At 36.4% G+C, this 71876-nt stretch overlaps 5 protein-coding genes and 1 long non-coding RNA gene across 11 annotated transcripts; all 6 read right to left on the bottom strand.

Annotated features, from left to right (window-relative positions):
- Positions 1-2796: 2796 nt before the first annotated feature.
- LOC104905314 (uncharacterized) lies at positions 2797-8597 on the bottom strand. The gene is made up of 3 exons (XR_791724.3): positions 8315-8597; positions 6679-6787; positions 2797-3344 (listed from the first exon to the last, which is right to left on the bottom strand). It is a non-coding gene; the product is annotated as an uncharacterized LOC104905314 (long non-coding RNA).
- Positions 8598-10987: 2390 nt separating this feature from the next.
- Positions 10988-25593, bottom strand: LOC104905315 (E3 ubiquitin-protein ligase BRE1-like 1). Of its 2 annotated transcripts, XM_010693806.4 has the most exons (19): positions 25039-25593; positions 22590-22751; positions 22293-22380; positions 20869-21096; positions 20596-20757; positions 19442-19644; positions 19286-19369; positions 19057-19176; positions 18773-18959; positions 18496-18656; positions 18354-18425; positions 17298-17374; positions 15453-15647; positions 13286-13358; positions 13120-13206; positions 12133-12270; positions 11855-12057; positions 11628-11790; positions 10988-11518 (listed from the first exon to the last, which is right to left on the bottom strand). In XM_010693806.4, exons 1-19 carry the CDS (start codon positions 25153-25155, stop codon positions 11387-11389), a joined length of 2652 nt encoding a protein of 883 aa, XP_010692108.1. In that variant the 5' UTR covers positions 25156-25593; the 3' UTR covers positions 10988-11386. The 2 variants fall into 2 exon arrangements, with proteins under 2 accessions (XP_010692108.1, XP_048496318.1); XM_048640361.2 differs by lacking the exons at positions 22590-22751; positions 25039-25593 and adding an exon at positions 21284-21405 and having other exon boundaries at positions 22293-22372.
- Positions 25594-35493: 9900 nt separating this feature from the next.
- Positions 35494-45882, bottom strand: LOC104905316 (hypothetical protein). 3 transcript variants are annotated; one of them, XM_010693809.3, is made up of 9 exons: positions 45807-45882; positions 45374-45438; positions 43768-43900; positions 42208-42481; positions 40402-40530; positions 40265-40314; positions 39580-39677; positions 39224-39511; positions 35494-36490 (listed from the first exon to the last, which is right to left on the bottom strand). In XM_010693809.3, the coding sequence occupies exons 2-9, from the start codon at positions 45419-45421 to the stop codon at positions 36026-36028; spliced, it is 1485 nt and encodes a 494-aa protein (XP_010692111.2). In that variant the 5' UTR covers positions 45422-45438; positions 45807-45882; the 3' UTR covers positions 35494-36025. The 3 variants fall into 3 exon arrangements, with proteins under 3 accessions (XP_010692111.2, XP_010692109.2, XP_010692110.2); XM_010693807.4 differs by having other exon boundaries at positions 45374-45486; positions 45677-45819; XM_010693808.4 differs by having other exon boundaries at positions 45677-45815.
- Positions 45883-46020: 138 nt separating this feature from the next.
- LOC104901211 (uncharacterized) lies at positions 46021-47340 on the bottom strand. The gene has a single exon (XM_010688763.1). It carries the CDS (start codon positions 47338-47340, stop codon positions 46021-46023), a length of 1320 nt encoding a protein of 439 aa, XP_010687065.1.
- An 8902-nt stretch (positions 47341-56242) lies between these two features.
- On the bottom strand, positions 56243-58049 carry LOC104905317 (type III polyketide synthase A). Its single transcript, XM_010693810.4, has 2 exons — positions 57538-58049; positions 56243-57436 (listed from the first exon to the last, which is right to left on the bottom strand). The coding sequence occupies exons 1-2, from the start codon at positions 57731-57733 to the stop codon at positions 56463-56465; spliced, it is 1170 nt and encodes a 389-aa protein (XP_010692112.1). The 5' UTR covers positions 57734-58049; the 3' UTR covers positions 56243-56462.
- A 142-nt stretch (positions 58050-58191) lies between these two features.
- On the bottom strand, positions 58192-69983 carry LOC104905318 (probable helicase CHR10). 3 transcript variants are annotated; one of them, XM_010693812.4, is made up of 17 exons: positions 69602-69983; positions 68494-68501; positions 68243-68321; positions 67983-68143; positions 67722-67853; positions 67076-67256; positions 65385-65520; positions 65126-65243; positions 64175-64264; positions 63793-63900; positions 63486-63686; positions 62548-62673; positions 61810-62468; positions 60370-60515; positions 59219-59383; positions 58629-58743; positions 58192-58524 (listed from the first exon to the last, which is right to left on the bottom strand). In XM_010693812.4, the coding sequence occupies exons 1-17, from the start codon at positions 69780-69782 to the stop codon at positions 58494-58496; spliced, it is 2637 nt and encodes an 878-aa protein (XP_010692114.1). In that variant the 5' UTR covers positions 69783-69983; the 3' UTR covers positions 58192-58493. The 3 variants fall into 3 exon arrangements, with proteins under 3 accessions (XP_010692114.1, XP_057250600.1, XP_057250603.1); XM_057394617.1 differs by having other exon boundaries at positions 59219-59394; positions 68243-68501; XM_057394620.1 differs by lacking the exon at positions 68494-68501 and having other exon boundaries at positions 59219-59394.
- Positions 69984-71876: the final 1893 nt, after the last annotated feature.

Below are 71876 nucleotides of genomic sequence, written 5' to 3'. Positions count from 1 at the left end.
GAAAAAGAAAGCAACACATAACTTGACTTGTAACAATGCAAGAAGACGACTTTTAGATTTCAAGATATTGCAAAAAATAAGTATACAATGATTAATGATATGGTGTAACATGACTTGATAGAGTGTGGTACAGCTAGTTGTACCTCATTTACAAATCCAATTCCCAACCACAATGTGATTTAGGAGTCTTAAACCTTCTGGTTTGCTACATACCGTCCTGATATTTCCTAATAACACCAAAACATTTTGTATAATGCGTTAATAGGAAATTTCACAGAGACATTTAACAAAACCCTAAACCTTCCCTTAACCTCTCTCCTTTTTTACATCATCCATTCTCTTCGACCTAAAATTTTACTAGGTATTCTTATAAGAAAACTCAATAAAAACCAACTCATAAAAAATCTAAAGAACATGAATCATGATGATAAATGAGAAGATTCAACAAATCTTAAGACAATATTATCAAAGTAACTTTTAAGATATCAAATCTATATCACATTTCTAAAGAGATCCCTTAAGACCCATCAAAATCCAACTCAAAAGAAAAAAAAAACATTCTTCATTAGATTGATTACATCTTTTTTATACCCTACACACTATTAATAAAGTGGAAACCCTAAAAGTCAAATTTGAAGCAAATAAAATTGAACAAAAGAGCAAAGCAAAGCAAACATGTGCTCACAAAGTATGCATCATCCAATAGAACCTTTGACAGAAGGGTAACCCAGAAAGGAAAGGGACAAAAAAGATGAGGAGAGAGAAAGTGATTTAAGAAGAAATTGTTCAACTTTGTTGCACTCAGAAGATGCTCTTGCCTGCCAAATACATCAACAATGTCTAGTGGTTTAGCACTTTGGAAGGACTATAATCTGTTAATTATAAATGGGAAAAACAGGGAATCCAATGATGATAAATGTCACAAAAACAAGAATATGTTAAGCCAAAGTTTTTTTTGAGTCATTGCACATGATACATATAATGTATGATTGTTATGTTTTGATATTATTAGTATTATTGCTTTGATACATCGTTTAGTTTTTCGAATAGCCAATTCTAATATGATTGTTACACATGAGTGAATGTGAATGTGAGGATGCAGACACATATTTCTCAGTCTTTTGTTTACGTATGGGCTATGTTTTGCCCCTGTTTTTGGAGACACACCCATTATTAATACATGTAGAAGTTATTAGTTATTACCAGGAAACCCATACAGCCAAATTAGAAATTTTCTAAGTTATCGAGTTACTATAAAATTACTTGGCTACAGTACCTTTCTGAGGACTGCTAAAATACTAACAATGACTGTCCACCACTAGCACATATTATTCGTATCAATTACACACTTTTTGGCATTACCAACATATAAAGCATTGATTGGTGGAGTGATAACTGGTAAAGATATGATTCAAATTCTACTAAATGCAATTTAGGGTAGGGATTTCCTTTAACTTCCTCTATACTCCCAAGGGACCTTGCTGACGTACTTAAACTAGATTAACCTAAGCAAGGTCCTAGTTTAGTAAGGTACCTCTTCTATTTTGGTAATACTAGTGTGTTTAAAAGTGGACCAACCTTAATTGTTATTGGCAAAGGTTTTACTCAAGAGATTTGGCAATATGAATATAAAATCAATACCATTAGACTACTGATACATTAAGGCTTTTATAGGCCTCACAAGGTCACATTACTAATTCAAATTACACCATCCTAGATTTGGATCATAGGAGTGTAAATAAGGCGAGTCACTCGAGACAACTCGAGTGAGCTCGACTCGAGATGTTGGTGAGTTGAGCAACTCAATACTCGACTCGAAAACTCTTAAGAAGCTCGAATGCCCAATTATCAATAGCAAAATACTAAAATTCAACATTTTTCTACCTGCTTGTTGCTTTTAACATGAGACACTTAGAAGCTACTCGAAATCTACTCGGTGAAAGCTCGTCAATACTTGACTCGAGTGAGCTCAACTGAACTAAAACTTAACTCGAGATGCTAACGTATCGAGTCAAGCTAGCTCAAACTCGAACTCGAACTCGACTCACATCATTGACACCCCTAGGACCAAATAACTAAAATGGGTTTCTATCTCAATCCATGAAGTAAAGGGAAACAATTATCTATCAATAAATATCACCAACGCGCAATAAAAAAAACAGTAATAACTGCTAACCTACACTACATGCTATAAAATTTAAAATTTTAACCAAAGTAGTATTCCATCAAGAATGGGATGAAAAATTGGATTTTTCCTAACACTTGCAACATTCTCTTATTAGCAAATTCTTACACAAAGAAAGCTTCATTTTACTTCCTCTTTTTTTAGAGCTACACTTCTTGTTTTCACGTCATCCAATGCATTATTTTGATCAATAAATTCTTTATATATGCATAGCAAAAAAATCTAAAAATTTGATATTGTGAAAATATACTTTAAGATGAGTCAAACAAGAAACCCACTTGCCAATGTTATTTCTTATACATAAAGAATAACAAATCAAATAATGTTAATTGATAAATAATAATTACTATACAAGCATAACATCTAGAAAAATACGATTGAAGTATTATTTAAGCAGACGGGTCATATTCACTATCTCCTCCTCGATTTATGTGTCATTTGCTAATATTGAATGTATTAAGAAACGGAGAAGTACAAAATGATGAGACATTACATGATGAAATGAGTAATATTTCATGAAGTCACTTTCACCCACATGAGAACAGAGAAAGGAGCGGATGCTTACTAATAGAAAAGTGTACTGTTTGCCCTAGGTAATCCACCCATGAGAATAAAATTAAAGAGATGATTTGTATTGCTGAATTGGATTCCAAAGTGGTGGACAAAGTTTTTTCCCACAATAATACAACCTCTTGGAAAAGCAAAATCACATTTCAAAATCCCCATAATATGAAAACCTATCATTTTTTGTGCGCATCTTGATCAAACCATTGATCAACAAAAACCTAGTTCCATCAGAGTATGTCTTGTCGCATTGAAATTGTGATCAGCATGTTTACCTCATTAATAGCATGAACACCCTGTAGAACCAGCCATTTTACGCCCATCTTTTCTCCAACTTCATCTGTTGGCAATGGGTGAGTCCTGAAAATGGTAGCGACCTCATTTAAGTCCTAGTCTTCTTTTTCATTGGTTCCAGCTTCGGCTTGGTTGTTTATACTGGCTTTAGCCTTCGCAACAAATGTTGGATCTGGTTCGTGCTTGACCGAAGGCTCTTTCATTGCCATGCATATGTAAAGGGCGATTACCACGTTAATTGATATAACGGCCAGAAATCCGCCCAACAGCGTGTGATAATAAGGAGAAAGGTTTGCTAAACCTGATACATATTATACCCGCAAACGTAAATTTTAATATCAATAGCTGTGATAAGTGAACCTACGTCATAAAACAGCAAAAAGGGATAATAAGGGGTAAAGGAATTACAGAACAGTAGTATGAAAGATTGTTGATTCTGTTTATAAAACCAACATACCAGAAGATAGCTAAAAAAGCAAGACTCTTCACCAACTTGTTCAGAACCAAATTAACTAAATGACAAGCACTTCTAAGAGAGTTAGCTTCACTTAGTGAGATAACTTCTTAGGAACCAGTTACTGGAGAGCCTATTAAGCTAGGAGGATATTACAGGGAAACCCTCAACCCTGGCCTAATAACTGCTATTACACTTCCAGATCATTCCAGGATAATAAAAATCCAATGCTCCAAGATAAAGAAGCTCAAAGGGTCGGCTGAGGGCTGACGCTAATGCCTCTAACATTAATTTTTTACAACTTAAACCGTACAGACCCAAAAGGCGCCCAGATGAGGCAAAGCTATGACTTATGGCTCTTGAGGCTAGAAATAACTGAGGCTAACTCCTGAAACAGATACACAATGACAACTTGGAATTTGATAATATGTGGGTCTCAACTCTCAACTTAGCTAGCTTCCAGCACTCAAGCAAATGTCTCAATGCTCTGGGATGTTTAGGTCGCTTGGAATAGAGATTACCTCAGAACTTAAAGGATCTAGAAACAGAGTATTCATAATCCTAGACCTTATTGAAAGTCGAAGTGTTGAGGCCCGGCAACAGAGCTTTGAGGAAAGTTGCTATTTCCACGCCAAGGCTTACTCAAAGACATATACTTCCAACATTAATACATACTTCCTCTGTTTTCGAATACTTGCAATGGGTCCAAGGCTTGTAGTGTTGTAGGCTTGTAGATCACAACTCTCCAGGATTTCTGGTGTTGTAGGCTTGTAGCCCAATACTTCCTCCGTGCTTTTTAATTGTAATATTTCCCTTATTTAGAAGTTTCATATTAATTGCAATGTTTCCTTATTTATTAAGGTATGCGCTCTATCTCTCTCGTATCACATGGGTCCCACTTTTTATCTATCTCTATCTCTCTCCTCTTTACATGTCTTTCTTAAAAAATGTGCCAAAAGGAGATGTTGCAATAACAATGAAACAGAGGAAGCATTATACTATGCTATAAGTGTGGTTGAGCTGTGCTTGAAGCTGGACTAGCAACCTCTCCTAACATGTTGATGACATCAGGGTCTTTATCATACCAGGATATATGGGCAAAAACATGAGACCAAGCCAAGCAACCAGATATGACAAAGGTCTATAACATTCATAATGGGCCCAAGACTTGGGCCTCATGGCTCAAAGATTTTAGGGAATATTATATACCCTGCAACAGATACCCAAACAATAAGCTGTAATTCAACTATCCAAAGGTCTATATTATTAGTTTCATCTGCTGGTTTTCATCCTCAGGAACTTGTCACACTCTTAGATATTTGCATTACTTGCTTCATAAATGATAGTAAAATTAGTCTGAAACTACCTATTAAAATTTAAAAGTGACTTATTGTGAGAAACTACCAATAAAAGAAGTGGGGAAAATCTAATAAAATGTTTTCGTTGCAAGAAAGTATTGCCGGATTCAAGCAAGTTGACTTTTTTAACCAGCATTGACCATTATGTGCTAGTTGTGATTTCATTTTTGCTTCTTTTTTCTTGTCTTCTTCCTCATTTCTCTTCCTTTCTTCTTCCACTCCTCAAATTTCAGCTTCCTGCTGCCAACCAAATCCTTTGCTCTCATTTTCCAGTTCATAACTTCCTATATTTATTGAAGCAAATTCTACCAAGGTAAACAAAGTTCCCCCCTGTAATCCAATGCTCAAAACTCCAGTCGGGTACCTTAAAATTCCCTGCATTTCACTTTCCTCCCCCCAGGATGTTAAGATACCTGCTTTCGACCTCCACGGACCACGATGTGATCTGCAGTTCGCCCCGCCTTTTTGTATCCATTGTCAAAACCCGCATCAACCCAAGCATTTTATCCAGCGCACGAAATTCATGAGGTAACAGGCTTACTAGCTAACTGTCAGCTTCAGTTGAGGATAACTACATGCTCAAAATTGAGTACTTTGAGAAAGTGGGTTTTGCATTATTGCATACCATGATTCTATTTCTATGTTTATGAGGTTTACTCCATTGGTCAGTTATAGTGTGAAGAAGAATTTCGAGCCAAAATAAAATTACTTTGCAGTGGAAATCGGGAGAGATTTGAAGGAATTGAAGGGTTTCTCTCAATATTTTTCATTGAGTTTAGAGAAGAGGATCAAGCCTAGGCATCAAAGTTGTGTGGAGAGTGGGGTTTGTTTCCTCATCTTGTAATGTTGAAGATGAAGGAGAATAAAAATAGAAAGAGATTGGCTGTTTGTTGTAGTTCTTCTATGCCTAAGAGCAATTCTCGGAAAGAGAAAAGAAGAAAGGAAGACAAATGAAGAAGACAAGAAAAAAGACGCATAAATGAAATTACGTGACTAGCACAGGTTGGCATTTTGGCAAAGCCGAAAAAACAACTTGCCTCAATCTAGCGGTACCTTGCAATGAAATTTTTTTATAAGGTAGTATTTCACCCCTCTTGTTATAATGTAGTTTCTCGCAAAAAGTCAGTTTTAATAGGTAGTTTTTGCAAATTTTCTAAGATAATAAGGAAATACTGAAGTACTCCAGCTATTATGTGTCTCAGTCTCCAAATTGTATATGCTGTAAAATACAGTGTACCTCTTCCTTTCTAAGGTGTCTTAATGAGATATGTTTAAGATAAAACAGGTCTTATACAAAGTCACCAAAATGGTACTAGCATCTTATTTCCAAAGAAGCAACCAACTCTAGGCCTCTTGCTCGTATAGTTTACATTGTTCAAAAACGGACAACACCAACTGGAATAAGCTAAAACCAACAGTAAAAGTAATGTTCAGCTCACCTGAATGCCTCTCCATCCATAGCACAATCAAACGCAATCTGTATAATCATAAATTCACAATGCTAATACTTTTTAACACCAGTGAGAGGAATAACTGAGTAGTAATAACTAATAAGGCACAATATGCCAGGTCTAACGAGACTCTATCAAAGAATTTATGAAATCTGGAAGTATTAGAGGAATTCTGGACGGCTTCCTAGGAAGCATATCTAATATAACGAAAAGCACAATCAGCAAAGTGAATCTCTGTTATCATGATATCATAAGCTTTAAATCTAATACTCATACCAGGAGAAGAGCCATAGAGTAGACGTAACAAGGCACGATATCTAATAGAACATTTAATGACATTTGCAGGTATAAGAGGAATTTTGGACAGCTTACCAGGAAATACATTATGCTGAAAGCCATATATGATAGCAATGGGGAATACCCACATGAATACCGAAGCAATAAAAAACTTCTTAACTACTTCAGTCGATGTAGCCATAACCTGCAAAAACAAGGCATGAAATAACCAACAAAAGAATATCTACTACTATGATAAATGATAAATATGCATAAAGACTGACAAATTTATAGGAAAAAGATACCATATAATAAGCATATACGAGCATGAACATGAAAACAAGGTATCCCCAATTGGTCCCACCATCAAACTCCATATAAGGTGTGGAATATAGTAGCTATTGAACCTTCGATACTCTAAGGCATAGGCTCAACCCCACCTCTAATAGATATGACCTTGGGATAACCTTCCATCCTAAAGATATGCTAGGCTCTAGGTCCAATAGGACCAGAACACCCTATCCTTGGTCAAGGACAGTTACAAAATGCACATCGGAGATTGAAAACTGGTGTTGCAGATCAACATACGTCCTCCCATCACATTTTATCTTCACTTATGCCCTCCCCAGAAAACTTCCATGAACATCACCCTAAAAGAATGGTGCACTTTGTTGTTACATGCAGTACTAGTGAATCCTTTAATCGTAAAAATTGATCTTTTACACTATTCACACACTCTATTATGATTTATACGTAAGGATTAATATAGTCATCAGTTATGTGGGATCTTACTCACATAGATAATCGAAAAAATAATTGGGTAAAGTTGTATACTGGAAGGCGTTAAGCTCTACATTTTGCAATAATATCCCAAACCTTCCCTCTCTTTGCACCAAAGATTAATTATGGAAGCCTAGCCTACATGTGTTTCCCTCTGGTAAGGATTTATACGTAAGGATTAATATAGTCATCAGTTATGTGGGATCTTACTCACATAGATAATCAAAAAAATTATTTGGTAAAGTTGTATACTGGAAGGCGTTAAGCTCTACATTTTGCAATTAATAACCCAAACCTTCCCTCTCTTTGCACCAGATATTCATTATGCAAGCCTAGCCTACATGTGTTTCCCTCTGGTAAGTTTGTCTCCACAAATCAATCATTCTTCTCAAAATAATAAACAAAAAGATTACACATTAGTGGTATAGATGAAGGATGGGCGATACCGGTGTGGGTTGGAATTAGTGTCCCACTATGGTAAGATACAAATGAGTCCAGTGAGACTAACCTGATTAATATCGTGGTTTCGTCGTGCCACGATTCAATGAATAGATCTATCAAGCATACCACTACTACCAATACCATATACTAATTCAGTAATCCTACAGCATTTGTGGCATTTTAGACTAAAATTTAACTTTCAAGAAATCAGCTGTTTCAATTACATTTCGCAAACTACCAATATAGCATAATTTCCCAACCCCCATTATCAATAAACAGAGTAAAGTCGAAATCCAGTCGTCAAAAAGCGAATTTGATAACAATTAACACTTCAATGCTTAAATATGATACTCAGTAGCGTATACAAAATCTGGATTTTTTTTATTTAAACGAGCATCACATACTACTGAATTAAATTAGTAAATGAATTCTTACTCAAATATTTGATGCTAAACTACAAACTTTAAACATTAAAACTTACAATACATAGAAAAATTAGTCCTAAACGAACCTTCACCTTTCTCGGAATCGTCAAGATCCTTCAATTTCTTTCCTCGAGAAGTAATTGAGTTGATGCTAGAAATACAGAATTCGAAATCGAAGTTTTTAGATAGAAAATAAAAAAAAATAAAAAAAACTGGAATGAAATCTGTAATAGGTAGTGATTGGAATTTGGAGTTTAGGGTTACAAACTTCTTTTCTAATGTTTCGGAGTTTTTGTGTCAAATTTTATGTGATTTATTCTAATGTTTCTTCTTTTCTTTCTGTTTTTTTTTTCCCCTTTCCCTAAAAAAACAGATTGTGGGAGAAAAAAAAAATCTTGTCTGAAATCTATATATACTTCCTCTGTTTTTCCTTTAAGAGGCACCATTTAGCATTTGGATAATATTCAACAACTAATTTTGACTAGTTTTCTTTAACATGTGAGATTTTGTTAAATTTATCTCAATGCAAGGATTTCAGATATCAATTTCTTATAATTTTTACTTATTTACAATTAGAGATATCAAAACAAGAAACCTTGTTGAAATACTTGAAAAAAAAATATTGTGCAACTTTGAAATAATAAAAAAACTAATATGAACCCGGTGCACACTAATTAGTGTGCACCCGATCCATATCACGTGAGTTTATGATAGTGTATATTGATATGATATAGTGTATGTTAAAATGATATAGTGTATATTAAAATGATATAGTGGATGTTACAGTGATATAGTGGATGTTAAAGTGATATAGTGTATGTTAAAGTGATATAGTGTATGTTAAAGTGATATAGTGTATGTTATAATGATATAGTGTATGTTATAATGATATAGTGTATGTTAAAGTGATATAGTGTATGTTAAAGTGATATAGTGTGTGTTAAAATGATATAGTGTATGTTACAATGATATAGTGTGTGTTAAAGTGATATAGTGTATGTTAAAGTATAGTGTATGTTAAAGTGATTTAGTGTGTGTTAAAGTGATTTAGTGTGTGTTAAAATGATATAGTGTATGTTACAATGATATAGTGTATGTTACAATGATATAGTGTATGTTAAAGTGATATAGTGTATGTTAAAGTGATATAGTGTATGTTAAAGTGATTTAGTGTGTGTTAAAATGATATAAAGTGATATAGTGTATGTTAAAGTGATATAGGGTTTAAAATGATTTTACAACAATCAGTACAACTGACGAAACCTCTTTTCCGCCATTTTTGTTGTCAGATATCAGTTGAAGAACTTCGCTCGCATCTTTCAAACTTGACGCTCGACTAATTAACTCATCGTCCAACACTAACTTCTCTCCTTCTTCATCATCTGCGACGTCGTTTCGAGTTTCGCTAGCAGAAGCTCGGACAGAAACGGAAATGGCGGAAGAATTCCAGAAAGCGAGAGAAGAAGAAGAAGGTTCGATATTGTTCCGAAGAAGCAGAAGAAACATGCTTTTATGGTGAGAATTGCATGGAGGAGAGAAAAAAGGTCAGTAAGAATGAGAGAGAAGAAATGGAGTTCGCAAGTTTAGTGACATGGTTAATGGAAGCGAAGAATCTTCACTTTCTCTCTCCTCTGTATGTCAGTTTTGAGTATGAGGGACGAAGAAAGAAAGGATGAGGATAAAGTTAGTATTGTTTAACGGGTCACGTGCCTGGGCCTGGTCCACACTATTTTTAGTGTGAACCGGGTCCACGCAAGTCGGATTGTTGAAATAATAGAGGAAGTGTGTCATTATAACGCTGGCCAGGTTCTATGATATGCCAATTGCCAAGTCAACCCTATTCACAAGTAACGGCATAACACTATGGCAGGTTTGTTCTCTATATGACATTCGTCTCTTGTGCAAAAACTCTTATCTTACCTTCAAAAACAACCTTGTGAAGAAGACATGAAACTCCTACCAATGAGCTAAGTAGCTAACATATCAGGATGATCGTTCCCTCCTAATCAAACTTGTTAATGAATTCATCACAAACTTTTAAATTACAAAATACAAAAAAAGTAATGAAAAGTTAAGCTACGATATTATTCAGTTTTACTAACACATTTACAAAAAAAAATCGAGAGACCGCCACATGTTGCCACCCTTCTTCTCAATTACTTATATGGTACCATGTCACTGTGCGACATGATATTTCTTTGAAATTTTGCGACTATTCAAAAACTAAGGAAAACATTTGTAAGAGGTCTCAAACTCTTGACTTATCAACGCGTTGAGTCTTTATCCAACTACTATGCTACAACTTATACTTGTGACAAAATGCTAATTGCGAACTCAACAATTACATCAATATGTCTTATGGGTGAGACATGCGTGATGCTGTGCCTCTCACGCATGGTATGTGAGCTTTCGCTAGATAGGTCCGAGTATAAGACATAATTTGCGCGCAAACCAGGCAAATTCTACTCCATATGCTCTGACCTATCTAGTAGAATTGGTCCTACGATTTTAGCTCATGACTAATTTTCCATTTGGATGTAAAACCTCAATTACAATTTACACACTTGAATGTACCTAGGATTAAGGTTAAATATCTTCTGCCTATAATCATTACTTCAAGCTCATCTGCTAACAATTGTAAGACCCAACAAATCAACATAATAACTTGTAAACAATTGTAAGACCAACAAATCAACGTAATAACTTGTAAACAATTGTAAGACCCAACAAATCAAATCAACTTAATAACTTGCAAACAATTGTAAGAATAATAAATATACATAAAAGAGAAAAACTCAAAAAATAATTTATCTGCTACGGAACTTCCATATTCTTTATGTGGTTCATTTGGATTGCAATTGACAGTAAGTTCCCACTGCAGCTCCAAGATGTGTCAGCTAAATTACAGTCGACTACCCAAAAAAAAATTATTAAGAAAAATGAAAGCAGAACTCTACAAGTCTACAACTCTAAGATATGCACTGTGGAGAATGTACTAAGCATGAAAATTTTCAGCATCTCCTTGAACCTAAATGGCTGTGGACTAAACACTACATAAGCTGGGGAATGTACAGATGGGTCATGGAGATGTGGTACTGCCAACAAAACAGTAAAAAAACCCATAAAAAATGTAACTGTGGCTGTTTAACAGCAACTTATTAAATGTAAACTGGCTTAACATCGTTCGGCCCAAAGCTTGCGGCACATACAGGGCACTTGCGATGGCGGGTCTCAAGCACTTTCTGAACACAAGGATTGCATAATAAATGGTAACATTTTGTGATGACCACCTGAAATTTTTTACAGAATATGTATCAAATGAAAAATAATTTGAGAAGTTCAGTCTTCTACTGTTGTAAGTTCTATAAATTAATTTGATCAGGTAACAAGAGGATGTACCTCCTTGGGCCTGTCAAGGCAGACACTACACTTTAGTATTTCCTTATATTCTTGGAGCTCCTGGCGAAGCTTTTGCGCTACTGAACCCTCATTTTGCACTCTAAGACGCTCAGCTTTCCTTTTTACCATTTCCAGTTCTTCTTCTACCCTTTTCTTCTCAAACCTGATGAAAACAAGTTAGCCAACTTTATGTTTTATAAATGAAAAAGAGAATGATGTCAAAATACCTTTCTTTATCCAGCTCTATTTGCAAACCAGAGAGGTTTGCTCGACCATCTTTTACTTTACTTTGTAATTCTTCCAAAGATTCTTTAGCATGATGGGAAAACTTTCTTGATTCTAACAGCCTCCGTTGGATATTATCCAGAGAAACTGAGTTTTGACATCTATCTTCTGCAAGTCTACGGTTCTGGTCTGAGCAGCTTTTCACCTGTTCATCAAGTACATCCAGTCATTTATATTCATTATTAGATGACAAACTCCTCTCATAGAAGTTCAAACATACCTGATCCTCAATTCTTGCAGCTTTCATTTCAAAAAAGTCTCCTGAAACATTACTCTGTTGGATCTTCTTCAGCAGACTTTGTTTCTCCACAAGTAGAAGATCATGCGTCTGTTTACTGCGTCGACCTTCCAGTTCGAGCTAAAACACCAATGGCCAACCCAAAGACACATTTGAACAAGATGGAATAAGATTAAACCCGGTAATACAGATTTCTGTCGTTAATGCAGTCACAAACATACAAAAAATCACTACTTTATTCACAAAGCACAAAGAAAAGGCCCATTCACTTTAATCTGATTGTAAATGAAATAAGGTAATAATTCCATAAAGATATTGTCAGGTCCATTTTAGAGAATCGAGCAGCAGTAACGAAGTTTTAAGTACCCCCACAGAAAAGAGAAGCATATAGAAACCCTAGTTGATCTCCAAGACAAGTGAAAAAATGAAAGGAGCTCTGTGCACAGAATTCTGTAAAGACAAACGGCAACATGGAGCCATTGCCCTACAACATTTAAGCAAGCAGATGTGTATCTCCCTACTAAATGATGCCCACTTCTACTTGAGAAATATTAGCAAATTGATGGTTATGGGAGAACTTCATGGTTAATGTGTACATTCATAGTTGTCTCTAAATAAATAAGCAACCAGACAACTTAGTTAAACCTAGGGAGTTGCAAAAGGATTATGAACTTTTCAGCACATAAGCCTTATACCCAAAACTTAGGTTGTAATATTATCAAGAAACAGGATATAACGACCTTGATAAATGACATTTCTTGACTATATCACAGCAGGTCATGTTTTGAGGCTCCAAGTGCCACTTTGATATGCTCAAGAACCATATTCCAGTATAAATCAATTTTACCAAGCGAGATCACACAGTAATGGTATAGATTGAGTGATACACATGAAATACCCAGGCAATTGTCCACATATAGATGCATTCAGTGAAAAAGACAGGGATGGCAACTGGCAAGGTCAATTTACCTTGATGTTATAATCATCTCTCTCAGTAATTTGCTGCAACAAGTGCTGGTTTTGGTTTTGCATGTCATCATAGGCCTGTCCAATAGTCTGAAGAGGAACACAAGATAAATATTATATGTTGTTGATAGCTGATGGATACTGAAGATGGACTAAAACAAATATTAACCTCAATCTCAGATAAGTAAGCCTCATTCTCTTCATGTTTAGACTTCAAAGAATTGGAAAGCTTTGATTTATCCCTGAAATACAAGGATATACACATAAATAGAGTATCCTAGATCAGAAGATGCAGAAAGCAATATATAGACTATAAATGCAAAACATTTCAGAATGGTACTAGAAAGTCTAGAATGACATGCTTCCTTTGTTTTAAAGTTGTTAAGCCTAGATTCCCTCCATGCACTCCAAGCTGAAGAGCATATTTTAACAGCTAAAATGCACAGTGACATGAAAGTTTTATCTTCTCCCTTTTCCTTTCCTCCCTCCCTCTCTTTGTCTCTCTCTCTCCCTCTTCCTCTGTTCTAAATTTGTTAAGCCTAGATTCCCGCCACGCACTCCAAGCTAAAGAGCATATTTTAACAGCTATAAAACACAGTAACATGAAATGTATTCTCCCCCTCTTTTTGAGACAGAGTGACAAATGCCTTCTATCAAGTTGAAATTTACCAAAATATAACACAACTAGTGTCACCTACAAATGAAACTCTTCTAACACCCAAAGAAGGGTGAAACTTTTTTTGCAATAATAGTTCTTGTGAAGCAACTAAAGGGGAAAAGGGGCCAATTTTGGAGAGTAAAGAATTGCAGCCGTTCAAGTTTCTATACATATAAATAGTTCTTGTGAAGCAATTGTAGCTAAAGTCAAGTTTTAGATTCTTAGCAGCACTTGACTCTTCTCAAAGTTTTAGTGGTAAAAGGAGGTTGCAGGATAGCTTGAGGGTATGACATTTTTTACTTTAGCTAACTGACCCATTCAATGTCTTTCTTATTTTTTTCTATTAGTATCCCTATTCTGACTATGCTAGCACACAATTGTTAGATCACACACCATTAACACACCTTCGCACGCAAGAAAAGTCTACCATGACAGTCCAAGGAGAGAGGATCTTATTTCAATAATGTAGAACTGTGACTATATGAGATCCCTCGGCAAAAACGTTCCATCTCACTGTTAGCTAGTGTCAGATGCATGAAAGCAAGACTCTCTTGAGTTGAGCCTAACCCTGTAATGTCAGGGACCCCACAACAGCTACCTAACAAAAGGTCGAGGTTCGGTCCCCGTTCTAGGCTTCTCAATCATCACTCAGTTACAAACAGGAAAGATATAGATAAAAAATAAGAGTTAAAACCATCCAATCCCTGAAAAAAATGAATATATATATATATGTATAGAAGTGAGTTCATATGAGAATGCATACTTACATGAGAAATGAGAAAGAATATTACGCATTATAAATCTTATGAATAAGTGATGTAATTCTAATCAAAAAGTGTTATAACTCCAAAAAAAAGAATATTAGAAAAAAAAAAGGTTTAACTCTAATGAACAAGTGTTGTAACTCTAATTCAATCGTGTGGTTGAGATTCATTCTCAATTCTCATGTAAGAAGCATTTTCATGTGATCTCACCCCTATATGTATATATATGTATATGTATATATATGTGTGTGTGTATATGTGTGTGTGTGTGAGTAGGCACGCGCGTGCGCGAGCGCACACACACACATATATACACTTCCTCTATAATTTTTATAACACACACATAATATTCGAGGCCGAACTTTGAACATTAATTAAATTATAAGAAATTAAGTATCTTTTAAGATAAATATAATGGTATAATCTTTATAAACTTATCTATCATATTATAAGATCTATTAGTGGTCAAAACAAATTCTCGAGATGCATGCAGCCATGGGGACTAATATCTAGATACCACCAAACAACAATAGGCCAGACTTGTCAGAATGAAATGCTACCTTACTAATCTAAGCGAGCCTAGGCTTTCTCCAGCTGTTCAATGCCTTTCCGCGTAGTTCTTCTGAATTTCGAATAGTATTCAAGATCCTTTGTTTTCGATTATGATTTGAATCCTTTATTTATTGTTATTGGAAAAAAAAAATCCTTTTTTTTTTATTATTAATATTAAGTAGATAAATGCCAAAGGCTGAGTCGATGACCTACGTATAAAGTAAGAAAACATGAACGAAAAAGGAAAAGTTTTTGACCTATGAATGTAAAGATGGGTTAAGTTGCATAAGCTCATGCATGCTGAAATTGAAAATAGAGATTGAACGAATTTCTTTGCAAGAATCAACCAAACAAACCCTAACCTTGAAGAGGATTCACATTTCTCCCTCAGGTTTGCAATTTCAGCTTCTGCAGCAGCTAGGCGTTGTTGTGATAGCGCCTCTGCTTCAATAGCAGCCTTTACACGTATTTCCAGATTTTGTTCATCAAGAGAAGTCTTCAAATTATGCACACGAGCCCATGCCCTGTACTCCCTATTCCTTGCCTCTGAGAAGTTCCTATACAAGCAAGTAAACCAATTAATTAGGATTACCATATAACTGTAACAAAAATGTCAGTGAAGGAGGCAATAAAAGCTCGATACAATTTATACTAAGGGACTTGGATCTGCTGTTAACCTCCTAGATTAACAAAATACCATAAATTTAAAATAAATTGAAGAGATTCAATCTAAAATAACAACAATGTCAACCTGTGGACCAACTTATGAGGAGGTCAAGCTACTTGAAAAGGCAACACAACTCTCCCGTCCCATCCCCCACCCCCAATACTGAAAAGAATGGACGGGATAGGGGGGTAAGCTAGTTTTGAGAAGCAGTGAATATATAAAGATACTCACCCAAACATCCATCATTTTGCCAAAAGCACCACCACAACACGATAGTGAAGGCCAAAAACATAATTAAATATCTAGCAAGATATGCAGTTTACCAACCACTTGGACTGTGTTTTCAACATCAATGAAAAAGTTAGCAAAAATCAATGGCCTTGAAAGATAACTTTCTAATTCCCCCAGACTCTGTCCTTTGAAATCTAACTCCTCTTAACTCTGCAATTGAATAGCTGAATGCTTTAACTGAATCGAATTTTTGGTTTCCTTCTCTCTTTATTCAATTACAGTTCTCTTAACACGGGAACCACTGCACATGCTTTGACTTCCCTCTACCCCGTGTTAATGGGATAACTTATCATTGTAAAAAATTAAAAATTATCCTATACCATACCACCCCCATCAATCATATCATACCATTAGTTCACTACTTCTCATGAGACACTTGCGCAAAAGGTAGGACCTAAACAATCTTACCACAATTAGAGCAGGTAGATTGTGTTTCATTTGACCCTGAATCATAAAGATTCACATGTTGCTTTTTTTTTGTTTTTGAGAGGATTCACATGTTGCTTCTTCATAGCAGATAAGTTTATACTAAGAGTTACAATTAGAATCTATTTAGTTATGCTAATTTAGAACTTCTTCAAATAAAAGTTTCAACAAGATTAGATGTAGACGTGTTGCAAATAGTCTAAGGAAGCAATATGTGCATTCTTTATTAGAAAAGTGCAACGCATCAGGGAGAAAGGCCTCCAATCAGATTCACTAATTCTAGAAGGGTCAAGAAGGGCAATTAAGTAGTCTCAGTAATTAGCTATATATTGTAATTATTCAATTAAAAAATAGAAAGATGCTGCCAGAGTTTGTTAGAGCTGACAGTTAACCTCCTTGAGAGGGGTATAAATATAGGGATAGGTGTGTGTGATGAGGTATGCAAATATAGAGAATTGTGGAGAGAAACTGGGAGATACTTGACCCTCTCGAAAGGTTGAGGTTGTAATTGAGTAGGTCACCTTGATTTATTCAATACAACTACTATCTAGGCTACTAATTTTTCTGTGGTGTTGATTGATCTTGCTTGTGTTACTAAGTTCATAGCAAAAAGATGTTCCATTCAGCAAGTTAGTAAGTCCCACTTCCACTCTTTAGCAAGCACAAAATCAAAATGTTCAGCTTTTGCAAAAGAAAGAAATCAAAACAGACTCATCATAGACAAACAAGGTTATCAAATTACACAATGGCATTATGATTATACTATTACTGGAGCAAAAGCATCAAGATGACTGGAGGAATTTTGACTCTAACATCTTCTAACCTTGTTACGGTGGATTCACGTCTGTACATCTCTACAATAAGTTTTAATTCCATATCACTCTCTCTCAGATCCTGAACCTGCAAATTGTTATAAAGAAATCTCAGTAGCTTTTCTTTAAATAATCATCTAAGGAGCATACATTAAGTAGAAAAGGGTAACAAACTACTTATCCTATCTTATAAAGATAAAAAAAGATCCTCTACAATAGTGAGAACCCCATAAGGCCATAATCCCAGAAAATAGTAAAAGATGGCTTCCACATTTTATCAACATAGAAGCTCTGGACAAATTGGAAGCCATATAATGCCACAATGCGGAATCGGGAAATCTATGAAATTGAAAAGGATACAAATTCTAGAAATTACAGGAAAGTTCTCAAAAAAAACAGCATCAAAGGAACCGTAGACAGATCTGTCTAGAAACAAAAGTGACCTATGACTGCTAGAAGCCTATTATTCACACCTACACGCTTAAAAGCACACACAGAAAATCGGCAGGGGTTGAAGAGAAGGAAAGCAATGGCAGCAGGAGAAAGAGAAAAAGGAAGGGAGAGGGAGGAGTTATTTCAAATTCCTTTTTCGTAATTCAGATTCATCACCAGAAAAAAGGAACAAACCTATACCTTTCTATATTCTTTCACTGGACTATTATTTAAGTGCTGCTTGAGTGAATATATTGAAAAAGAAATTTCACAATTGAATGGTGGCAAGTGCATGCCATTAACAATTGCAAAGCCAAAAAGATCCATAAAAGTTGGCATAGTCACCAGCAAAAGCTATAGCAGCATGATTCCGTCGTCTTCCGTGTGCATAGTCATATGGGCACATCTTGGTCATGGTGAATGGTGATCACCTCTCAATTGACATCAATCAACAGCATATTTCAATAAACAGAGTGACATTTATTGAGCCATTTCCGGACCAAAAGAGGACAATTAACTCACTTACAATACCCCTAGAGAACATATCTTTAGAGGGACAAATCTAAGATGTCATCAAATTTGCATTCAACTTAAATCTATAAATTGAACAACGAAGAGATTACAGCACTACATACCACATCTTGCAGTCTCTGGATTTCAGCATCTTGATCGCAAGATCTACTAGATAAAGTCTCCAGTTCTTTGGCCTACCATGAGACTTCACATTAGCTAACAATAATTATCATATAAACAAGCAACTGAGAGTAGAAGATTCACCTTTCTAGCAAGAACATTTGAGAGAGATAGTACATCAGCACGCAGAGAGTGGACATCAGCAGCTGTCTCCTTGTACTTGCGTAGCTTGCTTTGCATGGAGCTCATATCCTCAGGAAATGAAGAAGCAAACTCCTTAAAGCTTGAAATTATTTCTTTCCTTCCTGAACAAACAAAACATATCAAGATCATATGCAAATTTCTTTACTGCTCAACAAATATTAGAAGATTCTCTTTCAGATATTCCAAAAAAAGCCCAGCAAGTTAGATCCTCTGATACCTGGTTCTCTAGAAGCTTCTTCCAGCTTGAGTTCTATCTGTTTCCTCTCATCATTCTGCCTTTGAATCGCTATTTCAAGATCATCAATTCTGGAACCAGCTGTGGTCAAAGACCTTCGATACACATCACCTAAATCAGTTCTTACCACTGCTTCTCTTTCCTTCCATGCAATTTTATCTTTCTGAACCTGTAACATCCAACGTGAAGTCAATAGTCAGCAACACAAGGAAATTAGTCCAGAAAGTAAGATCCATGCACATGTAAAAGTACCGACCAGTTACAACCTGAAGTTTTTCATATAAGGCCTGGTACTGGATGACATCGGCTTTAGACTTCTCAAGTTCAGCTTTCACTAGCTTAAAAGCGCGGGCACTGGAAATAGACTTTACATTTTTCAAAGTACCCTGTTGTTAAAACACCACGGAATCAGTAATGTGCTACTTAAGGTCCCTGGGAGTATACCAGGAAAGAAACAATTGACATAAAAGCAACATATTCTTGCGATGCTCTAACCTGCAAATTGGAAAGTTTCTTCAAAATTTCAATCCTTTCCTCATGCAAACGCTTAAGTTCTTGTAGTCGAGAAGTGGACTGAGCCTGCAAAATATTTAGAAGTTTATTAACTGATCTTAGTCTGCTCCAGAAAACACCAGAAAATCACTTCTCTACCATTGACTCCTTCAATGTTGATTCCATTTCTTGCAGATCTTTCTGTTCTTTTTGTTTGTCTGCCGTTTTTTCATTATAAATATGCTTATTTCCCATGTTCAAGACAGGGAAAAAAGCTCCTTTTGTTGCATCTTTCTCTGCTTTTAGAGCTGCCAATTTGTGGTTGCTTTCTTCCAGCTCTTTGATGGTAGTCTCCAGCTCCCCTGCACAAGGCAATAAATCTATTACCCAACCAGCAAGTACTAAACATCCCGTAGGATAAGGTACAAATCTATAGTATCGATGGGACCAACCTCCATTAATACTCCACCACCACCACCACCCCCACCCCAACCCCCACCCCAAAAAAAGAGAAGTGGAAGAATACAAGCAAATGCAGAGATCATAGACAGCTGAATTTCTTGAAAATATTGTGGAAGATTTGACTCAAAGGAAATTATACAAGAACTGCTGAATTGATGATAAGTAGCCAGCTTCAGGAATAACAGGATGTTAATATTTCATTGACAGTATAAAAAACTCAAGTGAACTGCTATATTTTCACTCATCATTGTTTTGTTTTGACAGAAACCGAACAAGATGATGACAAACTTTATCAAAGGCTGTCAACAACTAGTACATTATGTGGGCATTACTCGGACTCTTCAAATTGTCGCACTAGTTACAAGTATCCAACATGGATCCTACCAATTTTCAAGAACCATAGCATCATATATTCATATCCATCTCAAGTGTCACCAATTCACATATGTAGCAACACATGTATGGCGATAAGTTGGAAAGTAAAGAGTAACTAAACTCCTAACTGAACAACAACCAGAATACCCAACGAATTAATATCGGAGTAACTCGAACTAACCATCCTCTGGAAGAGCTACTAATACAGCAATGTCTAATATCTAATTGTAAACATCACAACAGTGTCTAATGTCTAATATAGGTTACTTTGCTTAGGAAAGTGCCAGCTGGAGTCAAAAATATAAAATGTACAACTATCCACCATTGAAAAGTATGTCACAGCTAAATCGATGAAAAGGATAGATATTAGGTTAAGAGGGTAAAATTAATTCCAACATGAGCTGATTTTGAGGGGATGAAAAGCTGCTTATGCTGAATTGGCAATCTAACAAGAAAATCGCAGTTGTTGACGTTACCTTGCAAGTATTTTAGTTCAGCCTTGTTCTTCAAATCCGCATCCTGATGCTTAAACAGTTCCATTGCAAGTGATCTGTGTTTTAGGTGAAGCTCGCTAAGAGCTGATCGCAGATTTTTAACTTCGGCTACCACCTCATTTGATGCTTTCCGCTTGAATGAACCTAAAAGCCCCAAAAAAATGAACATACATAGAATATAGCAAGCATAATTTACTTGGTATGGGGTTTCCCAAAGATCTAATATATAATTAAAGCAGAGTAAACCAAACTAACCATCCTCAGGAAGAGCCGCCAAAACAGCAGCATATAGCCCATCTTTCATACTCCACAAGTCATCAACAGCAGCCACTATATTACGCAAAATATTTCTAGATTTCTCACAAGCGTTGTCCCCATCTTCTATCATTTGATCAAGGGAATTACTTGCTAAGCAAGTTTCTGAAGAACCTGTTTCTGTAAGTCGCTTTAAGAATACATCATCGGCAGAGGAGGAAGAATCATCTGATCCACAATCAATGGAGAAATCATTAGCCCCAAGTGCAAATCCTTAAGCTCAGTGCAACTACATATACTATGTTCCTGTATGCTACAAAACCCTAATCTACAGGTAACAACGAATATTAATCTAGTTTAACTCTCCATATACATAGATAAGTGGGTGAGTTAAATGACAATAAAAGAAGAAAACCTGGTGAAGCATGATAGTAATCCACAAGTCAGAGACAAAAGAAAACACTGCTTAGTGTTCTCTAGATCCCAAACCAGTCACATGCACCTCAAAGACCAGTACAGCAAGGGAAACATCACAACCTTCAGAATTAACAGCTTGAGAGATTTCAGTTTTCCTCTATCTTTTAGATATAGGTACAGTACTTTATGTTATAAATCAAAAACTGATAAACAAAAAAGGAAAGAACTGACCAAAGAGTCCAGGGTTTCAACATCGTAAATGAATACTATGTAAGCACAGACCACCAGAAACCTAGCAGCCTAAATAAAACTACAAGCGCTTACACATTTTCCCAAAATTATAAGACCCTCGATAAATATTAACTTCAGCTTCAATATCTTCCTATTCCTTTCTCATACTAGTCAAGCAAGCAAAAGAATTTGGGGTTAAAAAGATAAAAAGGAAAAAGACATGGCTGGTATAGGGTTCTTTCTGCTGACAGCAACAGCAGGACAACTACCAGGGAAGGTCCACGGCTGAACCTAAAGAAACCTATCCAAGAGTACGTCAATGACCAATTCAAGAGCCATATTTCTACATGACACCAGCCGAGAAGCAAAGATGCACCATATTTCTTACAAAACGAAGCCACATCCCCCAATATATGACATGACCAGTTCAAGAGCATGGAGAGCAAATTCATAACCCTTACAAGATTTCACTCTAATAGTGATACACATCAAAAGCATTCATGAGCAAAACCAAAGGTCAATCCTTAAATACACTTACCTTTGAAAGTTTTATTTAGGCAGACAAACAAAAATGTAAATATGATAAATTACTATTAACAAAAGGAACATAAATAACAAATTAACAATTGAAGCATCCATTTAAACACGTTTTGGTGTTCTTTTTACAAGTTTCAGTTATATGGCAAGAGTCAAACTGAAAACCTTCTGAGCACTGACCATATTAATTAACATCATAGTTGACATAATTTCATAAAGAGAAATTTTCATTTGCTTACCATCCATAACAGCTGTATTATGAATATTTACTCCACTGCTGACCAGGTCTTTTGTGTGAGCAGATCGAGCTTCCAAGTCATCCACAAGCTAAAAAAATTTCCTCGTCATGATTGAAAAATATTGTTTCTTAAAACAAAGAAAAAAAAGTATAATGGGAATCAATGCAGAGGCCGCAACTATAGACGTATGAACCATGAGCATAATAATACACCTAATAAACACAAACCCTCAGCATACACTAAAAAAATATAAATAAACAAATAAAAGAAGACGATGAAAGCATGACCTAATTTTACCTTTTTCCAGCAATTACTAACAGCCGTCAACACCTTATCATATGACTGCTGCTTCTCTTTCCGCTGAGACAACTTATTCTCAAGGGCCACAATTTCTATCTTCTGGACCTCTAGCTTCTGGCAGAGCTTCTGATTTTGAAACTGAAGTACAGCGGTGTCAAGCTGTAGCATAAAAAAGAGTAAATTAACCAACAAGAGCAATACAATCTTAAAATACAGAAGAAGAAAAAAAAAATTAGTTATATAAGACCAATTATGCTAATCCTTCAGCCCCATATTTGTCTTCCTTCTCCGAAACCCAACTCATAATAGGCATATCAGAATAACAAATGGAAAGAGTAAAAGACAGATGTACATAGGCTCAATCCTGACAATGGATCTGACCCATAAGCGGACACTTAAAGCGCACACAGTCATGTCACAGAACAAAGACAAAGTAGATTTTGTAATAAGAGTTTTTGAGATCTAAACAAAAACTTCAACTTTTGATTGTTCTTGTGTATTGCAAGCATTATGTGAGAGTAGCACCACCATCTAATTTGTTTGCATTGGTTCCGAACTCCAAAGAGTACCAAGAGGCAAGAGTAAAGAAACCACTACACGAAAGTGCATATGCAAATTTAATCATAGCTGAAGTCTACGTTGATCAGACACGGATTGAGTGTCTACTCGGATACGGGTAGCCAAGTGTCCAACTCGGCTATTTTGTAGAAAAAAGACAAGTTTTTAGTTTAAAATGAAGTATCCAAGTGAAGTGTCGACACGACACCCGGTTTTTGAGGTAGATGAAGGTGTCGGAGTAACATAGGCTGAAGTCCAAAACTATTCTCAAAGACCCAAACTAATCAAGCTTTGAAAAGGAGGAAATAGAAGAGACTTATAAATGTTGTGTCATCGCCTGTAATTCCATTGTCTTGTACTGGCAACACCAAAAAAAATTGTACAAGTGAAAAAAAAAAATATTACAAGGAAAAGGAACTGAAGATATAAGAAAAAGAAATGAATACAATTGCTAAATCATATGGTATGTTTCTCTAAGAAAAATTTACATTCCAAACGGATACAGTTAACCATTGGCATGGTCTAGAAAGGTCAAAAACACATGATTAACATTGCTTTAATTAAAAAAAAAATACTCATGAATTTGAGGGATAGCACAAACTAACAGAACAGTGCGCCAAAAGACCAGCCAGTATTGACCCTGATACTGGCAGATTTTAGAAAAGTGACAGATGGAACCATATAATAACAAAATTGAAGATACGTAACCAAGCAGAAAAAAGTTTGCACAATTTAATGGCGATCTGGATCTTGAAATTGTGGAATAGATTATCTCACATCTCTCTCATGACTAGAAATATACATACACATCAAATCCGGCCAAGCATATCACAATCAATTAGATATTCAATTAATTGGATACACGAAAAGCAAACATAGGTCTATCAAGCTGGTAAACATAACAACCACATCCAATCCTAACCCTTAAATAGCTCACAATTCATCCAATCTACATGAAGCCACAATATCTTCCTACCTATGACATTGACTTGACAAGCTTTTGCAATCGAAAATGCCCAAAAAACTAAAAAACCCTAACCGCCGCCAAGCCAATATATCATTCCATGTTGGACACCAAAAGACCTACCAGTTTTTTTAAAAAAAACAACTCTTTCGAGGGGAAAAGGACCAACCAATTACCACAAGTCCTTTAGGGTAATAAAAGAAAATCTAATTAATACATTTATAACCTATGCTACTCAGACTCTTCTATTGACACTTCATTATGGGCCAAAATCATGGAAATTTTTCACTAGATAGATGACCTTGACACATAGACACGCAGTGTCTCCGACATGGGTACCCAAATCCAAGTAACATAGTTTACAACGATGTTTCCGTATCATTTCCCAATTATTTCATGTCTAGGGTAATGCTTATCCATTAGCGCTAATTAATTTGTCTTCATTGTTTTTTCATTATTACACTCCCTAAATGGAAATCAAAAAAAACGAATGAAATCCATCTCAATGCCACAGCCTTCTATATAGGTAAGTCTCCAAAATCCGACAAATAACTACTTCCTACCGTTTCCACCAAATTTTCCTCACACGCAAACCGGTTATCACTTATCAGCACAAACAAATAAGGTAATGCTCACATTATCATCTAGAATGATAAGGACCCGCGAAGATACAAACTAGAGATGCATAAACCGCGAAAAGAATATCAAGCTTAAGCAGGTACAAAATATCAAACAAACCAAATCAAACACAAAAAAGGTATCTTCTAACAACAACTCTCAGTCAGGGGCTAATCCTAATCAACAGAATACATAGCACATATATATATATACATAAATCGCAACCGAAACAGAAAAATCAATCCCAATTTGTATAAGCAAAGTGCAAACAATAATTATAAAAACAAAATTTGCAAGAACCAAAACCTTCTTGTCCTCAGAAAGAGGCGCAAAAGGCTGCTTCTTAGCCATGGCAGCAGCTGCAGTAGGAGAGATAGAGCTTACGTGACGCCGCTTTCGGTCTGCCTCTCCTGTACTCGCCATTGATGAATACAGAAGTTGCAAACCCTCCCAATTATTAACAATCTAAGCTAAGATTTCCATAAAAATCACACAAAGAAACTGATTTTTCCAATCTAAACACCCAACAATCAATAGAGTTGGGTCTCATAACTCACTAAAAAGTAACGTAAATCAAAAATCATGAAAAACCCTAATTTGGAACCCTCCAAAATGCTACGAAACCCTAGTTTTTGAGCGGAATAAAAATGAAATTATACAAAAAGGTTGAAAATGATAATTCTCTCCTTTTTCTGAGAGAGTTCAATAGTATTTCAGCAGTGATTATCAATGATCACTCGTTTTTTTTCTCTCTCCGAAAGTGTGCTTGAATTGTGAATAATATCAAAGGAGATACAAAAGCTTTCAACAATGAGAGAATTTTGCTGTCAAATTACATGAGCACCTAAGAAATAAGAATAAGACGTTTTTTATTGTCAGCTGAGGAAATTCCTTTAACAAAATCAAGTTGGGTCTATTGACATATATGCCCCTCGATTTCTATTCTCTCTCCATTAAAAAATATGGAGAAACTTTGAAAACTCTAACCATATTTCATTTTAATATAGTAATATTACTTTTATAGTAGGATATTGATAGTCGTTTTAGTGTATATTTTTATAATGTAAATTTTTTGAGATTTTAATTTCTTAAGTATTTAGTTTTAAGATGATTTTGAATTAAATTCTCAAAAAGAAATTTATATTTCATAAAATATGTATTGTTTACCTCCTTTGTGTCCTCTTTGCAAGAAAACAGACTTGAGAATTTTTGTTTATGAGATATCATCTTCATAATCATTTTTTTTGTTGTGTACTGTTATAAAATATATATTTAAATTACCATCTAAACATTTTGATTTGCCTTCAAGCTTATCTTTTGTGACTCATACTAATTATTATTTTTCTCCTTTTGCAATGTTTTGTCCCCTTATTTTCTTTTTTAGTCTTTTGGACTTACTAAATCTATTTGTCTATCTCACTATAATTACATTATTTATAGCTTGGTTAGGGGTGCTAATCAAGCGAATCGATCACGAGCAGATAGTTGCTCGACTCGTGCTCGATAAGTTTCAGGTTGAGCCGAGATGATCACGAGCATCTTGTTTAAAGTTTCGGTTCCCTGGGCATTTGATTATTATATCTTCATTTCTTTGCAATAATCCTTTTATACTAGATCATTGTATTATTAATGAGTGTTAATGTATTTCTTTATTTCAAAGTGAATTTAATTGAAAACAATTGGGTTGCTTACAAGGATATTGAGTTTCGAACGAGTTCGAGCTAACTCGAGTCGAGTTTTAACCAGGCTTTGTCCGAGTCGAGTGCGAGCTGCTCATGAGCTGCTCAACTCGATTAGCACCCCTAAGCTTTGTAGTGTAGTTCCATATGTGCTTCAATAACGATAATAATATAGCAAAACACGTATCTAAATATTAGCTAATCAAAACATTAGTTTCAGCACAAAAGTTTTTTCGAATGTTACTATTGTATTTTCTCCATTTCAAAATAGTTGCACCATTTTGCATTTGGTCACTATTCATCAGCGAACTTTGACAAGCTTTCTCTCTCATGTTATAACAAAAAACATAGTCATCAAATGAAACCTTGTTAAATACGTCTCAATACAAGGATTTCAAAATATAACTTTTTATATTTTTACTTATACGCAAACGTGCGTGAAAAAGCTTATCTTCATAGAGTTCATGAAGATATGCATTAGAGTCCTTTTGAGGAGGATTTAATGAATCAAGAAAAGGAAGCACAAAGTAGGTACAAGGAGGCCTGTAAAACTTATAATATTGCTTTGCAACAAAAACCTGCTAAACTCCACTGGCTGAAAGAAGGTGATGAAAATTCTAAATTACTCTACATAAGCATTAAAGTGAGTTATAGAAGGAATGCTATTAATGCCATTCATAATGAGGCAGTCTGTTGGGTGGATACTCCTAAAGGTGTGGCACAGGCTTTCATTGGTTTTTATCAAGGTTTACTAGGCGAATGCATGAGCCAATAGGATGCCTATTTCTCCTGATATCGTAGGGCTTGGAAAGACGATGGATTCTGAGTTATGCAATAACTTACAATGTAACTTCACTAGGGCAAGTGTTAAAAGGGTCATCATGTGGGATATTCCTGTGAATAAAGCACCAAAAATCGATGGTTATAACAGTGATTTTTATAAGGCCACCTGGGAAATAGTGGGAGAGGAGGTTGCAGATGCAGCGCTGGATTTCTTCAGTTCATGCAGAATTTTGAAAGAACTCAACATCAGTAGTCTTACTTTAGTCCCTAAGTGAGGGCACCTAGCACTGTAAGTGAATTCAGACCCATTACTTGTTGCTCAACAGTTTATAATTAAGTGTATTACAAAATTACTTTGTGAGAAATTGGACAAAGTACTGCCCCATATCATTAGCCAAACACAAGGTGCATTTATTTCAGGAAGGAACATCCTTCATAATGTGTTGTTGTGCCAAGATCTGATGAAGATCTATAAACCTAACCAAAAACAAGCTTGTTGTTTGATGAAACTAGACATTAGGAAGGCATATGACACTGTGGAACTTTATTATTTAAATATTGCATCAATTACAATACCCTACTCATTTATTAATATGATCATGATATGTGTCACCACACCTAGTTATGCCCTCATGATTAATGGGTGCAACAGTTTATTAATATTAATAGTAATATCAAGAAGTGTTAAAAAACTAACTTAAGAGTGTAATATTTATGATGAATATTTGATGAGCATTATGATTTATTATTCGGTTTTTTCACCAGGTACCCCTGTACTTTAACAAAATTCATGGGGTACCCCTCATTTTAAAAAAATGCACCAGGTACCCTTATTATTTTCACAAAATGTATGAAATGCCCTTAATGACTAACGGTGTTAAGTTTCCGTTAGTCATTAACCCTAATTAACCCCTTTAACCTAATTAACCCCTCTAATTCTAATCCCCAAACCCTAAAAGTAACCCTAACACCCACCTTAAACCCTAACTCTAATCACCCAACCACCCCTTTCCACACCCCACCCCTTCCTCCACCCCCCGTAGCCCACCCTCCCCCACCCCCGTTGCCACCCTCCTCGCCACCTCCTCCTCTCGCACCTACCGCAACCCTTCCCACACCTGCCGCAACCCTCCCCTGCACCCCGTAGCCCACCCACCCTCGTAGCCACCCTTATTCCCTTCTCTCATCTCGCCGTGAAACAGCAACTGGAGGATTTTGACGGAAATCGACAGGGGGGCGGGGGACTTTGACAGAAATCGGAGTTCGCGGAATTCGACGGGGGTGGGGGACGGAGTTCGCGGAAATCGACGGGGATGGGGGAGGGAGTTCGCGAAAATCGATGGGGATGGGGGAGGGAGTTCGCGGAAATCGATGGGGATGGGGGAGGGAGTTCGACGGAAATCGATAGATGGGGGAGGGGACTTTGACGGAAATTGACGGGGTAGGGGGAGTTCGACGGAAATTGATAAGGTGGGGGGGGATGCGGGAGTAAGGGAGGGGAGCTGCGAGTGGTGGTGGAGGGTGGGGCTGCTGGCGGGGCTGGGGGTGGGGAGGGGTTGGGGGAGTTTGACAGGTGGGGGGGGGGCTGCGGGGGTAGGGGAGGGGAGCTGCAGGTGGTGGTCGGACGGTGGGTCTGGTGGGGGTGGGGGGAGGGGTGGTGGATTGGTGGTTAGGGTTTAGGTTAGAATTTAGGATTAAGGTTAGGGGTAGGTGTTGAGATTAGGGTTAGGATTAAGGTTTAATTAGGATTTAAAATAATTAATTAGGTTAATTAGGGTTAATGACTAACGGAAACTTAACACCGTTAGTCATTAAGGGCATTTGGTGCATTTAACTTGAATAATAAGGGTACCTTGTGCATTTTTTTAAAACCAGGGGTACCCCATGAATTTTGAAAAACCACAGGGGTACCTGGTGAAAAAACCGTTTATTATTTGCATTGTTAGTGTAAAGAGTAATGTTTTCCAAAAAGGACCAAGTCGATGTAGGATATGTTATCGTGTATTTGGAAGAATATTCAACAACCCTCCTTTTAAACAATGATCTAGGTTATGTTATTTATATATTTTAAAATACATATATTTTATATATATATGTGTATTTCATAAGTAGTAGTTCAATTTAACTTCATTTGGCAATATAGGTTTTTAAGCATACTATGGTGAGTAGTGCTTCAATAAAAACAAATTATAAATTGATATTATCTGATGATTTATGTTTATATCTTTAATTATTTATTATCCCAACTGATTGTGCTCCCGAAAAAAATTTAAAAATGAATATTCTCTAGTTAAGTTTCTTAATTTATTTATGGTTTGTTAATACATGTTATTTGAAATTGTTATTGCAATTGAGAGTTTGGATAGTAAGAATCATGTGAATCTTTGTTTTTATATACAATGGAGTGATCTTACATTATATTTGGAGTTTTTTTAGATTGGTAAGGAGAAGTGTCTTGCTGGATCGGAACCTCAGACAAGTAAATTCGATCTAACTACGTAGACAAGACCCTCTTAGAGTGCGGGGATGATAAGGACATCCCACCCTTAAAGTGCCTTTAGTGGGTTTGAACTTTGAACCCAAAACCTTGAGTTTGTAAGATACAAACCTTACCACTAGGAATTGATCGATATATATATATATATATATATATATATATATATATATATATATATATATATATATATATATATATATATATATATATATATATATATATATATATTCTTTTCTTGAAACAAATAACCAAGTAGTGTATGTTTTTTAGAGTACCAAATAGTGAAATTTCGATAAACTAAAATCCATCCCAACAAACTTGTAAAGGGTAATTTGGTCCTTAAGAAGACAATTAGCATCAGTGATCAATGTGATCGAAAAAGTAATAAATTTTATGGTCCAATGGATGGCTAAATGAATATTTTTTTTTTGTTGCAGAAAGGGGACAACAGATGTCCAAGAAAGCTACATCGCAGCTAAAATAAAAGACAAAAGACTCCTAGCAAAACCAAAACAAAGAAGAACTAAACAACGACAGACACCTAGACTACAGACACCAAAAAATAAAAAACTCAAGAACTCCCAGCTCTGTATGAGGGAACCATACGAGGCCAGACCACTCCCCCCAAATCCTCCAATAAAACGGCACGAAGATCCGACGGGACCGCCTCTAAGAATTTGAACTTTTCAACCATATCGACACCGAAATTCGCCAACCAGTCCGCGACTTTATTCGCTTCACGGTAACAATGTTCAACCTTGACCACCCACTCTCGTGAATTAATCAACGCATGACATTTACGAATAATGTGAATAAAAGGAGAGTTGGCTGGGATTTCTCCCTCCAACAAAGAGACCACCACCTCCGAGTCCACCGAAAGAACCACTTTCCTATGGCCTCCATTACATGCCACAGCGAGACCACGCATCACACTAACAGCTCCGCCCTAGTACAGGAGCACACCCCACAATTCAGCGCAAACACCTCAAAAAGCTCTCCGCGATGACCTCGGATTACACCACCTGCACCAGCCCGTCCCGGGTTTCCCTTCGAAGCTCCGTCTGTGTTTAAACGAACCCACCCCATGCTTGGGTACTTCCATCGCACCAAAACTTCTGTGCGCCTATTCATCTGATTACGTGGCTCCGGTAACTTTCTGTTAAATGCCTTCCTTACTTGGTGAACTCTAGCCAGAATAAAACTCACTTGGTCTATAGGGATGCTAGAGGCCGAGCTAAACACTCGCTCGTTCCGCCACCTCCATAGCCACCAAACCGTAATGCTGAACAACTGTCCCCAGTTCCCATCCTTCTCATCCTTCACTGATTCCAAATTAATTAAGAGCCAATCTTTAAGCGGCAGCCTCCAAGACACATTTCGCAATTCCACTCCTAGCTTTCCCCATACCATTATTGCGGTTGGACAATCGCGAAGAATATGAGCCGTGTTTTCTTCTACCTCACCACAAACTAAACACCGGGGATCATCTGTCAGATTCCGAAGGAACCGATTACTATTTGTCATAACCCGATCATGGCTCGCTAACCACAAGGAAAACCTTACTCTCTGAGGCACATCAACTCGCCACATCGTCCTCCATCCGCGAACTTCCTCGAAACTCAGCTCCTCTTCGTTACTGATAATTTTAAGAGCAGAAGCCAGCGAAAATCCCCCCGAAGGGGACCCATTCAAGTAGAGCTCATCCACGCATTCCGTGTCTTCTACCAGATCATGCGCTGCCACTCGTCCCAAAGCTTCCCTCGACAGAAATTAAGAAAACACCTCCCATTTCCATCCCAAGTTCACATCCCACATCTCCTTTACAGTCATGTCTTGAATATGAATTGGTGGCTCCACAACCGCCTCCTCCAAGAGAGTTTTATCAGATGCCCATTTATGGTGCCAGAAAAACGTTTGTTGCCCGTTTCCAACCGCCATATTGACACCCTTCCTCACGACATCGACACTACTCATGATCCCACGCCAAGCATTTGATGCATTACTTTTTTCCTTAAACATGTCCAAGTCGCACCAATTATCACAATATTTAGCTCGCATTACTCTTGACCACAAAGCTGTGGGTTCTGTTAATAAACGCCACCCAAGCTTTGCCAAGAAAGCATTATTTGTTTGGCGCATAGCCCGAAGCCCCAAACCACCCTCTTTCTTCGACTTCGTCACAGCCGCCCATGAAAACAGGTGGACTTTCTCTTCACCTTCCTTCGATCCCCAAAGAAAGCTTCTCGACTTTTTGTCAAGTTCGTCGCACGTAGCCCGGGGAATTTTGGTTGATTGCATAGCATACATTGGTATTGAGCTAAGAGTGGATTGATTGCTAAATGAATATTGAAATAAGGAATCAACTTTAACTAAAGGGTATTATTTAGATATACTTCTTCTTGCGCAATATGATACTTGACTCGTTTTGGCTAAATTGACAAGCGGCACCTATTAGAAATGGAAAAAAAAGTAGATTAAATACAATCAGAAATTACCTCCAACACGATTCATTTTATAGCCTTAAGATTGTGAAACTCAAACTTTTATCACTAAACTAACAGTTACGCAATATTTATGTATACCTTGATGTTAAATAAGGAATCAAATTTGACATAAAGATTTAATTCACATATCGATCTTTGTGAAACATGATTCATGTATAGCGTTGGTAAAGGGTGGTGTTAAATTAAGAATCAAATTTGACATAAAGGGAAATTTCGGATATATTACTCTACAATTGGTAGATGGTGGACTCGTGTCTACCGTGAGTCAAAACGCAGCCCAAAGCAACATAAACACGGGCTCATTGAATAAACTGCAAAGGCAATGAATATCTTCGAATCTCCAATGAACACCGAAAAACATAAAACCTATTTTTTGAATTTATTACTTTCATTTTGTCACACAAATTTTCAGAGACTTTCTCTCTCTTCTTCCTAAATCCTTCACCATCTCTCTAATTTCTCTCTTTTTTTTTGGCTAACAAAGTATCTTCATAACTTAAAAAGTTTGTTAGAATTCTCAATACATTGAGTAGTACAGTAGCTGGGGGGTTGGGGAAAACCCTAGGTACATTACAAGCCATATCCGAAGTTCTACATTTTTTAGCTAGCACATCCGCCACTTGATTACATAATCTATCACAGAATTGTAGCTTGACTTCATGGCTCTTGTTCAGCAATACCCTGCACATGGTGATCAGATTACAATACTTGTCAACATTTTCCTCTTGCGTACTAACCTGCATAGCCTTTTTGCAATCGGTATACACCACTGCAGGCACGAGATTTTGGTCCTCCACAAACTTTAGCCCCTCATGGATAGCTTGTAGTTCACTTGCCATAGAACTCTAATTTCTCTCCAACCTATCTCATCAAACTCCTCATATTCTTCATTTTCTTGCACAATTTTCATACATGAAGATTACCACAACGAGTTGCAAAGCGAAATCAATAGCATAAGGTATTAGATCTATGTATTTGATAAGAAAAAATAACATTCTTTTACATTTTGCACTTTTGTTTCTTAATTCTTCCCTCTTTTCTAGTGAAGATCTTGATGGTGGTTTGTGAAAAACCGAAAACTTACTTGCAATTGATGTCCCAATGAACGAATGAGAGAGCCCAATGAACTTACTTGCAAAAACTAGGTAATGTTCATTGTACTGTAAATATGTATTCGTTGTATTATTATAATGTACTCATTTAATTCGTGTTGGTCATATGTTTATTATATTTAGCCATGTGTTTATTATATGTTTGATCAGATATTATGTATCAACGTTTCGAGCTACAAAAGTGATACTGGAAGGCCCACGGGTAAGCAAAGATTGACGGAGAAAGGGCCCACACCAAAGGAAGGTGTCAAGCCAAAGTGTACAAATCTCATAGGTCAGTCTATGTTAGCAGCTTCAGTAGGATTCAGGTCTTTTCTTTCTTTAAATAGAGGGGTCGCAGAAAGCGATTCAATTCAACATTTTGTTCGTTTGGGTCTGATTGTGTCGTAGCTCTATAATTTGGACTCTGTTTTGTTTATCGTTGGATGAACTGAATTTGCATATATTGATACATAAAAAAGAAATGGTAGGTACAACCAGTTCGTGAACACCCAGCCATCGCACTGTAAAAATTGGATAGGTTCGATCTATGGTCTGATCAGATGTTATGTACGTTTGTTCATATGAACATTGTGTGTTTGACACATATTTATTGCATTAATAACATAAATTAGGGCATATGTTCATTGTCCTATTTGCATATGTTCGCTGAAACGCATGCTGGTCAGATGTTCATTGCATTTTAGTCATATGTTCATTATTTGTTTGAAATATATTCAATAACATGATATGAATCAATGATGAGTTAATTATCATGTATTTGTCTACAAATGTTAGATATTTTGTTCAAATCTTCTTTGTATGATTATATTATACTTTTTGTACTATTTACAAGTACAATGTGCAGATTTTTATGCCAACGTTCATTGTATTACTAACATGTAGTCACTAAAATCAATTTAGTTATATGCTCGTTATATTTGGTAATATATTTATTGTGTGTATGAGAGCATGTTCATTCTATTATTAATATGTTTTCATTGTATGTTTGAAAGATTATGTTTATTGTATTATAAAATTGAAGAATTTTGTTTTAACTACTGCTACTTTCTTTCTTGCATCAGTTCAGTTCGACTCGTTTAGACAATTAATGATACGTTACGGTGTCAAAATCTCACAAATCAAATCAATCGGGAATGGAAGGAAGCTTAGAAGCAAGAATATATTCTTGACGAACTCAATAGTGTTTAGTTAGCAATAAATGTACTTTTGTAAGATCCTGGTTTTCATATGGGACATACTGTAATATTTTGGTTATATTTCTACCATTGGATATATACTACATTTTGAATTTACCATCTTTTGTAATTTCTTATTATATTTCGATAATTATATAATTAATCAGTTGGGTTATTCATTGTAGATAGTATGTTATTCATTGATCATATTTGTACATTACAAAGAATTATAATGTTAGCATAAATATTCATCACAATGAACATATAAGTAATTTGAAAGAACATGTTGAAGAATTTTATAATAAACAAATGAACAATGATAAATTGAAACATATTTTGAAATTTATAATTTGAATTTTGAAAATCAGCGACAATTTTGAATTTTGAAAATTCATGAACAACTTAATTTTGAAATAAATCGAAAATATTCAATCCAAAATTGCAATTGTTCATTTAATAGAAAAAATGTGTTTATTACACTAATTTTTTCATAAATATTCGTTTTGAAATAGAAAATTTTCAACCAACAATAGAGTGTGTTCACTGTACTACAATGTTCATTGAAATAAATTAAATGTTTATTGATTTACAACGCACATGAAGTGAAAAAGTTAAGGAAAGAGAAATTGAGGTAGGTCCCACAAATATTCAGTACAAATTTGCAAATATTCATTGTAACCCGTGTCTACTTTTCTCATGATAGACCCGTCTACTGCAAATTAGATGGTAGGAGCGGAGTCTACCATCTAAATGGTGTATACCATTTAACACAATGAACAAAACAACATCCTCAATGAACAAACTAAGCAAAAGAACAACACACGAGAGTCGAGACTCAATGAACATCTAAATCCGCAATGAACAACAATTAAAAAAGATGAACATAAGAAGAAATATCTGATGAATAACCACTCAACTTAATGAACAGAGAAAGAAAACACAACGAACAAAGAAACATCTGCAATAAACAAACTAAGAAACATACAGATAAAAGTTAACAAAGAAGAATCGTTAAAATTGATGTTCATTTCATGTAAATTAGTTTCACATGCTCATTGGAAAACCACTGATATACATTAATTTCATGCGTTTTATTTTATGAGCTACGTTTTGGCCCGTGTGTACCATTCTAATTAGACACTAGTCCACCATCTACCAATTGCGTGTCTACCGTCTAATTTGCGTATCACTCTACAGATAAGTTCCCATTTTAGCTATGAGAGGAGGATCCACATATCACCATGTGGTCACTATTCTGGTTCTTGAACCTTAGATGCGCAATTTTTCTTAGTGTATATCATGTTTATCATCTACAAAACCCACTGGAGTGTTTAAAATTACAAGACAAATTACCAAAACAACCATCTACAACACCAGAGAAGCATCTTACGCCTTTGTTCAAGTTTTTACTGATCCCAAGGGAAGCAAAGCTTCTTCTACATATTCATTAGGATAAGCTGCCCTGAGACCACACTTCGTTAGAATAAAACAGTGTGTCAATTGCATCCTATACTTCCACCAAATAAGGACAATCCTGTCGTTAATAATCTTCAGAACCAAGTTCTTGTTTTTTCCTTTCCCCTACTTCCATGAGTAGCTGTAAAAGAGCCTCACACACCTGTGAAGCATTTGCTTCAGATGGATCATCATTTGATGATGAATACACCATCCACGCATGATCCAACTTTCTTTTCGGACGAACTACCATTGACCCCGGGACTTCAGCATCACGACAAGTCACAAGGCCATCACTCTTCTCCCCGTACCTGACCTGAAGAAGTTGGGCACAAGCAGCCATTGCAGCACCAACTGGTAACATCACAGGAAGTTTGGCAGCCTGACCTAGCTCTGCATGTGCCACACGAGATAATGTTGCAAGTACAGCAGGAGACATATTAGCTTCCGTGTGACATGATACAACAGGCAGCTCTTTTGGCAAGGGATATTTCTTCAAGAATTCCCTTCTTCTCTCATATGTCAAGTCCTCCAAAGCTTGAAGATCGCCCTTCCAAAAAGAAGAGAGAGAAACATTGTCCATAAGACTTATAATTTAAGCTTTCTGAAAATAAGAGTAAATGAACACATACCAGCAATGGATCAAAATAAGAATCAAGAAAAACAAAAGAAAGGAGAAAGACAACGACCTCACTCTTACCTCATATAGCAGATAAAATAAAGATGTGGAGATAGGGAAAGCTCAGTGCCTCAGTCTACTAATAGGGATCAAACTACAATTACTAAATACACAACCAGTTTACGTTATAAACTACTGAAAAAATCTCTACCTTGCATCTGTTTCAAGCTCAAGACACCCCAGTTTTTAAGTTCCATATTACTCCCTCCTTTTTTTTTTATTGTTACGTTTTCTTCTTTAGTTCCTTTTTTTATTATTATTACACTTCTACTTTTTTCCTTACCTATCACATCAACTTTTCACACTTTTTCACCTCATATACCCCACCACCCATTTTAATAATCTACCCAAAACCTTCCCACCTACCCTCTTTTTCTCTCCTACATCATTTTAATGTTTCTTTTACATTTTCCAAAACAAAACATTCTTTTATTGTACTTCCTTGTTTTTTGTACAATTCCCTTTGTTCTCCCCCAAAGTGAAGTGTAACAGTTAAAAAGAAACGGAGGGAGTACATCGTACTACTCTAACATACATCTTTCGAACCTATTATTATTATTATTATTATGGAGCTAAAACACTAAGCTTAGGAAGGCTTCAGAAGTCAACATCCCCAATGATCAAATATCTCATGTATTACTCATGAAAAATAATCTTCCTAGCTCATAATAACAAAATCCTGAACCTTCCTCTAAACAGAGTTCACAGGGGTTAAGATATGTGCAACCTTCCTATTATGCAACCTTCCTATTACAAGTCCAAACTAGTTGAGAGGTGCAGAAGCCCAATGCGATACAGGTCAAAAGCTTTAATTTGGCTATAAAAGCATTATTAAAGAGGCACGAAAAGGGGCACAGCTACCTTTTACCACACCAGATTTTTATATTTACTAAGTGTGCCTTACTTGAAAGGGGACAACGTCTCACGCTTGCGCTTTGGGCCTAGGCTCCAGGTATCCTATCACCTTAGTGCACCTTGAGCCTTTTTAAACACTGGGATTACCTCAAGAGGGGAGATAAAAAAGCGTAAACAGAGCAAGGAACGCTCCTATTAATCTATTATCCTAGATTATGTCAGTAAGACAGTAACAATTATGAGTATGTTCGGCTAAACTCTTTCCACTTACGAAAGCTGTTTGCACATCCCTGGCAAACAGCAATGCTGCAAATTGTACCCTATCAACAATTTCTTCCACAAGCTACGATGGGCAACATACATCATCTAAGCACAAATCAACTTCAAACTGACAAGCAAACAAACCTTGAACAATTTTTTGCAGACCTCATCAATCAAAAGATGATGATCACCAACTAGCCCTTAAACGTGATAATACATGATAATCCCATAAACAGCAGCTAAATGTCTTATAACAGTTCAAATATGACAAAATTGGACCAAATATATGCTCCCTCCTTTTCACCATCATTGTTCTAACATCTATTCAGTCCATATTCAAATTGACAGTCTACATCACCACTACCACTATGTAATTAATATCACTCGGCTTATCGGTCAAAAATCAACAGAATATCCCTGTCTAAAATGTCAAGACAGATGACGGATAACGAAATATGCTTAAAAATGCCAAATACAATGGTACTCCCAAAGGAGCAGACTGACGGCCGTCACTTATACCACTCTTGAACAGCTTATAACGGCAAGGGAAATGCCTAAGTTGGTGATGATACTAAGGCATGGTATCCGATTATAACATGTTACTAAAACACAATGCATCCTCAAGGAAAACGAGAAGGTAGATTAGATAGGGTTAGCAAAGGAAATCAAAATTTGCTTTGGTCTCTCTATGAAGAATAACACCGGTCGTGTTCCCGGATATTGGGAATGTACAACAGTGAAGGAAATATGATACCATTTGTGGCTTCAAAGGTGTGAGATCTCCTTTTCCAGTCAATCAAGCACTCCAAAACACTTCCCATGCTTACAGGCTTAATCCAAAGATACATACAGATCTATGGAGACGTTATACATGCATCTGAATTTATTACCATAGCTCTCATATACTATACACATATTCTGACGACACTTCCTAAAGACGTATAACAGTGCTTATATGTTATTCAAACGGAAACTGTAGCTGTGCTCAGGAATGGAGGGAAAAAAAGAACATACCAACCCACGACATTCCTCAGCAGAAGTAACACTATTCTAAGCTGTCTAGCTTTAGTTACATATAGATACAAGGCAGACACCCAGCATGTCACACTCCTCACAAAAGAGCTAAAGGGTTTGCGACAAATCCTGAATTCTAGCCAAATCTGCTATTGATCCAACCTTAGCATGTGCATTCACAATTTTCCATTTCCGAATGACCAGAAGGCAATTTACGTTGCCTCAAGTTTTCAAAAAGCATCAGATTACTACTCCAGTGCATATGTTTGTTCATCAAATCAATATTCATCCTATCGAAGCAACAGAGATAAGATGACAGAACACTTCTTTAAAAGAAAAGTACATATTCATTTGGACAAGGAAACAAATAGAAACAAGTTAGAAATGAAAATTGAAATTTAAAGCCCATAAAAGGAAAACACCTCAGTGCCAGATTTATATACAAATGGAAACATCGAACAGTCAGAAACTTACTTTAATTACTTTACAGATCAGAAATTCCATGAGTTTACGTGCATTGACATAATCACCAAGTTGTCCAGGCCGCAGAATATCTGAAGCTATTGGACTACCACCATATGGACTCTGAGCTAATACCAAGCCAGCAACCTTGTCCTTCAGTTCAGGCCAATACATGGACAAAGCAGCTGCTGCATCTATTCCTCCTTTGCTATGACCAAGCAGCATGACACGTTTCTGAGAGCCCCAGTATATCTCCTCAATGTAATCTTTTAGTACTCTGGCATTTTCTTCCACTGAAGCCTATCATAAATTATATACTTAGCAACAAGGTGCATACAAAAGAAAGAAAATAAGTTCGCCATAACTACCTCACTATGAATCTTGGCAATATGACATGCTAGACCCATCTTTGAGAAGCAGGATTTTGTGCTGGTAAAATAGAGTGGTCCATGGTTACTGAAAAGGCCTGCAAATAATATCTGTAATGACGAGGTGCAGAAAACTGCTTGACAAATTATTAATCATGGACAAGAATCCCCTAACCCTACCCCCCCCCCCCCCCCCCCCAAAGCTTCAACTTCAATGCTTACTTAGCAATATAACTACAAAAAAATTATCTCTGTCCTATTACAGTCAATTATCTGGTAGCATGTGAGAACAAGTAAAAATTGGAGAAGCCTAATTAAGAGTCAAAACAGTATCCACCATTAATATAACAGTAATTAGTCTGCGGAAACAAAAAAAAAAAATTACAACATAATGAACAAGGAAACATGATGTTTCTCATGATCATGCTCGAAACAGAGACCAAAGTTAGCATCTAGTGCAGTCTTAATACATCCCATCATCCTGTATAGCACAGAGTAAGGCTGATTTGGCCAATTAACCAAAAACCTGCACGCCAGAGGTAAACAAGGTCCAGCCACAGCTTGAAAAAATAAACTAGCAACCTAACAATTTACACATATTGATGGTCCCACTCCCATAGCCTCAACCACGTGTCTACCCAAGAAAGGTCAAGTATTCTTATTAAATGAAACAATATGTAGGTACCTGGAATTAACAGATATATCAAAGACTTTGGTAGCCTGTGGACACCATGACTGACATTGGAAAATATAAAACAAAAAATCAGAATATGTTTATCTTCGTAAAGAAAATAGGGCATCAAAGGCAAATTGGAGTAATACCTGATGCTGTCAAGAATTTCCATAAATCTCTCAGTTCCATCTTCCACCGGTGGCATATCAGGATCCCGTTGAAGCCACCCAATATCATCTGCAGATCCACGAACAGTCTTCCGTGCCCGCTCAACTAAACTATAGCATCACAGTTGCACAGAACTGAACATGAGAGCAATATCATTGAAACCAATAGCTTCACAAAGATAATTTGTAAACAAAGGATTTAAGGAAGTTCATCTATTAAGGCCTCCCAAATTATTGATTTAAACCTTCTGTCACTCACCTTGTAAGCATGGTCACAAAAGTAACAGCCTAATTTTAAGGAACAAAGTGTAATAGAGAAATCAGTGAACCCCTCAATTGGTACTGAAGAGGAAGATGTTATACAAGTTGTATTTATGCAAGCTACTTGCTCTAGCCTTCTCTGTCCTACAAAACTTGCATGACCTTAAGGTGGCCCTTAACAAGCAAAGCAAAGAGATTTAATCTTAAGGAATCATATGCTGTAGATAAAATATGCCCACATTACCACTACAAAACCCTATATAGGCATAGGAAGAACCTAGAGGCTAGGGCCACAGGAATTAAAATATATCTTTTACAAAACCCAAAAGATAGCAGCTGAAAGATAGAAGGAATCACTAGAACTTAAAATACACATTAATTATTCAAGCATTTAATATATTACTGATTCCATCACTTCTATGTGCAATAATTCCAACACATAAATAATTATATATTACTTTTTGAAAGCCTCTTAATTGACCAGTGTTCAGAAAATTTAATGCCAAGAATAGGACTTCCACGCCAACTGAAGCATCTCCAATATACCAGAGTGGCATTACAAGTTACAACATACAAAATCTCCATAAACTTGATCTGTCCAGTTCACCTTCCAGAACTCTAGGAAATTCTATCATATTGCTTCAACAATCAATAAAAACTTAACTGCATCCTTAATAAGTAGTTAATTTTTTTATAAAACAACTTGGCCTTGTTTGGCAATTAGCTTATAGTTGATAATTGCTATAAGCTGTAACCAGATTGTATTAGCTAGTTTGATAGCCTTATTGTATTAGTTTTTTGTATAAAAGTGTTTGGAAAATAGCTTATATCTTATTGATACTTGATTGCACAACATGACCAAAATGGGCATTGCAACAATTTACTATTGTGTATTATTTTTCAGTAATTTTGATAACTTTTGAGCATTGCACCTCAATATGACCAATCCTCTAACCAAAAGCTCCTCCCACCAACTTTTTAAAAATTAGAGTTTTTGGTCCACACATGTCTTCCAACCTTCTGTTTCCCAACACCGATATTAGATAATTTGACCGCTGATGAGTCAACAATCAACACCTCTAATTATGGCCAATCCTCTATTTACCAAACAGGAATTATCATTGATTGACACAATTCCACACTCTTGTTAGCCTTAATAAGAAATGCTAGTCTGCTTCTCTCTTGAACCCCCTATATGTCCATTCGAGCAATCATCATGATTTATTGCAAAATTTTAGCTCTAAATTATTTCCTATGAGAAAAGGACAGATATAAAAAGGCTCCAAAAATTATAGCTGTAAAACATCTATGAACGATGAGCAACTTACTTGAAGAGGAAAGGAGAAGCAAAGAACATATATCATACATTTAAATGTTTTGAAAAGTGATGACCATTATGCAAGGAGGATATGGTGGTGAACACAAAGCTATAGATATAAGTCCATGGAAAAAAGAACACATTTCTATTTGAGAACATTAGCAGTTTGCTCACTATAAAATTCATCCTAGTCATGAGCAAAATCTTACCCTTGAAAGAGGGAAATTCCGGATTGACTGGTACTTGTAGAAGTTGATTGCACTAAAGCACCGGCGTTTTCTGATGATACATCTGCTGTATTTCTTCTAATATCATCATGCGATTGCAGAGCCTCGGTGGTCGTATGAGTTAAAGCAGAATGTCCAGAATTGATTGCCTGAGTTCGATATAGGAAACTTGGAGAAAGCGATTCTGTAGTTTGTTCTGAGAAAAGAGGAGTCATTTCTTGCTCATCTCTAACACCATCTGCCCTTGTGCCTTGTTCTGCAACAGCACCCAGTTACTTTAAGCTAATAAGAAACTGCTTAAATCATCAGCATGACAGAAGAACTACGCCAACAAAATCACAATCATAAAAGAGTTGTTATTATGTTTGGAGAAATAAGTGGGATAATGAATAGAAGATCATAAAACAATTGCTACTTGCCAGTGTAATGAGGTTTCTATCCCTGACATCTGCATAGAGACATAGGGTTCAATAGGGAGTAGCTGAAACATCAACTCCCTTCCCCCAGTCTAAAATAATTTGTAACATTGTCCTACACCTCATATTAAAGATTTTACCATGATTTCAGTAAAAAAAAATTATAATAGCTGTCTCCTCTTCAGTCTCCAGAACTCCATTCAAACTTAGTATATGTGACTATTTTTCTGGACGGAGGGAGTAGCTTATTGACAGACAACAATATAGCAGTTAAACTTTGGCAAAAGAGAATACAACTTCTTTCCACGATAAAATTTGTTCAGAATTTTTTTTTGGTGGCAGCTCATAAAATTCAATGATGAAGTTAGTCAAAATTCGTATATATACATAAAGGAGAATGCTTTCGGCAGCATAGAGCGTGTCACCTAAGCCTGCCAAGTGCGATGTCACATATATAAAGTAAGTTAAAAAATACAGTTTTACAGAGATATAACTATAAACAGTATATGGAGTTTAGATAAGAGAAACGTAGGGTTCGATACAGTGTATACAACCTAATGTATATTGACTATTGAGTTTAATTTTTGCTACATAATTCAACATATCATAAATTTTATACCAATGAAAAATGCTCAAATATGCTTTAAATAAGAGCCATTTATCGTATAGTTATACAGCCTATCTAATTGTAAATTATTTATGTAAAAAATAACATAATAAATTCTATTTTTTCTCAATCCATGCATAGGACCACATAAAACTAGAAATTATAACAAGAGTAAGACTATAATATTATAAGAAATATATAGTAAGAATAGGAGTATACTATTACAACAATAACTCATTTACATTGCTCTTTTTTTTGCCCGTGCAAAACTGCAAAGTACAAATATAAAAGTGATTGCTACGAGACTACTAATTAAAGAGAAGTTAATGAGAAAAATATTGGATTGAAAAAACCTAAAAACCTAGATATGATGAAGTTCCGGGTCAAAGATCATCCTCATTCAACACCTTCCACCCCCAAGCTGTCAATGTAACAAATCTATAGGCATGCTAGACGCAATAATACTAAGTCAAAAAGAAGAGAATTGCACGTACACCTGGAAGAATGTCAATAACTCACCTGATAAATCAGGGAAACAACTAGTTATGTATGAAGTTGTTTCAGCAAGATAAGAAGCAGCTCCATTGAGAGCTGGCACAGAATTAAACAGCTGTGGGATGAGCCTTCCATTCCCAAAACCATTATTTTGCGCCTGTAAAAAGCAAAATCAGATTAGGAATATTCTGAGAATCTGACCTATAAAAGGCCAAATTCTTCCTTACAAGGGATGACTTGGAGGGAAGTTAAAAAGACATGTAAACAAAGGCAGAAGATGTAAACAGAAGGAAAAATCATATCCAACAAAATATATCTATGAACATATGAGAAAGCACAAAAGCTATATAATTCGTGAGATGAGGACAATGAACTATAAGTTGTGTACCATATTTTGAAAAATGACAAGATTCATGACTTTATATCTAGTTTCTTTGAGATGCTTAGCTACTTAGCCTACACCATTCTTCTATGGTCAACATATTCTTAGCCAGATGTATTACAAACATTCAAAGAAGAAAAAGGCAACAAGCGTCGTGAGAGAAGCTGCTGCTTGCTTAACTAGAATAAATGGAAGAAACAAAAGTAGGCCCAATGAAGAAATGACAGAGGTAAGAACTATCCAGTCTTTACTCTTCCAAGAAGTTATAAGGAAAATTTTGCCTCAGCCATTGCCATCAAGTAAAATTAAAAATGGACTAGAAAACTCTTGAACATCACTCAAAACAGCAAGTTAAAGATGATTTACTAGTTACAACTTACAAGTACAACCATATTGAAATTATTTTTGAATTTTCCCTTACTAGCCAACATTTTTCCATACATCATTACATTCATTATTCTCTAATGAGAACATTTAAACGCATACTTCCTATCATTATTCTAAATGAATCAACCAGAAAAACAACAAACCAAAGAGACACCAAACTCTAACACCCCGTATGAGATAATATCCCATATGGCCATATGAGATGAAGTACTAGACTCTTCTCATTGGATGGTATCAACAAGCCAATTGAGAAACCTGCAACTGTGTACTGAAAATAGCCTCCAGATGACCAAAGAAAATTACACATATAAGCCTCCTCTTTTTCTTGTTCTTTCTTTTTCATGTTTATTATGCATCCTCCAAAGCCTTAGAAATGCAGCAAGCATTGTAAATATTCAAATATAACAAATAAAAAAGTCACAAAACAACCACCATTTGCCACAAATTCTTCCAATAGGCTTCATCCTTCTTTGGCCCAAAAGACTCTTGTACATAATTCCCCTATGAGCGGGTCATTTATCATAGATGACCCCCCTACAGGGGGTCATTTGTCATAGATGACTCTTATGATGACCCCTCTACAGGGCGATCATTTGTAAATATTGAAAAACAAAACCCGACTAAATCACTAAAGCCCTTCTTTTCCTTTTTCTTTGTGTTTCTCCAGGGGAACCCCCACATCCCACCTACCTCCATTAACAGCTAGACCTAAAAGGTTAGCTACCCTAAAAAACAGTATACGACTGGGTAAAGGGTGTAATACTGTCATTCACATTAGATAAATGCACACTCAGGAATATGAACAAATACTGTAAAAAGCATAAAGGGATGATGATACTCATTCATTAGAAATGAAATTACCATCATAAAAGAGCCGAATTTCTCAAGTCTGGAATTCCCAATGTCCATAAATCAAGCAAAAATTCCTGACAAGTATATACAAGAATATATGAGTCTTAGACCCAAGTCGATATCTGCAAAAGAACTTCAAATGTTAACCATTCAACACGGAAAATAGAAATGAATCGATGTTAACCTAATAAATTTCCTCAATCGATCAATTCGAACAGATTAAAAGCAAAATATCTCTGTTCAATTAATAACCTAGATTTAATTATGATCAATTTGAGAAGATAATTAGATTTTGGTTGATGCAGAAATTACCTCCAAAATCTTCGGAAAATGGATTAAGATAAGCGGCGAAATACAAGAGAATCAGATAGAATTGGGAATTGCAATAAAAAAAGCTTCCAGAAAAAATCTCGTGGGATTTTGGTGGGAAAATAATCATTACCGCTAGAACACGCATCAATGCGAGAATACGACGTCGTTTCTGCTTACTTTTCCTTAGTCTTTTTTTTTTTTGGTGAACTCCTTAGTCCTTACGTTTGGTCGATTTATGGTTTTCCACTTTCAACCGTGGCTTTACTAATCATCTAATCAAAAATTACTTTTTTTTTTTTTTTTTTTTTTTTTTTTGACTGCTGGATAAATAGAAAGATAAAAACTTACAAACTACTGCCCTTTCTTCTCGCTTTTACAGCAATAGAATGGGCTATACTTACTTTCTCTCTAATAACATTTAGGATTCTAATAGAGTTAAAAATCTTTGCTGTTTCACGGATATCAAGGATGATGGTTCTGATATTCGAAGCCGCCTTCTTTTCCTCATACAGTCCCGCCACCAGCAATTTTGAGTCCGTCCAAACTTCAATATTTCTATACCCCATCTTGAGGCTTTCCTTCATGCTAAGGAGTACTGCTAGCGCTTCTGTTTGTAAAGCTGAACTTGCGCAAATGACCTGATTCCCTTTTGCTATTTCTCCGTTTCTGTCCTGGAAAAACCATCCAAAGGCCGCTTTCCCTGGATCATCCTCGTCCTGACTATTTATTTTCCAGGCGCCATCAACTATCATCGTGGCATGTTCCTCTTGGTTTGCCCAGTTATAACCCCACCAGAAGGGGTCTTTTGATTTTTCACGGTTGGATCTTCCCTGTTCAGTTATAATGTCTTCTGTATCCCTCCAGGCTTTGTTTCCCCTTATCTTCCAGTGCTTTGCAATTTCAAAGAAATCTTTGGGTGTTGCATTGCTACTAGGTTTAAAGATTCTCTTATTACGCAAAAGCCAGATGCACCAAAGGGTGTTTATGAAATCAAAAGTTCTTTCCCCATTTTTTGGTTCATCATCCATAAGATACCACAACCAGTTTCTAGACCATACATATACTGACAGGTTATTTGGCTGTTGAGAGTTTATCCCAAGACTAGAACAACTCCATATCCTCCTTGTTATTTCACAATCCTTAAACAGATGAGTATCCGACTCCTCTTCACATCCACAAAGTGGACAAGGACTCTCGCTTAGGATTTTTCTTTTCCTAAGGTTTACTCCGGTGGCAAGAGCACCATTAGCTAGCTTCCAATAGAAAATTTTCCATTTTGGCCAGAAGTTTTGACTCCAGAATCTCTTCCAGAATTTGGATGTTTCATAGTCTCCACTTCTCTTGTGGAGACCAAACCAGTATCCCGATTTTATCAAGTATTCCCCATTGCTTGTTCCATTCCAAGTGTATTCATCTTTTACATCAAAAGCTGGGATATGAATGGTTTTGATCATGTTAACCTCTTTTGGTTCAAACCATTTGATTAGTATGTTATTATCCCATTCATTGTTTTGCCCTATTAAGTCGCTAACCCATAATGGTTGAGGGTCTAAGCTGTCAATTTCCTCACTTTTAAACTTGATCTTTTTTCCTCCAACCCACCCTGTTTCTAAAATTTTTGTAGTTTTCCCATTTCCAACCATCTTCCCCACTTTTGGAGCCATAAAACCTACACTTTTCATGATGCTTCTCCCTCCCCACGAACTAACCTTCGGGATTTTTCCTCTTAAGCTCTTATCAAACCAAGAGTCCGAGTATTTTGCTCTGAAAATTTTGCTGACAAGAAGGTTTTGGTTATTTTGGATTCTCCAGGCTTGTTTGAAAAGCACTGCTTGGTTTAAAGCTATCAGATTTCTCATACCCAACCCTCCCTCCCACTTGTGTTTTTCCAAGAGGCTTCTTTTCCTCCAATAAATTGGCTTTTTATCATTACTTGAGCTCCACCAGAATTTTAGGAAGGTTGATGTAGTTTTGTTCAGTGTTTTTTTCGGGTAGAGGAAAGTGGCCATTATGTGGGAAGCATAAGCGATGAGGATACTATTAATAAGTAATAGTTTACCTGCTTGATTTAGGGAAGAGAAGTTCCAAGAGGAGATAGTAGCTATGACCTTTTGAGGGAGTTCTTGGAAAACGTTTAAAGAGTGTCCCGTGACATCCATAGGACAACCTAGATACTTACCTAGTTTCTCCTTATTTCCCACTTTCAACCCCTTATTCAACAGCCTTATGAATTTTCTGGGGGTATTTTTACTAAACACAGTGTATGATTTCTGGACATTGATCATTTCTCCCGAAATCAAGCAGAAAGTGTCCAAGATTTTCCTCATGTTCCAGATATTATCCATCTTTCCCTTCATGAAGAAAAGTGCATCATCTGCAAAAAAGAGGTGAGAGAGTTCCGGAGCCTTACGGTGAACTTTTAGACCTTTTATCAATCCAAGGTTTTGCTCTTGTTGGATTTTCCTGGATAAAATCTCCATACATAGAAGGAACAGGTAGGGGGATAGGGGGTCTCCCTGCCTCAGTCCCGCCTTTGGTTTAATCAACCCCGCCGGTTCCCCGTTGACCAGGATCGAGTATGAAACTGTTGTAATACATTCCATAATAAGATGTATCCACTTACCCGGGAACCCAATCTCAATAAGAATTTCTCTAATGAAACTCCAACTCACCCTATCATAAGCTTTGTTAAGGTCCAAATTTAGGATTACACTATAGTTAGACCCTTTCCTAGCTTTTTTAACATGGGATAACATTTCATGAGCAATGAGGCAATTATCATTTATCGATCTTCCCATGACAAACGCATTTTGATTTTGTCCTATGAGAGAAGACATGATAGGTTGCAATCTATTCACCAGGCATTTTGAAATAATCTTATAAGAAGTATTGCAAAGGCTAATAGGCCGAAACTGACTTACCTCTTCCGGTCTGGCAATTTTTGGGATGAGTGCAATGAAAGTTTTGTTTGTCTCTTTAAGCATAAAGCCTCCAGCTAGAAAGTTCTCAGTAGCTTGTTAAGTGGTAATTTGGTTGATGTGGTAATTGGAAGTTTCCATGACATAACTTCTAAAATCAATTTTGTGGGAATTTGTTAAAAGTGTTTGGTTAACAATAGGAAAAGTAAAATAGGAATTTTTTTTTCTTATCAAAATATTTTAGATAAGCAACTTATTTGATGAGTTTGTTCAATATAAAATATTAGAGCTGATCAATTCCAGTCGGTCCGATTTTTGGACTGGTTTGGGCAGGTTTTTTTAGTCTGCAACCGGGCCCGGCCTGGTCCGATTTTTTTAATTTGGGCAAGTCGAAAATGACTTTTTAGTCTATTTTTTGGTTTGGCCTAATTTTAGCCCGATAAGCTTGCTCATTTCAGCCCGAAATAGCGGGCTTTGGGCATAAAAAATTGACCTAAATTTTGGCTCGGCCCGACTAATGGGCAATTTTTTAGGCCCGGCCCGGCCCATGATCACCTCTATTTTTTTTTATTAGGAAATAAAGTCAGCCGAAAGGCTAACTCCACATTGGCTGGTAAGGCATGCATAGCATGCTAAGAAAATACTCCAGCATAATACTGGGATTAAGGATCGAACCACTGACCTCAGGGGCTAAGGGGGAGCACTCTACCCACTTGAGCTAACTCATATCCTTCCATGATCATCTCTATAAAATATGATGTAAGTCATATAACTATGAAACTCCAACGGTATGGAGTTAGTTGATTATTTTTCATGTAATTTTAGATCTAGAATTTCTTTTTTTTTTGTATTTTCGTTCTGAAATTTGAATTTAGGGTTTTTTCTAGCGATTTAGGATTTTTTTTTGGTGATAATTTATCCATAATATTTGCTTGGATTTTTTTCCAAATTTATTTGTGTAATTCATCCAGATATTGTTGATTTTGTTTCATGAATTTATATTTTGTAATGCTTATAATTTCGTGATGCACAAATAAAAACAATATATACTCATTAACTGTTTTTGGATACATTTAGAACTATAAAATGCAAAAACCAAAAAAAAAAAAATTGGTGACAAGGGCTACGAGCTTTTTTAGCAAATATCGCAGCCCTTTGTATAAGGAAGGGCTGCGATTTAGGCCCAAAACCACAACCCTTGGTAGTGAAGGGATGCAGTTTTACCGCAACCCTTCATTTTTGACGAAGGAATGCTAAGGTAAGGGTTGCGTGCCAAAAACGCAACCCTTAGGAATGTTTTGATCACAGTCCTTACGTTTTTTTCCACTAGTGCCCACTATTGGTATGTTAATTTTGTTTATACTCCTTTGGCTTATCCTCTATCTTTATCAATAAAATACTTTTTAAAAAAAAAAACTTCACCAACTCCTATATAAGATCAACTTTTTAACACTATAAATAATATTTGATAATAATCATACTACAACTTATCATCTCAAGTTATATGTCCCAACAAGTGTTCAATTTTTTTTGGGATGAAGGGATACAATAGAGAGGTTTGAATAATTTAAACCTCTAATAGGAGTGGTTTGGTTAAGAGATAGAAAGAGAGGTTTGAGTCCAAAAACCATTTTTAAAAAAGCTACTAGTAGGAGCTTTTTGGAAGAGAAGTTTGTGAATTTCATTGTGTAAAGACTAATATATCCTAAAATTGTTCAAATTTACTACCTTTTAGCACAAAAACTCAACCAATAAATTATTTCAATATCATTATTGGTCATTTCTCCTAATAAAGTACCAATCAGCTAATCGCTAATACAAACAAGTGGTCAAACTAACTAATATAAACAACTAGTCGCTAGTTAGCCTCTAATTGTCAAACAGGGCCTATATTTTTTTGATGTGAAGAGTTGAAAGGCTTGAATGATATGATATACAATACTAAAATCCAAGGTACTACATGATCAATATCAACTAGAAACCCCCCCCCCTCCCCCAAACACTAGTCGAGTAGAACACAGAGCTTAAATGAGCAATGGGGTGAGCTGATGTATTAACTTCTCTAAAAACATGCATGAACATAAACTTACACAATTTAAAAAATTAACAATCTTTACAATTATTTGGCGAACAATTGCACCAAGGTAAAAACCATCTTGCTCGCTTCTATTCAATCTTGACACCACTTGCAAACTGTCACTTTGAATAATAATCAAACGAGCACCTCATTGTCCTTTTATTTTTGAAACAACCTCACACCTCATTGTCCTTTTATTTTTGAAACAACCTCACACCTCCAGAAAATATGGGTTAGGAAACTTGAACTTTTTTTTTTTTGACGAGAAGTAAGATCATATCATTAAGAGCTTGAAACATCCACCTTGTCAGCAATAACAAGGGGAAGAATATCTGGTGGGTAATCCTCCAGCCAGAGCAGCTCCTCCTCAAAATAGAGAGAGGATTTGGCTATTAAATGCGCCACACTATTACAACTTCTCCTACAAAAACCAAAACTACAAAACTCCAACTTACAAGTAAAACACTTAATGTCATTAGCAATAATCTGAGTACTAGTAAGCTCCTTAGCTTTATTCTGCAGTAGGTCCACCAGGTGGAGGCAGTCGCTCTCCACTTCGAGCTCCCTTAGTCCGCATTCGAACGCTCTTTGGAGGCCAAACAGCAGAGCTTTAGCCTCAGCTTGGGCTACTATGCTAGTCTCCTTTCCCCTGCGCCCTGCAATTAACATCACGTCGCCTTCATGGTCACGGACCACCACCCCCAGGCCTACCTTCCTTTCCTTCATGACAGCAGCATCCGAGTTGAGTTTAAACCTCCCAGCGCCTGGCTTTGTCCACTTGTGCGCATCAGACACCACATTTGCAACACTTGAGGTTACATTTGCTTTGTTGGTAACAGCTTCAAGTTCATTCAACAAGCGCATCATCTTCTCGCAAGCTATAATAGGCTCCATACGTTTCCTCTCGAACACCCACAAATTTCTTAGGTTCCACATTTGCCACGTAAACAGCATCACAATCTCCCATGACCGCTCGACGGTGCACTTCTTCGCCATACTTTCACACCACTCTATAAAACTATACTACCAGTCCTGGGTTTCCCATCTCAGTGGGGAGAGCTTCCATAATAATGTACTGTGTTTACATGTCAGAAGCATGTGTGAGGTTGTCTCAGGGCCATCTCCGCATCGAGGGCACATTCGATCAACATTCATCCCCCTTCTACACAGAACATCCATGGTTGGGAGCCCATTACGTACCGCCCTCCAAAAGAAAATCTTCACCTTTTGAGGGACTTTGTCTTCCATATTTTCCTCCAGAACCCCGATCTAGCTAGCATAGATGAGGACCCCACAAAACCATGTTTCCTTTGCATTTCGAGATGATAGGCGCTTCTTACAGTGAATTCCCCTCTCTTAGAATGAGACTAAGCAAGAAAATCCTACTGATCACTCGAAGCAACCGTAACCCCCTTCACCGCTTCCATTTCTTCCGTTGTTAATACGCCATCCAAAGCTGCAAAATCCCACTCGTCACCGTTCTCCACTTGCCAATCTGCAACATAGGGCCTGAGTATGGCCTCGTCCGGTGGAGTGGACCACACACGACCCCTAGGGAGGGCCTTTAGCCATGGATCCTTCCAGAACTTAACCTTCCTGCCATTGCCAACAACCCACCTGGATCCTTCTTTCAATAATTCTCTAGCCGATATTATAGAGTGCCACGTATAGCTAGCATTTTGAGGGACCTTCGCCTCCCAAAATTCCGTCCGGGGAAAGTACTTTCCTTTCAAAATCGTGGCCACAAAGGATTCCGGATTTGTGACTATCCTCCAGTACTGTTTCGCAAGTAGTGCGGTGTTGAAAGCCCCTAAATCTCGGAGCCCAAGTCCGCCTGCTTCTTTCGAGTGGCACATTTTCTCCCAACTTATGAGAGGCAATTTCCTCTCGTTTCCCTGTTGTCCCCACCAAAAGTTTCGGCAAAGAGATACCATGTTATTAATCACCCCTTCCGGGATCTTGAAACATTGCATGACATACATTGGGATGGCTTGGACCACCGCTTTCACTAGCACTTCTCGACCCGCTCTAGAGAGATACCTTTCCTTCCATCCTTTGATCTTTTTCCACACTCGGTCTTGAATAGTCTGGAAAACAACCTTCTTAGATCTCCCAATAGACATTGGAAGCCCAAGATATTTCCTTTGTTCATTAACAGCCGTGAAATTCAACTTCATCTGAAGAATGTTCTGCGATTCAGGACTAACATTCCGGCTAAATGAAACCTCCGATTTTTCCAGATTTATTTTTTGACCCGACGCTGCTTCATAAAAGGAACTAAACATATACCTACCCTTTTTCATTAATAAACAATCACTTCAATTCATTAATCATGTTATTGATTACGAAACATCCAAGATGTTCAAACCTTTTATTTTTTAAGCAGCTTCACATTTCGATTTAAAGACACAAATCAGAGATTACAAACTACTCATCCCATTTTAATGCCTTCCACTCTAACAATATCAACGTATAACCAAACATATACTTATGTAACCAACGTGGGTTGGTCTAAATGATAAGCAGTTTGGTATCGCTTAAGGAGGGTCTGTAGTTGAAACCTCGCCATAATCCCAGCATAAGCTCGGGTGAAGCAAATGGACAACAAATATACTTTCTTCCTTTTTTTTTTACTTGCAACACTTTCAATTCATAAAAGCACAATAATAAATTACTTGCAACACTTTCTACTTTTGCTTTCCATTTTTCTCTATTTCTCCGATCGCATAGGGCCTTTTTTTAATTTTTCTCTCTACCTCTCAAAAAGTGTAAGTAAAAAAAAACGGAGGAGGTAGTATTAGTACTTAGTACTAGTACTACTACCTATCACATCCGAGTCCAAAAGTACAACCTTAAAAGCCACCGCCACCGGAAAAGCCACTGCCACCAGAAAAGCCACCATGATGACCAGCATGTCCGTAGGATGCAGCGGCGACATGGCCATGCCCGTGCCGTGGGATACAGGGGCGACTTTTAGCATGTTCAACATGTTCCATGGAACAGGGCCCCTTAATTGTGAGGGCCCCAAAATAGAGAAAGTTCAAGTAGTAAAAAGAAAAAAATTTATCTACTTATTTGGACTATTTTTTTTCATAATCAATCAATATATATATATAAAAGAGGAACTTTTCGGGAGCATAAAGCGCGCCACCTAGGATTGCCACATCATCTTATTAATTTAGAGATAATAAAATTTAGAGTTGGAGAGATAATAAAATTTAGAGTTTAGAGATAAGAGTTTATTCACTCTACGGCTATGACAAAAACCAAAAAATATTATCTTTTAGGGATCTATTATAACTAGGAATCTATTATAAGTACTACTATACTGTATATTCACTCTACGACTATGATTCACATATAAAATCACAAAATAAAATAAAAAAAACTTGATTCTTGAGATTTGCCTAAACCATACGATAACATCTAAGGAACTGCTTCCTGTAAAAAAAAAACATCTAATGAACTGCTGCAAATCTACTAAAGTAGCCAACATTTTCAATGATAGCTTCTTCGCATTTGTGGCCACTCAATATCTACTTTATTTTTTTTTAAACTTTTATCAGAGTGATATACTGATATGTTAGTTGACAATACCGGTCAACATGCCTTCACTTATTTAGAGATGGAAACAACCATTGCAATACTAACTTTATATCAACTTTTTATAAACTTTATTAATAGATAATTAAAGATATTAAAGATAATTTAAAAATAAGGGTATAATGGAGACAAATATTTTATCAATTCCTTTTCTACTACAATAATGGGTTTGGGCATGATTTTTAAGAAAATAAAAAAAAGTGTAGTTAGCATAGAGGTACTCCTTTAATTAACAAGTGTAAGGGATAAATAAATCCTTACTAAAGTAAGCACAACTTTATGAGGCAATTTGATGAATAATTAATGATGATTTTATAAACATAAAGTAAAGGTAATATTGACAATTATAATTGTTTTTTTTACTAAAAGTTGATTGGTCTAAATAGATAGTTAACAGATGAAGTATGTAAATAAAATCGTGTTGAAAAAACTCATTTACAGTAACACAAAATCAATAATGTTAACAAAAAATTACTAAAAAACAACCCGTGCAACGCACGGGCTTCAAAACTAGTATAATTATATGAAGTATGGATGAGCTACTACATTATTGAATTCTTCAAATATGAGATCGCACAGGGCCTCTATATAGTTCGAGACGGGCCCGGTGGGATACAATGGGTGCATGAGCCACGTGGGGTGCAACATGGGCATGGGTTCGCTTCCTCTGGATTATCATCAGCTGTTCCAGTTTCAGCACAACCAAACAACACCATAACTATGAGGAACAGTGACAGAACACCAGAAACATATATAGAGGTAAATTATACGTCCAGAAACTGTAAGATTACTATGCTGATCATATGGTTTGGTATTTTGGAGAATATCTAGCAATAACCGAGCCATATTAGGACTTGGGAGAGAGTGTTTATTTATCAGTATTATCTTCTTGATTTTGTATATGCTTGCAAAATGCAATGATCATTGGGTAGTAGTAGTGATATAGTGCTTCATAGAAGCCATTTCTTAGTTGCCTTCTTCTTTTCGTTCTCCCTTTTTTTTGTTAGAAATGACATTTGATGAGATTGGTACTCATGCACAGTTATCCTTTTCTGAAGTTGTGGAATTAAGGACCACATTATTTGGTTCGCTTAGATAATAATTGATAACTCTCTTATGGATTGTGACATTTGATCAAGTTATATCAATGGCAAAATAACGTCACATGGCACAATAACAGTTTGCACACCAAAAAAACAATTTAAAAGTTTAATGATATTCTTCACATATTAGTCCCTACTCGCTACTTACTTGTTTACATATGCTATAAGTTATAATAATATGGAGTGAGTTTTTTTGGGTATGAAGAATCTTATATTAAGAGATTTAAACATAATATGAGACTATAATCGATCTAATATTGATAACAATCATATAATATGTATCACAACACATCAAACTAGAAAATTTTAAACCAAATTATATTAGGCTATAAAGATTCGGAATCCTAAACTAGATTCATATACCACCCTAAACCAAATCAAAATTAAAGATACTCATTTTTTTGAGGTATTAAGATACTCATATTAGAGCACTTTATTTCAAGCGAAGATAACAAAGCCCAAGTTACTGCACTAGAACATAGTAACCATATTTCTTCTTCTGCTTGATTTCTCTATATCATTAGCACAATCAAACTATTCCAAAATTGCAAGACCAACGTTATTTGGATTGGTATTGCTAAATAAAACTAATGTTATAAACTCAAACTAATATATAGTCCCTACATTTGGCATTATGGATCAATTCCTCGAAATTATTTCATTCGGGAAATTAAATTCCAAGATATTCAATTTCAAAGAAGTCCTTGCCCTAATTGATATTCTTGTTATTAGTCTATGTTTGCTGGGAGCTTTCGGACCCGGAATTTCATTGGTTTGATCTGCAGTTTATAACTTCAATTTTTTTTTTGTGCAAAACAAGTATATAGCATGAACAAAAACGACATACCAGAAACAAGGCAATCTATTTAGAAGTAATTGATCAATGAAAATACTAATATCTATGAAATGAAGCTCCTCTTTTCTAGATGAAATAACATTAAAATGCTCTGTTGAACTAATGCTAAAGCAACAGCAACAAGAACAATTCGAATCCGAAAAAAGAAAATTAAAAAAAAGGTAATAATAATAATAATGCTCCCACAAACATTTATTTTTTGGCGACATATAAATGTGTTGATTATATCTTAAAGGCTACGAAGGAGAATGCCTTCAAAAGTAATTCCAGGTCCGAATGCTAAAGCAAGTCCCCATTCTTCACCTCCATTTTGTTTGCTCTTCAACTCATCCCTCATATACTCCATCACATAAAAAACAGTGTTGCTACTAACATTTCCATAATCCATTAATGCCCTTCTACTACAATTCAACTTATCTCCCTTTAGCTTAAGAGTATTCTCCACTCTATTAAGAATCGCCGGACCGCCAGGATGAACTGCCCAAAACAACTCATTGTAATCTTTCAACCCAGCCTTGCTCATAAGCTTCTTGCAGAACTCTTCAATGTTGTCCTCAATTTTGTTGGGCAAGTCCCTACCTAACTTAAAGTTGATGCCTTCTTCAGTAATGCATCCATCGATCACGTTGTGGGTCCCAGGCAAGAATTGTTGGACCGCGTAATTGAGCTCCATAAATGGCTTTTCCCGGCCCAAATCTGGGTGAGACCCAATAATCACAGCAGCTGCTCCGTCCCCAAACAGGGCAGCCCCAACAAGGTCATAGGGACGATCCTTGTTAGGGGGACGGAAGCCCAAAATGGTTGTTTCTGAGGTGGTTAAGAGTACTCTGCTACCTGGGTTGTTTTCTGCTATGTCTTTGGCAACTCTTAAGCCCGTTACCCCACCATAACAGCCCAAGAAGTAGAGCATCACCCGTCCCACATCAGGCCTAAGCCCAAGCTCGGTGGAAAGGTATAAGTCACCTCCAGGTAATCTTATCTCACTTGAGGAGACATAGACAATGTGGGTTATGTCTTGGGCTGGCCTGCCCCATTCCTTAATGCAAGCAATGCTGGCTTCAAGGGCCATTTCAACCACTGCTGGATTTGCTATTTCTAATTTTTGCTTAATTGTGGGTGTTCCTTCAGTTGCTAATTCTGGGTAGTTGTTTAGAATCTCCCTTGACATCACTGTGTATCTTGTCTTCACTGTTGTTGTCTTGCCTAATCAAACCAAAAGACAAAAATAAGAAAATGGAAAAAAACCAAAACCAATTGTAAACAGAAAAATATTAATCAATGAGTAAGACTGATTAATTACTTACATAATCGCTCTAATTTCTCCTTAACAACCAAATCGTGGCAATTGGTGTCCCGAATGTAGCCTTCAACCAAGTGTTCCTGAGGAATGAGTTGCTTCGGGAAGGCCTTACCGAGTGCAAGCACAGTTGCCTTCCCTAGAGTTGCAGTGCGATAAAAGTGATCGCTTGAAGCACCATTACCATCATTTTTCGACATCATTGAAATCCCTTTACCCAAATGTTCTTGAAAATTGGTGCTTTAAGGGACACGTTTAGCAGTTTTGATTAGGGTGCATATAAATGGGGAGATCAGCTTTAGTCTTGGAAGGAAGTAGGTGAACAGGAAGTGCATGAAAAGATAAATTATGCATTATTTAAGTTAGCTTCTGTTTGGTTCACAACAATTAGCATCTTGGGACTAAAAGGCGTGAAAAGATATTCTAAAAGAGAAACAATCTTTTTTCATCTTCTTCTCTCTACTGGTGAGGGGCATAAATGTAACCTGATTCTAACTTAAAATTCTCTGTTTTTCCGGCCTCCTCTAGTAGGATGAAATGTACTATTTTGAGACTATGTAAAAGGCATATTATTCATATTTCCAACAAACCCGCAGAATCAAGCTTCCATCAGCCATTTCCAACAACACACGGAAAACAGGAAATTTTTCATCAAAGAAAATGACGTGAATACTTTGTATTGCTTAAAATTGTTGAAATTCACATATGTTTTTAGGAATACAAGTTCTAGAAAACATAGATAAAAGGCTTCTCACAGTAACACACAAACACAAAAGGAAAAGGAAAAGGAAAGAAAGAATTAAAAAAAAAAAAAAGAGAGGGAAAACTATTGCAGATGTTCTGAAGCATAATTTTACGGATAAAAGGTACCAAAGGAAAACTCAGACTGTACTTTTCAGGAATTCGATTGAGCACTATGTCTGTTCATCTCTACTTAACACCCAATATTTAGGACACAATGTTTCACTGTCTTGAAGATTTCCTGTAATAATACCTGTACAAAACCAATAAAAAAAGATTTACATATCAAGCTCAGGAAAGACCAAAGTTAAGCTGTAGGAAAGAGGATCTGAGAACAACTTCAGAATGAAAACATACACGTATATCTTAACACCAAAGATGGAAGAATATTTTCGCAAGAGACGCTCGGTAGAATACCAAATTGCTCGATCTGATCCATCTTGATACCCAACGCGTGGCATGTGGATCGAGGCTGTTCAAGTAAAATTACGTAGGAAAATGAAGCTAGTCACAGATAATCGAAAAATATAACCAGGACTTCAAGTGGACTCGAAGCCTCGGGATGAAAGACGAACTAAACGAAATGCAGAACTGAGGCTTTGTCGAGACTTGTCAAGAGCATAAAAAATTCAAAAAGAGAAATCACCGTCAAGGAAGTACAAATGACTAATGCTCTAAATCAGAACGATGAGAAGAGCACAGGTACATATATGATCAAAGATCGGCACTGTTGATAGTAAATGTCATGACTAATGCACTGAGATCAAGGATACAAATCTTAGTATTTTATAACTATTGCTAAATTTTCCAATTACGTTACTAACAGCAAAATCAATAATACACTAATAATTGCCGTTTCAACTTTTAATCATTACTAGTTTACTACTACTGCATCACTGATCCAGTGATCCCGTACAGTACCTAGAGGTAGGAAAGCGGAGTATTACCAGATTTTTGGGCAGCAACATATGATGCTTTTGATAAGCAGAGTTCCAAATCACTTGTAGAGACACTGCTGCGTGGAACTTTACGCCTGGAATTATATGACTGAACCACAGCCAAGGCAACCCATCGAGGCATCCCACCATCTTTGAGATGCTCGTCTCGGGCATCTGCATGCCAACTAGAAGTTATATCACTAACATATCTAAACTGATAGACCATAATTTTTTGATTAATAAATACCAAAAAGTATCTACCCCACAAAAGAAAAAGCCAACTATCAATCGAGGCATCCCAATTCCCACCATCTCTAAGATGCTCATCTCGGGAGTCTGCATGCCAACTAGAAGTTATATCACTAACATATCTAAACTGATAGACCATAAATTTTTGATTCATACATACCAAAAAGTATCTACCCCATAACAGAAAAAACCAACTAATCATAGCTCCCGTTAGCATAATTTTATATTCTACTGAAGCAAATTTCCAATGAATTTGCTGGTAAAGCGAAGTCTGGTGACTTAAATTTGTACTTCATTTCTTATAGTTGTACCCAGAGGACTTTGCATGTTTGCCAATACATAACTTTAAGCATACTGTCTGTGTCTCTCTCTCTCTCTCTCTCTCTCTCTCTCTCTCTCTCTCTCTCTCTCTCTCTATGTGTGTGTGTGTGTGTGTGTGTGTGTGTGTGTGTCTGTCTGTCTGCGTGCGCGTGTGCGATTAATTATGCATAAGTGTGCGTGTGAGATTAATTATGCATAAGTAAAAATTGTAAAAGTTTAATTTATGAACATACATATTGAAACAAATCTAACAAGACCCAACATGATTATATATTACCTTACATGTATACACAATACAAGAGGGTCAAAGTAGCGAATGTGAATGGTGCCAAAAGTCAATATGGTAAAACTATTAGAAGACCGTGGCAGTATATTGCAAAAGACGAAGAATGGTGAGTGATATGATTGCTAGGTCTATGCACCTATAGTCCATTGCATGCTTTACATGCATTACAGCTTATGGTAAGGAACTAGAAGAGCAAGTTTTTCATAGACTGTCAGAAAGCATTTGAGTATTGAACCAGAAGTTTTCTGAAAACCAGCATATAGACATAGTTCTAAATTAAACTTAACTGAATGATAAAGCTTACCCTCTACTTGTATTAGATGTAGATCTCCGAGATGAAGGTCCCCGCATTCAGATGCACGTTCATATGCCTCCGGAACTTGACTGGAGAGCCTGGACAAGGAGTCAAACATTCCACCACGTCCCCAGTTTCCAGAATCGTCAACGCAGCTGGTAGACAAACAAGTATTACTGATAAGAAGATGAAGATAGACGCACCATTCAATAAAAAGTCCACAAACACTTTGCCTCTTATCAATGTCATTTCCCTTTTTTCTTTCTTTTTAAAAGCCCATATCTTCGGGGTATTTTAAGGGGTTTGTATGGGGTTATTTCGGTGGAGTTTTCTTTTTTTTGGGGGAGGCCATGTCGTACGAAAAGGTTTGGAGCTACTCGCAGTCTACCATCTGAAGTAAGCTAAAGAGATCAAGCTGACTCAAGTATTTGCAATAATAGCATGTAATCACAGAGGGACATAGCTAGAGGTCAGAACGATGTATATGTTTCTTGGTTTGAAAACACAGCATTGGAGTTCAAAGTGCCAATTACATGGAGTCATCATCATGAAATTAGCCAAGCAACTGCTTGTATTAAAAGGTGATGCCTAAATTTAAAGTGGTTCTGTAAGCTCAACAACGATGAATGATCCCTTCAATTTATTGCACTTGACCTTGATTTTCCAAGAACGGCATGCTTTACCCAGCATATCATGACATTAGGTGACTCATTATACCCTCAACCGCTGAACTAAGATTTCACCCCCCAGAAAAAAGAAAGAAGGATGTTCAGCTGGCTTGTACCGACCAATACAGATGCAATTAGAACTCATTCAGCGATTCTCAGTGAAATAACATCATAGATCAGCAAAATCATAGGTATATCAGACTATGAACCCAAAAGATACTTCCTCCGCACTTTTATAATTGCAACAATTTGACATTTACACCAATCATATCTTAACTTTGAATATGTTTTTATTCAATATGTTAGTATCAATGTTATATATTATATGTTGTTAAATTAGCATTAATGTATATTTTCATATATCGTCTTTCTATAATTTTTACTAATCGAAATATTACAGATATTAATGGTCAAATTTCTGTGTTGACAAGCGTGAAAGTCAAAACGTCGCAATTGTAAAAGAACGGAGGAATTATGAAGCCAAGCCCCCATACTACACCATAACAACATATACAAATTAAACCCTGAAAAAAAATCACAGATGACGAAAAAATGTTGCAATCAGATCCTCTCCACCCACCCGCCACCTCTATAAACATAAAGACAAAAAATACGCATTCTGGCCACATTACTGAACCTGCAGTTTGGTCAGAGAAAATATCAGCAACTTGGAACAGAAACTAGCCATATAAGATAAAAAAGGCCATTCAACAATCAACACTCTTGCCACATATTCTGAATCTATAAATTACAAAACTCATGTCAAAGGCCACAATATTACCTGAATATAATGGTTGGCTCAGAGGGGCACACATCAGATGGATTTGTACAATCTCCAAAAACAAAGTTTACAGCACCATGATCTGACATCAAATCAGAATCTGGCAGGATCGGATCAGGGACAGAAAGTGATTGGTATCCAAGCGTTTGCCACTTGGCCAACTTTTTTTCCTCTGCTTTCTTTCTTGCAGCTTCAAGCCTTCGAATTTTTTCCTCGGATGTCACTCTCCTACTCTCCAATTCCAAGGGAGTTTTATCAGTTGATTCTGCTACTTCCTTAAAATTTTCAACCCAGGAACGATATGAAGCTTCATCAAGGCCAGGGTCAACATCAATGGTGGCAGCAGCCCTTTCCATCCCAAAATCATTGCCACTTAGACTAAGTGGACTCAGTACTAACTTCTCTGTATCCTCATCAGATTTCTTCTCAATGCGCTTGGCGAGCACCTCGGCAGCCATTGTGTTCAGTTCTGACAACTTTGGCTCACTTGACTTTTCTTTACTACTCTCTTCGGCATCAAATAAACGTAAGCCATATATCATAGACTTCAGGTCTCCAGGTCTAGCCCCTGAGAATTCTTTCCCAACATGCTCTGAATCTTCATCATCAATAATATTATGACTAAGTTGTAGCTTCTTTTGTGCTCGCTGCATAATGACCTGATCAGTAAATCTAAAACCTATTAGACATTTTAGTCAACGCAATCACTCTGGGGCCTTAACTAACACTTATAGTTACCTCCTCAATACTGCGCCCTGTTACAAGATTTATCGATAGCACGTGGTTCATCTGACCAATCCGATGTGCACGCTGCAGCGCTTGTCTATCAACCTGAGGATTCCAATCTTGCTCATAAAATACAACCTGCAATAGTTTTCAAACGAAAACAACTGAATGTTTATATATCTATTATTGTCCATACAATAAACTATTTTGATCTGCATTTAATGGCGTAGAAGAACGAAGCACTACCACAGAACTGTACAGCCCAAATTACAGACTAAGTTATTCAAGGGAGAAGAAACGGAATAGAGAAATTATTTCTCATCTTTACCAAGTTATTTGCAGCTATACCCAATTCATGACGTGTTTACTTGACATCTTAGAGTAACAGTAAGTACTACTTAAGAAGCAGCTTGGTCGCCTCGGATACAATTTTTTTTTGTTGTTGGAGATTGCAAGGCATCTTCATAGGGTACATTCAACATAGGATGCCCTGTCGAGTTGGGTTCATAAATGTAGAACTTGTTCCCTTCAACACTCTTCCTAACTCCCCCCCCCCCCCCCCCCTGGAAAATAAAAGAGGAAAGGAGAACAGAGTAATAATAAGGTCTACTATTAATTAAAATAAAATCTGGGACTGGTTTCAGAATTAGAAATATATCCAATCTCTTAAAATTGTTCCAGCATATGGTGTCCGTATGGTGATTGCAAGAAAGAATTTTTTCCAAAAGACTACATAATTTTCCAAATTTCAGGAATGTCGCCATCTGTTACACCATGGACATGTACCTGGGAGTGGCACTAATATTCATTAATCTCAGCAAGTGTATGGACTATGGACAGAAACACGTGAGGTGGGAACAAAGAGATGTTTTTGCAATATGAAACATTCCTATAGAAAACTACAAAATATGGGTTTATAAAATTCTTCTACAATATGAATTAGAACATACAGTGTCAGCAGCCATGAGATTCAAACCTACTCCACCAGCTCTTGTAGATATCAAAAAGACAAAAGCACCTTGTTCACTGGATTCAGAGTTCAGATTCCCAGAGGTCGAAACACTGAAATTTCTTATTGCAGCAAAACGCTCTTCTGCTCGAACTGAACCATCAAGGCGCTCATAAGAGTAACGACGTAACTCCAAATAATCCTAAATAGCCAGGGAAAACGTTATAAATTTATATACTGATCTGCATAACAATGCTACTGATTGATCACACCTCTTAGAAGAACATATCAATAAATTACGAAGACACCTGTAAGATATCAAGGGTCTGGGTCATCTGAGCAAACAAAAGAACACGGTGCCCAGATTCGTGCAGCTTTTGAAGAAGTTGATCCAATACCATAAGTTTACCACTAGCCTGAAACAAAATTTAGTTAACAAATCAAATTCAGCGCATAACATATTAATCATCTTGTCTATCTTCTCTTATATTTCTGCTCCCTCCATATAATAGTAATCACAGAAAAAAAAAGAGTTGCAAAATTTGAACTGCGCATAGTGCAGACCAAAGAAAACATCAATTTGAACTGCCACAAAGCAAAGATACTACCATGAACACCAAATACCTTGTTCAGTGCTTCCCCCCCCCCCCCAAAAAAAAAAAAAGGCTACACAAATGGATTGGTGACTACCTGGACAAGGTGTTCGCCCTCTTCATACGGTTCAGGTTCAATGCCAGGAAAGAGATAAGGGTGGCTACATGCCTTGCGGAGCTGGACTACCTGCAGGAACATAACAAGTACAATTTAACAAAATCGTCAAACAGCAAAAAGTGGTCAGTCTTGATATAACAGGCTAGTAGCTGAGCAAGCCCGATAGTGCTCCTAGGCAATGCCAACAAACAATAACAAAAAGACTATCTAATTATCCAAGAGCATTTTTTTAAAAATAAAACCCTCTATATTCAATTTAAGGAATATGGACCATATTAAGATTTGATATTCTGATAGCACTTCATTTAGCATGATCCAGCTCTACATAGGTTGGGCGAATACCAAAAGAAGCCTATGCAAAACAGAATATTAGCATCAACTATTGATGATGAACAAGTTCATGCGGAAGGAACAAAGATCATACTCCCTCTGTTTCCTTTTAGTTTACTCACTTCACTTTGGGGGAGAACCAAGGAGGAAGTCCAAAAATATGAGAGAAAAAATTGTAAAGGTAGAGAGAGAAACTAAAAAGTGTGTTAAAATATTAAAAGGTGGATGATATGGGAGGAAAAAGTACATGGGACATGTTATTAAAAATAGAAAACTAACAGTGTGTAGATTGAAAAGAAATAGACCAAAAAAAAATGTGTAGAACAATAAGAAACAGAGGGTGTAATACACAAACTCTTAGCTAAGGGTTATTGTTTTTATTTTTCAGTCCAAATCACAAGCTGCACGAAAAAAATTATTAGAAAAAATATCACGATAGCTGAGAGAAAGTTGACTAAACTTTAGATCAAGGACTACATCAAGTACTTCCGTCAAGAAAGGGAACTCAGATTCAATGGTCACAACTCAAAATGCAACCATACAATCTCCAGTCAAATATAATAGGTTCCCTCTGATGAGCATGTTGATAAGACGACTTACAACATTTTGCAACGATTGGACATTCGATGTTCCAGAAGCCAATGCAAGAAGTCTAGGGAGCTCTTTCCTCAAAATTGATGTGTAAACACTCTTCTGCAAGGCTACAAGTGGCACCATCCTATAGAATTGGAAAGATAAATACAAAAGATTTATTCATGGCATATATTGTAATTTAGTTGTTATCTTAGATAATTAGCAGAGTAATACAAAACAGGAAGAACACATTATATATAGCAGCCAGTAGCAATAGAAGACCAACACTGTAATCTCAGTAAGAGGAGGCAAGACAAGAGTTCCACATTCAACAAGCTTAGATTTTGTCCTGCGAAGCATAAACGCGCCAAGTAAGCACTTCAAAGTGTTGATGCTCTCCTTCACTGCGGCACCATCATGACCTGACGAGGAAAATTCCAGTGAAAAGATGCACTAAGAAAAACACTATAGTCTTAAAGGTTTATACTTATATAAGCTAATAGATTGGCTTGCCTACATGGTCCAAGCACCTTTATTGTGTGCATCAAAGCTCAGAGTGCAAGAGAGGAAAGTGTGCATGTGAAAACTTCTGCTAAGTCTGAAACAGTTACAGGATGGCCAATTGCCATCCAATCCTGCTAATTAACATTGCAAACTCTTACCAAAGGGGAGCGTAATTCCTTGGGAACATCTCAAAAAGGAAAAAAAAATCAAGCTGTAATTTCCTTGCTCCCTAGATTTGATATGGCTCATGTCAAGATGTAAACCTATACTACAGAGAAAGCTCGGCTTCCTTCAATATAGAAAAATCAAGATTCAAGGCACCAAAGAAAAGGTTGCAGGGAAAAATGCTTCAGTTATTCAAATCAATAGCATCTAAAAAAAATTCTAGAATCATTTTAATCAAACTAACACACTGGTTAAACTTGTTACCTCTAAAGATGCACTCTTGACTTACTTTTGGCATATAAAGTATAAACACACCAGTCACAACACTCCAGTCCCTCATAAACAAACCTCCATATCAACAGTCTCAATCTCTGACCAACTCTATTCTAAATTCTAAACAAATAATACAAAGACATCAAAGCCTATAATCATGTTGCAGTCACTCTTAAGGATATAACATATATCTAACCAATATCTCATGGGTCACTGGCTCATTGCTGAATAAGCAATCAGAACATGGCAGGTTTTTTTATTTGCCTGCTGACCGTTGCTGCCATTTTTGAAAGGATTAAAAATCAACGAAGTAATGTCTAAACCCAATGATTCAAAAAAAAAAGATAAAGATTTCCGGAACAAGGAAATACCCTTTTAATTGTTAATTGTCGCAACAATTGGATTTGGATCAGAATACCGAATTCAAATCGATTCTAAATGAGACAAAAGGGTATTTGAGCGAACAAAAATGGCACTTCTGTAAGAGGCAATACACAGTGAGAAAGGCACATCTGCACATGAAAGAACTTTCTAAACAGGTTGTTATATATATTTAGTTGCTCTGTCATTTGCTTTACTAACAGCTATATGCCTATATCTACCTCCTCATACGCCATCTTGACGAAGATACTATTCATGAGATGGTTCAAACTGAAAACCAGACACTATCAGTCTTCAACTATGAAGAGCTCATAGCCTCATACCATGACCAAAAAAACCTTGTTACTACTCCAAAAATAAAACAAAAAAGATAATCCCCTTCAGTATGATGACTTAAAAGGCAAAACCAATTCTTAGTGAACACTCTCACCAAAAACCTTTTTCCTTTTTCCACCTTCTGAAAGAAGGGGGGAAGGGGGCTGACCAGAAAGCTTATACATTATCCATCAATCTATGCAGAAAAGGGAAAAGGTACACAGCAGCAGAATGGTGAAAAGTGCAAGAAAGGTAGATTGCTGAAAAAAGTACAAGACATCTCTAAGTTCTCAAAAATAAAAAAAGTTATAGCCTACTGATAGTCTGAGGAAAGAATACCAGCGGAAGCATCTCCAACAGCCTTAAATGTGTGAAGGAACTGCTCCAATGTTCCAAAAACAGAAGGCATACAGAAATGCATTAATGCCCATAGTTCAGAAAGATTGTTTTGGATGGGTGTGCCTGTCATCAGCAAGCGTCTTGGCATAACATATCTCTCTCTGAGCACACCATACAGAACCTGTGGTAAGGCACTTCAGAGTTGCATAAGATGCCAAACAGATTGATATTTGCTAATTTAAAAAACTAAATTTACTTTCCTTTTGGAGATATTAATAATTCATATTTCATATTATGAAAGCAATTCTATAATTGGCATTAACAAGTATATTCTTCTAGAGTGCACCTAAAAGTATACACAATTCATATTCATGTACAAACTAAGGAAGAGGTTTACCCATAGAGTTTTTCTAAAGTTCATGAAAGCATTCTACAATTGATATTTAGATAAAAGATGGTTTCGGAACAGGAATAGAAGGTATCTCCACAGTAAATGAGGCTGACTTGCCTTAGAATATGGCATCCGAGGAGAATTACAGGTACTATGTGTTCCAAAAAATAAGGACAAAGCAAAATATAAAGAAGCTCCATCATACAGCATAACGTTATGTATACAAAATTTAAGGAGTATGGGTGTCCAACTTACACTTGAAGGATTCTTAAGCCTTTGAGCTTCATCAATCACAGTGTAATGCCATTGAAATTGTGAGAGGAAGTCTTGGTCAATGAGTGCAATATCATATGTTGTCAAAAGCACATCAAAGGGTAACAATGACACCTGATTATGATTCAACCACCACAAAAATATTTGTATATTGCATTAGAAGTTACAATATATCCTAAATATATGTTTGGGCAAAAGCCATAGAATCAGTTTACTTGTAATCAAAAGCCATGGCACAATTACATCAGAAGATGAAGACCGTGCTTGAACATGCTCATACATTGTCTTCCTTAAGATACGCCTGTGCTCTTTTTCACCAACATACCTAAGAACCCTCAACTTAGAAGCAAATTTCCCTATTTCTGACACCCAGCCGTCTATCACACTTAAAGGGCACAGGACCACTGCGTTAAAGAAAAATGACATTCAAACCAATTGAGTAAAAAGAAAAACTTCAAATAAAATGCACATTATTATGTGTGATCCAAAACCGGCTGACTCACAGAACGGCCCTGGCAGTCTTCTACAAAACTTCAAGTAGCACAGGAAAGCGATGGCTTGCAAAGTCTTTCCTAATCCCATCTGCCAATATTTCATTTCAGTGCAAGAAAAGAGAATCAGACATATCAATTTCCTTCAAGATGCTTTGCATCATGGTGATGCGTACATCTTACTTTCACTTCCATTACATTCATCAATAAACAGGTAAGAGTAGTGACAAAAAGCTACTCAAGAATTCCAGAAGGCGTCATACCTCATCTCCTGCAAATAAAAGAGCTTATGATATAACTTATAAGATATAATTACACGAATATCAAGGTAAAGTTCAAAACCGTTCAATTCAACACAAAAACGTAAATGCAGGGAACCTTAAAAGTTATCATATTTATGCAAGGAAGCAGGTGAGCTTTACTAACTCAAACTAACCTCATGACTAATTCCTGCATTCCTTAAAATCCAAAACTCAAACAATTAAAAAGAAAAATTGCACAATACTATACTGTCCTTGTGTAATTACTTCTCCGGTCAGGCCGTCAGTGTAATACAATCTTTACTCTCAGCTACTCAATGCTAAACCAATGAAGTTCAAGCAAATTTCAACGTAAACTAGAGATAAAATAATCCCAAAAGTATAATCTCTACCGTCTCCTTTTCTTTTTAATCTACATAGTTTCACTCTCACCCTTGCCAACGCAAAACATGGACCATCAACACAACTAATTATCAATAAGTATACATTTATAAAACAAAACGATATTTCAAAAATATTCATTAAGACGAACGTAACAAGATTCCAATATATGAACAGTGTCAAAGTTTCACTCTCACCCTTGCCAATCCCAAATTCATACATATACACGTCCGTACGAAGATAATCATATTCACGATAAACATGCAGCCTGCAGGACTAGATTATTATGTAAACAGAGACCAATACAAATAAACATGTACCAACTAGAGATGTATATATGTTCATTTGGCTTGTTATCCATGTACCATACTGTATAGACTAGCGTGTGCACCATCTCAGCTTTGTAATGCCAATTGCAAAACATGAACCATTGATATAAGTATAACTAATTATTAAGAAAGTAAAAATTATAATAATTTGATATTTCAAGAATATACCTTAATATAAATAGTGTCAAGGTAACTACAAAATAAATAAATAAATAAATAAATAATTGCTATTGGAACAACACTAAATTCAAACTAAAAAATAATCTAATTAACCTAATTAAGCACTCGACTAATTAGCAGGTTTGCGTTAAACTGAAAAATTGACGAGAAATTATACGTACAAAAGTCAGAGAAATCGAAAAGAAATCAAAAGTGAGAGAAAATTAGGTTAGCACAATTACCGAGAATAACGTTAACGCCGAGAAGATAACGGCGGATAAGCCATAAAACGCCGTCAATTTGATGAGGTTTAAGAGTGGCCGTAACTCCGATTTCTTCGCAATTAAACGACGCCGGAGTTTCGTCGGCCGCCATAACAATCTTCGCCGCTGCTTTCAGTCTCTGCTCGTACGACGCACTCATCTCTAGTTATTTTCTCTCTCCTTTGACTTTGACCTTGACCTTCGAAAAGAAAACCGTCAATGGTGATTTGGCGGGAGAAAGAAGAAAGGAAGACAGTATGTATGGCACGTTGTATGCTGTTGTGGCATGCTTTTAGGAATACTGGTGTCTATTACAAAACACGTTAAAATGATACTTTCTCTATTCTATTTGTTCTTTCTAATTTCAATTTTTTGTCTTTGAAAAAGATGCTATATAGGAAAAACAAATACGAATAGAGGGAGTACTTGATGTAAGTAAATTTTACCAAGTTGTGAATTACTCAAAATCCAGATACTTAACTTTGAACATCTAATATATAAACAATATATTTATGTGAGATTATCTGTTCGATTTTTTTCGATTATTCTATATTTTTCAGTTAGGAGTTTACAATTTCCTTGAATTCAATATCATCCTATTGGGTATGGACGTAGGTTAAAATTAACATTTGATCAGCTAGGAAAATTAATTTAAATGCTCTATCTTAAACTCGAATTTCACAATTCAAATTCCAAATGATAGGCAAACTCAGTTAGAAAAATCGGAAATAAGACTACTACCCATCAAGTTATTTATCTCGGTTTGATTTAGGAGTTGGGTTACAGGTTATTACTCATTTAATGAATTATTAAGTATGATATATATAGGAGTAATCACTAATCAAATTGGATCAAATTATAACACGTCAGTAAATTAGAAGTTTGATCCCAACCTACTCATTAGTTTGAACAAATCTCATCAAGGCCTAACTTCACCTGGGTGACTTAAGTTCATGATTGGGCTGTGTAAATTCGGGTGAACACTGCTGAATGACTACCACCAAAATTGAGGAAGTATGACCTAATTCTCAAGTTTTAAACATTTTGCGGTAATGTACACTTGATTCTCATCAGTGTTAAAACATATATATTGTAATATCATGTGTAAGAGTAAATTGTTCATCATATAATTATGCTTTTCAAATGTAGGTTGGGCGTTGACGGGAAAAGAAAGGATTTGATCCCTTCATAATGCTTCTACAATTTTCCAAAGAAAAAATGATATTTAAGTAGTGGTTGTCATGTCCGTAGTACTACGACCTACGTCTAGTATTTTTTTAAAATGTTTTACTTTATCATAATAGTTATATCCGGCCCCAATCTTATAACTTGTAACCCACGAAATAGCTTTTTGGCCAGAGTAGTCGGATTTGTGTCATTCTTTATTTGTATGACCTTGTTGCAAAAAAAACTAAAATCATGAATTTCGTTTTGAGTGGCTAGACAAGTGGACACCCATCATTCCAAGTGGCTACTGATTTCCAACTTGAGGAAACCCTATAGTATGAAGTGCACCCGTAAGTGGAGACAACAACAAAATCACTTTGTGCAAAGAGGAGGTGCACTAAACACTTGATTGAACCAATTTACCAAATTAACTTGATTGGCTTCGACTACCTTAATGGTGATGAATGATGATGCCAACAAGCTACTAAAATGCTAATTGAACGGTTAATATTGCAGGGCTTCTGTTATATGGCCCTTTCTGCCATTGCTGGGGGCCAAGATAGCAACAATGCTCGTAGGATCAAGCATTTAATCATTATGAATCATATTATTTCCATTATTTTAGACAAAAATCTTAAATTAATGATCATCAATTTTAATTAACGATCATTAGTTTAGTAGTGGAGAATTTTTATTGTTGCAACTATTAATGATTATTCTCTTTTTTTACAATAAGTATATTTGTAAATACTATTGTAAAAAAAAAAAAGTTTTGTTGAGCAATAGTTGTTGTAGCCTAAAAATCAACGGCTGACAAGTGGCCTCATCAGAGCCCTACACGTGGCAGGTGCTCATAAAGGTAAAGTACAAAGGACTAGAAAGCTGCAGGGCTAAAAAGTATATTTTCTGAAGAAAGTGCACTAAAGTCTCTCTTGGCCCAAAGGTTGTACTTAGGCCCAGCAAAAGTAATCTGCACCTTTGTATGAGAGTGAGGTGTGCTGACCAATCAATTACTGTCACGTGTCACCATTTTATTGATTAGCCAATCAGATGCTCCCAAATTAGGTTGACATCAAGGTACAACAGT

Source organism: Beta vulgaris, chromosome 1 (genome assembly GCF_026745355.1).
Source record: "Beta vulgaris subsp. vulgaris cultivar EL10 chromosome 1, EL10.2, whole genome shotgun sequence".
In the NCBI taxonomy this organism is placed as follows: Eukaryota; Viridiplantae; Streptophyta; class Magnoliopsida; order Caryophyllales; family Amaranthaceae; genus Beta; species Beta vulgaris.
This window is presented reverse-complemented; position numbering and strand designations above follow the sequence as displayed.

Excerpts from the sequence above, each read along its gene's own strand:
- LOC104905315 (XM_010693806.4), bottom strand. The coding sequence starts at position 25,155 with ATGGCGAGTACAGGAGAGGCAGACCGAAAGCGGCGTCACGTAAGCTCT. Across the intron at positions 22,752-25,038 it reads CTCTTTCTGAGGACAAGAAG|CTTGACACCGCTGTACTTCA; the intron begins GTTTTGGTTCTT and ends TTTATGCTACAG. Across the intron at positions 12,058-12,132 it reads CTGCAAGAATTGAGGATCAG|GTGAAAAGCTGCTCAGACCA; the intron begins GTATGTTTGAAC and ends CTTGATGAACAG.
- LOC104905316 (XM_010693809.3), bottom strand. The coding sequence starts at position 45,421 with ATGGACATTGGGAATTCCAGACTTGAGAAATTCGGCTCTTTTATGATG. Across the intron at positions 42,482-43,767 it reads TTGTTTCCCTGATTTATCAG|AACAAGGCACAAGGGCAGAT; the intron begins GTGAGTTATTGA and ends GTGCTGTTGCAG. Across the intron at positions 40,531-42,207 it reads GGAATTTCCCTCTTTCAAGG|TTTAGTTGAGCGGGCACGGA; the intron begins GTAAGATTTTGC and ends GTGATGCTATAG.
- LOC104901211 (XM_010688763.1), bottom strand. The coding sequence starts at position 47,340 with ATGGCTCCAAAAGTGGGGAAGATGGTTGGAAATGGGAAAACTACAAAA.
- LOC104905317 (XM_010693810.4), bottom strand. The coding sequence starts at position 57,733 with ATGATGTCGAAAAATGATGGTAATGGTGCTTCAAGCGATCACTTTTAT. Across the intron at positions 57,437-57,537 it reads GGAGAAATTAGAGCGATTAT|GCAAGACAACAACAGTGAAG; the intron begins GTAAGTAATTAA and ends TGGTTTGATTAG.
- LOC104905318 (XM_010693812.4), bottom strand. The coding sequence starts at position 69,782 with ATGAGTGCGTCGTACGAGCAGAGACTGAAAGCAGCGGCGAAGATTGTT. Across the intron at positions 67,854-67,982 it reads CACGGTCTTCATCTTCTGAT|GTGTCATTGTTACCCTTTGA; the intron begins GTAATTGTGCCA and ends AATCATAATCAG. Across the intron at positions 58,744-59,218 it reads TGTTGCTGCCCAAAAATCTG|CCTCGATCCACATGCCACGC; the intron begins GTAATACTCCGC and ends TTACTTGAACAG.